The 69,743-nt window shown below is 54.4% G+C and overlaps 1 protein-coding gene across 12 annotated transcripts; it reads left to right on the plus strand.

The window, feature by feature from the left end:
* The first annotated feature begins 839 nt into the window (after nt 1-839).
* TFEB (transcription factor EB) lies at nt 840-56,484 on the plus strand. 12 transcript variants are annotated; one of them, XM_088023994.1, is made up of 10 exons: nt 944-1,006; nt 38,087-38,140; nt 49,659-49,933; nt 50,023-50,277; nt 50,800-50,877; nt 52,568-52,688; nt 52,783-52,839; nt 53,457-53,532; nt 54,192-54,339; nt 55,338-56,484. In XM_088023994.1, the coding sequence occupies exons 3-10, from the start codon at nt 49,742-49,744 to the stop codon at nt 55,824-55,826; spliced, it is 1,416 nt and encodes a 471-aa protein (XP_087880120.1). In that variant the 5' UTR covers nt 944-1,006; nt 38,087-38,140; nt 49,659-49,741; the 3' UTR covers nt 55,827-56,484. The 12 variants fall into 12 exon arrangements, with proteins under 12 accessions (XP_027953697.1, XP_027953694.1, XP_087880120.1 ...); XM_088023996.1 differs by having other exon boundaries at nt 49,720-49,933; XM_028097891.2 differs by lacking the exon at nt 944-1,006 and adding an exon at nt 13,037-13,167.
* Nucleotides 56,485-69,743: the final 13,259 nt, after the last annotated feature.

The raw sequence follows: 69,743 nt of genomic DNA on the forward strand, positions 1-69,743 counted from the left end.
TTGTGACAGTCATGGGTCCTTCTGGGAGGGGGGTGATGCTCTCAGAACCAGTTTCCAGGAGGGCTTCAGAAGGTCTGGGCTGAGTGAAACATATTTTTACCTAGAGCCCTTTGCCCCAGGCAGGAGCAAGCAAGGACTGATGAGGCTTGAGGAGGAGTATTATTGGAAAACCATAATGGGAGGGTTGTAGGCTCCTTGTACATTTCTTTCACCCTGTCCTTCACTAGGCTGACCCCAACCTTGCTCCTTACATTCAGGGGTAGGGGTGAAATACAAGATTCAAGTCTGGCACTCCATTCCAAAACACGAGGGAAGCTGAGGTTTGCCACGTAGTAGTTTCTATAGCAACACCACACCATCTGGGACCTTACATCTTTCCTAGACTCTGGGAAAGACAGCGTGCTGCAGGCTTCTCCTTGGGATCAGAGAGACCACAGGGTGTATCATAGTGAGCTGTAGTTCGTGACATCTCTGAGTAAGAAGAGAAAAAAAACTTGCATAAGGGGCAGAAACGAAGTGGAACATAAGTTCCAAGTCAACAGCCATGCCCGCGTACAAAGGCCACGGCCCACAGAGTGGGACTACAAATCCCGGCGTTCCTGGCGGAGCCGCCGGGAGGGACTACATTTCCCCGCGGGCGCCGCGGTAGGCCCGCGAGGGGCAGGGAGGGGCGGGGCGGGGCGGGGCGGACCGCGGGGGCGTGTGCTGCCCTCTGCCGGGCGCGGCGGGAAGTGGGTGCGGATTGACAGCGGGAGCCCGGGCGCCGGGCGCGGGGCTCGGTGACAGCGGAGGCGGCGGCCGCGGGCTGGACCTAGGGAGCGGCGGCGGCGGCGGCGGCGCCGACGGCAGCTGGAAGGGCGGACGGGGCGGGCCTCCCCGTTGGCGCGGAGCCGGAGGAGTCCGGGAGGGGGCGGCAGGCGCAGCTCGCGGGCCGGACACCTGAACTTGGGACAAGTTGCCAGAGCCGCGGGGGACAGGCAGCGGACGGATTGACCTTCAGGGCTAGGTGAGCGGGACAGGGGGGCAAGGGGTGTGCGGAGGGCCCGGAACCCCGGACCCAGACTCCCCCGCCCCCATTGTGGGTGCGGGAGACAGGTGGGTGGATGGGGGTGCCGGCTGAAGAGGGGACACGGAGTGTGTGTGCCGCGCCGCCACCCGCTCGGCTGTCCGTCTAGTTCGGGACGCTCGGCACATGGCCGGAGCGGCGCTGCCGGAGGAGCCCAGGAGCCCCTCCGGCCCCTCACTGTAGGCCGGGGCCGGGGGCGGCTTCTCCGCGACCTTATGTAACCAGGCGGGAGGGGCCGGGGCGGGCATGGGCCTTCCCGGCTCGCGAGCTGGGAGTCGAAGGGGCGGGAGGCGTAGGAGTGAACTTGCAACAAGTTTGAGGGACGTGTGGGCCTTGCGCCTACTCCTTCTCCACCCGAGGCGGCTGGGGCGGGTGGTACGGGGGAGGGCGCCGGAGGCCCGGGAAGTGAGCGGGGGCCGAGTCCGGCCCGGCCAGGCCCAACCTGGATGGTCCCGGGGAGTGGGAGGGCCGGGGCGGCGCCACGCCCCCGGGGCTGGGCTGCTGGAGGGGGCGGGTCGAAGTACCATCCCTCCCTCCCTTCCCGTCTCTTACCCCCACACCCCGGTGTCTTAAGAAGCGGCCGCTGCCCGCGTCCCCTGGTATCCCCGAGCTCAGGCTTTTTCTCCCCTTTGCATTATTCCACGACCTCTAGGAACCCCAACCCCAGAACTCACCCTTCGCGCGCCCCTCTTTCTGCTCCCTGGAGTTCCCAGCCATTTACCCGCCCCTGAGTACCCCCCACCTTCTTGGTCCCGAATCCCGGAAAACACGCCTCCTTCCCCTTATTCCAGCAGTTCGTACCGCCCAACCCCTCGCCGTCCCGCCCCCCAAGTCCGCGCTCGGTCTTCTCCCCACCTCCCCGCACCCGGGTCAGCCACGGGGGCGCCGCGCGTGCACTTCGCTCCTCGAAGGGAGCGAGTTGATGCCAGCTCCGTCCCCGCCCCTCCGCTCCTCCGCTCCTCCGCCCCTCCGCCCCTCCGCCCCTCCGCCCCTCCGCTCCTCCGCCCCTCCGCCCCTCCGCCCCTCCGCCCCTTCCCAGCCCGGGTTCTGGCTTCACGCACCGCTGCCCAGAGCTGCTCCGGTTTGCAAGAGCAGGTTCGCGCCGCAGCAGCCTGGCGCGCCCCAGCCCCGCGCCCAGGGGTTAGGAGAGAGGGAGGGCGGGCGCCCGGGGCGGGGCTCCTCTTCACGCGCGACCTCGCGGCCCCGAGCTCCCCCTCCCCGTTGCCTGGCGGCTGCTCACCGCAGAGTCTTTCCCAACCCGGTCCACGCCAGCCGGGGTTCTCTCGCCTGTCTGTTCTGGGGACGGTTCGGCGCAGTTTCTGGTCTAGACTTGAGCGCAGTGCTTTCTTTGGCTTTACGCCCTCTGGGAAGTGTCAATTAATTACCGCCCAGCCCCACCCTGAGTGAGGGGGTCTTAATGGAGCAGGGCAGGGGCAAGGCCGGTGCAGGCCCTTATTGATACTTCTCAGATGTGGGCTCAGCCCCTGCACCCGCCCAGTCCAAGATTCCACTGGCCCAAGACCTGGCAATTCTTGGGGGCGGGGGGGGGGGGCTCTGGTTTCCTCTTGGGCGGCCAGATGCAGTTGGCTCAGATCAGGACGCAGTTTCTGGCTCCTCAGCTTGTTTGCTCTGAGGCCCTCTCAGTGCCCAGCCAGGTGGATAGTCTCCAGGCCCTGCCCTCAGGCAGATAACAGTCGAGGGGGAGAGATGCCAGCAATAAAGGCCGGTCTTAGACACAGCGGAAGGGCAGAGCCCTGCGTGGTAGTTTGCTGGTATGCTAGTACCATGCCTCAGTTTCCCCAGCCGTAGGAAATAGAGCACTTCACTTGGCCCCCTTCTTTCTGCCTGCCCTCTGGCCGCCGGGGTGGGAGAGTCAGGAACCAGAAAGCATAAATGAAAGGCTGTTTGCTCGGCTTCTCTGGAAGGGAGCTGATACTGCTTACAGTTTACAAGGTCTGTTACAGCTGCAGTGCTATTTTGCCCTCAACTCAGCTCTGGGAGGTGCAGACTAATCAGAATCCTGTTCCGGGTCCCATGGAAGTGGTGCAGGGCATGGGGCAGGGGACACCCCCTCAGGTGAGCACCAAATCCATGGAGAACCAGCTGGGCTTCTGAGGGCTGAGGGCTGGGTGACTCAGTCAGAGGTGGGGCAGGGGGTGGGCCAGAGCAGGCAGCAGCCCATCCAGGGGCCTGGGATGGCAGGGATACCCAGGGCCCACCCCCATGGCCAGTCAGGCCCCCTTTGAGCCTCAGGGCTGGAAAGTAGGAAGGAGGGGCCTCCCATCCTGCAGGCCTGGCTGTCCTGTCCTTTGAGGGTCTGGCTTCTGGTCCTGATCCCTCTGGGGGCTTTGTTTATGGCTGTTATTGGATCACTAGCTGGAGTTTATAGAGTTACTTAGCACCTGCCCCCACAGGGAGTGGCCCAACCACCCCCTGGCTTCTGTCTCTTCCTTTTCAAAGTCAACTTGGTTTCTGCCCGAAGCAGGGGTTTCCCCAACCACAGCTGGTATGAAAGCCAGGTTGGGCCTTTGTCCTAGGAATGGAGGGCAGTCAGCACTTGGGGCCCAGCTTGGGGCTGCCCTGGAGATGACCATGGAAGTTGGGTTGACCTCCTCTGACACAGAGGGAGGGAGGTCAGATTTCCAGAGCTGCCAGAAGTGTCCACGCCCCAGGATGCAGCAAGTGCATATGTATGTAATGTAACATGTCTGTCTTCCTCTGAAAAAAGAGAAAGAGGTACACTCCTTCCAGGCTGTTGTGGGGATTCAGGGTGGAGCAGTGTCTGGCACATGGTGAGTCCATAGTATTGCTCTGTGTTTCACTCTGGGGCGTGTGTAATTGAGAGGAGTTTGTGTGTGTGTGTGGTTATGAGATGATAGGTATCTAGGTACATGTGTATAGATGAATCGTCTATGTGTGCGGCTATGAGAGTATAATCACACGATATTACATTAATGGAATATTCGTCTAGTCTATGCTATAACAGAACAACATTATAAGAAAATACTAGTTGCCAACATTTATTGTATATTTACTCTTTAGAGTGAGGTAGGAATGATTCTTTTCATTATCCAGATTCAGAGAAGTTAAGCAAGTTGCCGGAAGTCACACAGCCTGGAAGAGGTAGGGACTCAAACCTAGGTCCAACTGCCTCCAAAATCCATGTGCTCAATCTCTCAAGCAGGCCTCTTCGGGTTTCTCAGGAGTTCTGTCTTAAGAGGTGGGCAGCTGGGGGTCTGGGAAACTTCTTTTCCCCATGCAGGGTCTCCTGCTCTGAGCAGGGGTGGGAACTCGCTGAGGCCTCTGCCCCAGGGCCACACCTGTCTCCTGGCTGTTCTTCTGAACTCTGCTGACACAGGTGACCAAAGGACCTCTGGTGAGGACTCTTCCTGACCGGCGCCCGAGAGGAGAGGAGTTCAGACAAGGCTCCCTGGGTCTCCCTGGAAACCTCACACATTAACTTACCTTGCAGTCCTCACTCGGCACTTGTTTACTCAGATGTGGGGAAAAGGCTGTGGCAGCTACTGAGTGAGAATGAACAGCCACCAAAGTCACGACACAGGAGTCCCCTCATGGCCAACCTGTATGGCTGCAGCAGGTCCCCGCTGTTCTCAGCCTTTGTTTCCATGGTTGGGAACCGAGATCATCTGTGGGGTCCCCTGCAATGTGAACCTTCTACCCATCTCTGGCAAAGGCACCCTGGACAGGAGAGGCTCCCCAAAAGGAGGCGCGTGTGGTATGGCACTGGGGATGTGGGGGGGCACTGCTGAAGTCCACTCCATAGAGCTTGAGTTCAAGGCTGGCCCCGGGCAGTGCAACCAGCCAGTTTCTCTTGGGACAGAGTCAGAGCTGGCATGTACTGAGCACTGAGCTAAGTGCCACGTTGCCAGGAGATTGTTGAGAACAAGAGCTCCAGGGCCAGGCTGCTTGGCTTGGAATCCCACCTCTGCCATTTCCTAGCTGTGTGACCCTGGGCAAGCTGCTTAACCCTACTGTGCCTCCGTTTGCACGCCTGCAAAGCAAGGATCATGCTACCACCTGCTTGCTAGTGCTACAGAGAGGGTTAAGTATTGTTTTTTTAAGATTTTATTCATTTATTTTAGAGAGTGAAAGAGAGAGAGAGAGAGCTCGAGCAGTGGGAGGGGCAGAGGGAGAGGGAGAGAGAGAATTCCAAGCAGACCCTGCGCTGAGCGCAGAGCCCGACTTGGGGCTTGATCCCAGGACCCTGAGATCAGGACCTGAGCTGAAATCAAGAGTCAGATGCTTAACGGACTGAGTCACCCAGGCGCCCCATCTTGGCTGAGTATTTTGTTGCATGCTGCATGTATGAGATCTAGAGTAGCATTGTGCTTAAAAATATTAGTTATTAATCTTAATGGACTCTTACAACTCACTTATTTCTTTTTATTTATTTATTTTTAATTTTTTTAAAGATTTTGTTTATTTGACAGAGACACAGCGAGAGAGGGAACACAAGCAGGGGGAGTGGGAGGAGGAGAAGCAGGCTTCCCGCGGACTGGGGAGCCCGATGCAGGGCTCGATCTCAGGACCCTGGGATCCTGACCCAAGCCGAAGGCAGATGCTTAACGACTGAGCCACCCAGGCGCCCCATAACTCACTTATTTCTTTATTTCTCATTTCCAAGTGAGGAACTAGAGGCATAGAGAGCTCTAGCGAAGGAAAAAAAGACCTGTGGGTTGCAAACAGGACTCCCCTGCGCATCTAACACTCTCGAAAGAAATGCCTTACATGGGGCTTTGCAGCTTTTGTGGCCGCAGCCCCCATCATTCCCTGGTGACCACACCCAGCCCGGTCCCTACATTTAACAAGATCGCACAGGGAAACTGGGGTTGCTTACGGCATCCCTGCCGCCCCTGCCCTGCCCTGCCCTGCCCCTGGGGATTCCTTGGGTAGCGTCTGGCCTGGCCACTCACTACCCACTCCTGACCCATGGCTTTTCCCCTGCGCTTCTGCAGCCTGCCCCGCCTCCACTCTGCCCCAGAGGTTCAGGTCCCCTTGGCTGCCGTGTGAGCCAAGGCGGTGGTAATATCCCAGCGATAGGGCAGCGGGTGACAGCAGAGGTCACCTGAGAGGGGCAGAGTCCTCACCGGTTTTCTTCCCCAGCTCCTAGGTGTGGGCATAAGGATGAGGAGAAAGGAGGTCTCACGACCCCCACCCCCCGTCCAGCTTCTGGGGGCAGGCCTCCTTGTTGGCTTTTATCCCAATAATGGAGACCCCAAAGTAAAATGTGATGCCCTGGGGATTAACCCAAAATTCCAGCAGGTTTTCCAGAAATCCATGGTCCATATTTCCTCCTCCCAGTACTTGCTCATGCTGGCCCCTTCTCCTGGCACTCCCTCCTCTGCACCCCTCCCTCTAACCAAATCCTCTGTCCATCAAGGCACACCTTCCTGGGAGACCAGGGGATTGTTCCATCTGACTGTAGCCTTGGTTGGATATTATGATCACCTGGGGAGCAACATCCGGGGCGCCTGGCTGGCTCACTCGGTAGAGCATGCCATGCTTGATCTCAGGGTCATGAGTTCAAGCCCCACACTGGGAGGAGAGCTTACTTTAAAAGAAAAAAAAACTAGTGCATCTGAATCTTGAAGGAGGAGATTAGGCATCAATATGTTAAAAATTCCCCAAATGATTCTGATGCCCTTTCTTCAGGGCAGCAACTCTCAAATTCGAGTGGGCATCAGAATCACCTGGAACAGTTGTTGAAACACAGATGACTAAGGCCTTACCCCCAGGGTTCCTGACTGAGTAGGTCTGGAATCAGTAGGGCCACAAATTCCAGTAGGTCTGGAATTTGTATTTTGGGTGAGTTCTCAGGAGATGCTAATGCCGCTGGTCCCCAGACCACTGCATTGTAGCTTCCCAGGCACCAGCTTTCTGTCTCCTGGGTCTCTGGTTGCTTTTGGGCCTCTTAGGCCTGTCTTCTTTCTGAAGCCAGGTCCCAAGGGGCGGGGACCACTGTGACACCATTTGGTGACCGCTAATCCCTGGTATGATCAGCCTCCCTTCCCCACCTTGGCTCTCTGCCCCCACCTCCTGTTAAAGTGAGCACGGCCTTGTGGTCTTGGCACCACCCTCTGGGACAGGTGCTCAGGAGATAGTTGCTGCTTGAACAAGGCGAGATGAGGTGGACACCAACGGACAGCACTGTCCCCAAGAGGCATCAGAACATGGGACAGGATCTAAAACTCCTGCAAAAGTGCTTGGGGCCAGAGTGGCATTGCTGGATTAGCGGGGAGGCATCCAAAGTGGCCCTTGGCTCTGTTGAAGTGAGGCTTAGAAAGACCCACCATATGACTTGACTTTCCTACCCCGGGGTGGGCAAGTAGGGCATCACTGCTTGAATTATGTTTCTTTCTTTTCTTTCTTTCTTTTTTTTTTTTTTTAAGATTATATTTATTTATTTGACAGAGAGAGAGAGAGACATAGCGAGAGAGGGAACACAAGCAGGGGGAGCGGGAGAGGGAGAAGCAGGCTTCCCACAGAGCAGGGGGCTTGATGTGGGGCTCGATCCCAGGACTCCGGGATCATGACCCGAGCCAAAGGCAGATGCTTAACGACTGAGCCACCCAGGTGCCCCTGAATTATGTTTCTTACTACTAATAAATATGATAAAACATGCACAGAAAGCAGCCATGCCCTTCTCCTTCCTTATCCAGACTGGAGATGTTGGGGGGAGTGTCACTGTCGGATGGAGGGGTGTCTCTGTCATCATCTAGGAGGTCCTGGGCCTTGAGGGCAGCAGAGAGTGGGGCCACCTTGGGGGCTCACCCCTGGGCTCTTGGGGTGGATCCTTCCTTGGAAGCTGGAGGAGTCGTGATGGGAGCTGAGAAGAGGTAGTGGCAGGGTCTTCGGCCCTGCAGGGAGGTGGCAGGTTGGACTTGGTGACTGAGCCGATCAGTCGACAGATGAATGGAACCCTCCAGCGTCAGCACCCTGAGCCCAGAGGTTGGATCTGTTTTGTGTGATGCTGTATCCCCAGGCCCAGAAGAGAGCCTGGTATACAGTGAGTGCCCAGTAAATTTTTGTGGAGTGAGTGTGGACTGAGCCCCCATCAAGTGCCCCGAAATGAGGACACAACAGGTCTCTGCCCTGCAGGCAGGGTATCAGCTTCACCATCTAATACTCAGGGATGGGTACACAGCTGGACAAGGAGGAGCTCCCTGCCTCCCCCCCCCCCCCCCCCCGCCTGGCCACCTGCTCTCCCCAGGATCCAGGTCCAGCTTCACTCTGGTTTAGGGCTGACAGTCTGTCCCTTCCTGTAGAGAGTTTGCCAGCATCCCCCCGCCCCCCCCCGCCCCAGTTCTACCAGTGGGTCTGTGGGGTGGGGCTCTGGTTTATTTTCTCCTGTTTGCCAAGGGAAGTTACAGCCTGTCCTCTGCCTTGTTTATAATTGGTTTGGGGACAGCACCTGCCCCAGCCCCCCCTTGAGTCCCTGAGAGGTACAGAGTGGCCAGGAGGTGACACACTATCCTGTCCAGCCCCTGTTGCCTCTCGTCCCCTCCTGGCTCTGGCCAGGTGTGCTCTCAGCTGCCCCTGCGGCGGGGTGTGGCTGGCTTTGCTGTCGGCTGACTGGGGCTGTGGGGCTGGGAGCCTTAGAAGCTAGCTGGTGCTACCCCCATATTTTGGAGAGTGGAGGACGGAGGCCTGGGGAGCGTGAGGGAGCCTCTCCAGCACCCCGTGGCCTGGGCCACCATGAGGGTCAGCAGGCATGAACTGAGCACCTCCTGGGTACCTAGTGCTGTGCGGGCGGAGCAGGGTGGGTGGGAATGAGAACACAGCGCCTCCTTCAAAGCTGACAGCCCAGCGGGGAATTGCAGGACCCCCAGACAGAGAAAGGCAGGTTGGTGGAAGATAGTATAGAAGTACATATAAATGAATGGAAATGTGTCCAAGCCTGGTCCTTCACTATGAAAAGCGTTCTTCCTTGGTCGGGAGAGAGTTTTTACCAAAGGGCTCGTGCAAGCATGGAGAACTTGGCTCAGCCCTGCCCACCCTCTGGGCCCCCAAAAGGACAGCTCTATTGCTTCCTGGATCCTCTTACCTGCGGGTCACCTCTGCAGACCCAGGAAGCTTCCCTTCTGGACAGAGTCCTTCCTTCCAGGAGGCCTAGAGGCTGCTGAGTGCAAGGGGAGGCCACAGGAAGGCAGCTGGCCACCCACCTGCCGTTCTGAAGCCCCGGGCCACAGGGGAGATGCTAAATTGGGCCTAACAACTCAGACCTCTTTGGGCCTGCCTGTTGCTGCGCCCCTAAGACTTGACCTGGGATCTGGGGCAGTGATTTTGCCCCCCCCAGCACCTTCTCTCCTCCCCTCTTTCCTTTGCCCCCCACATTCCCATCCCCCTGAACCTCCGTCTACTTCCACTGCATCTGGAACATGGGCCCTCAAAGTGTGTATGTCTCTCTCTCCTCCTCGCCCTCTTTCTTCTTCTGCCTCCCACCTTTTGGTGTTCAGGGGGTTGCTTAAGGGCCTTTCCCATGTCAGCCTATGAGCCCTGCTGGTGGGGGCCCAGAAGAATGGCCCAGGGCAGGGTGAGACAGGTGTGGAGGTGCCCAGCCTGACGCATCCCCCTGCCCTTGAGCAACCAGGGGCTTGCGGTGGCTGGGTCACCCTGAGGTGGTGGTGGGGAGATGGGCTGAGGGCCAGCCAGCCCTGGCCAGCTGGGGGAGCCCCTCCACAGACAGCCCTGGGCATCACCAGGCACTTCAGACCTGTGACTAACTCTAGGTTCCTCTCCAGTTTGTTGGGCGTAATTATAACGGTTTTCAAAGCCAGGAGTGAGAAGATAATATTAAAACTTCTGTTTCTATTTATTTATATCCCATCCTTTTCCTCCTCTTTTTATTGTGAAATACCCCATCATTCCTGGTAAGAGCATGAACATATACGTATATGCTGCAATAAGTTAACTGTAAGCACCCAGGTAGCCACTGCCCAGATGAAGAAACAGAACATAGCCTGCACCCCAGAATCAGCTTGTGTGCTCCGCCTCTGTCATAACCCCTTCCCCCCAGAGGTAACCACGATCCTGATCTTTCTGATCATCAGTTCTTGCTTTTTCTTGTCACGGAACCACTGATGTCTGCAATCTTTATTGGAAAAGGTTAGTTTTGCCAGATTTTGAATTTGATACAGCTAGAATGACACTGAGCATGCGCTTTTATGTCATGTTTTTTTCCGCTCCACATTTTGTTTGTGGGATCCATCCAGGTTATGATGTGTAGCTATCGTGTGTTCATTTTCACTGCTGTACAGTGTTCCCCTGTATGAACTTGCCACCATGTTTGTATCCATCCTGCTACTCGGGGACATTGGGGTTGCTCTCCTTTTTTGGCTACTGCAAACAGTCCTGTAAGAATGTCCTCGCGAGTGTTTCTTGGTGAATGGTGCATCCATTTCTCCAGAGTGCCTATAAGCCTGAGTGGAATTGTTGGAGCACAGGGTGTAAGAGGGAGAGGGCCAAGCAGGCTCCCCGCTGAGTGCGGAGCCTGATCTGGGGCTCGATCCCACGACCCTGAGATCATGACCTGAGCTGAAATCAAGAGTCGGATGCTCAACCCACTGAGCCACCCAGGCGTCCCACCTTTAGTAAATATCTTGTTAAGTGGTTGTACCAACTTATTCCTCACCAGTGGCGCCCGAGAGTTCCTGTTGCTCCATATTCTAGCCAACACTTCCTATTGCTAGACTGTTTAACTTCTCCCGTGCTGGTGCGTGTCACAGTATCTCATCGTGGGTATAAATTGCATTCCCCTTCTCATCTTTCTTACAGATATGTTTTTTGTGGATGTTTGCTGACCTGCATGATCTATTCATACGTTGGTTTTTATAAGCAATTCATGAGAAAAGAAGCATATACTGGGGATGCTCAAAATTTTGTACTTATAGCAGTGTGCGGTCAACATGGCTGAAGGACTGTGACAATACTGAATGCCGGGGGGGCTACAGCTTGGGGGTAGGAAGATGGTCTTCAGGGGAGACCCCCGACGGAGCGGCCTCTGCCCAGAGGGTCCCAAGGCCCTCTTGCCTGGCACATCTGGCAGAGGAGGGGGAAGGCTCTAGGGCTAGAGCCCTCAGCAAATACTGTGCATCTTAGAGTTGGCAGGTGCCTGTCTTTCAAGGTCTCCTTGGGCAGTCTTTCTCAACTGGTGGTGATTTTGCCTCCCAGGGGACATTTGGCAATGTCTGATGACATTTTTGGTTGTCACAACTCAGGAAATGCTACCGGCATTTAGTGGGTAGAAGCCTGGGATGTAGATAAACATCCTAAAATGCTCAGGACAGCCCCCCAACAAGGAATCATTTGGCTCCGAGCGTCTGCGTTGAGGTTGAGAAACTCTGATCTGGGAACAGAGCCAGGAGACTGAGATTTGCCATGAACTTGCTACATAGCCTTGGGGAAGTCACTTCAGTGCTTGAAGCCTTGGTCCCCTCCTAGGGACACTGAGGGTATCGAGGGGGGCTGCCCTCTCCCCTTCCTGGGGCTGTTGTCAGGACTGGGGAGAGGGTGCCTGTGTAGGCACTTTGGGAGGCATCCCTGCCAAGGGGCCTCTCCTCCTCGTTTCCTTTGTGGTACCAGCCCCTTCCCCTTGACTACGCTCCCTGTCCACCGAACTGGAGGTGTCAGGTGACCAGCTGTGAGCTCGGCCCTGGCTCCTGCTATTCCAGGCCTCAGGGCGGTGGGGGAACCGCCCTGAGGGCCCCAGCCTTTTGATGAGGGCAGCAGAAATGAGGGGCTCTCTGGGCAACCCCAGGGCCCGGGTAAAACCATTTCTGACTTTGTCCTTAGCTGGGTGGGAGTCCAAGGTTGTGTGGAGTGATAAGAGGTATCTGTCATACTCTTTTATCTGAGGCCCCGTTGCTAGTCTGGGCTCTGAGGGGTGGAAGCCAGGGGCTCTGTATACCCAGGCCAGCCTCCTACTCACCCTCTGTGTTCTCCCAGAGTTGCTGTCCCAGGGAGGGCCCAGGGTTGGGTCAGAGTCTAGGTCGGAGCCCCCTGGGCCTCTCTGACCTCCCAGTTCTGGAGCACACTTCACCTCAGTGGCATCTCCAGCCTTCTCCATGAACCACGGCCAGCCGGCCTGATCTTTCTACTACACTGTCCCTTCCTGAGCCATACTCTCATGAAAGGGCCCAGTAAATGCACCCACCCTGAGGGATAGGTGACTGACAGTGGCTTCATAATCGCCAGCCTTTCTTGACAAGGAATATTACTTATCAAAGGTGGGAATCCCTTAGGCACCAGAAAGAAACATTAGTAAAATGTACGTTTCTTTGACAGGCTGTTAGAGAAGTACTTCGGGGACTGAGGAACCTCTGAAATCACATGTGTAGCGAGAGTGTGTTGTCACAAGTGAAAATTGGGTGGTGGCTCATATCTTCTCAGAACTTCATAGAATAATCTTGGTCTCGGGGTCCATTCCAAGGTGGGCTATATAGTAAGACTGTGAACCGGGTGTCTGGAGGCCCTGGGAAGGCCCAAGGCCAAGCTGGCAGATACGTGGTCAGTCGGGAAGGTGGTGGACTGTGGGGCTTCAGACTAAGAGGGTCCGTGTCTCCAGGAGGGGCTGGGAGGGTGTGTAGGTTAGGGCTGGGCCTGCATTGGACCTGGTAAGGTTCCTGAAAATTCTTGCCCCTCTGTGCCTCTCCATCTTGGTGCAGGGGCATCATGGCCTATGCCCTGTGAAGCCTGGCTGTGTGGTTAGTGGGGGGGCTGTCGGAGGCTCAGTCTGGGAGGAGGGAGGGCACTGTAGGGGTCCTGGAGCCCAGGGTGGGTGAGATGGGGTGAGACGAGTTGGGAGCCCGTCTGCGTTGGGTAGTCTTGTGGGTGTGCGAAGGCTTCCGGGCGGGCGTGCGGTTCTCTCTGCACTGTGAGTAATCCTCGGCCACACTTGCAGCTCCCAGGGGATTGTGCAACTTCCTCTCAGGCTGAGGTGCAGGGGGCTGGGTGAGAAACAGTACTGGGGAGAATGAGGAAACTGGGTCCAGCACCCGGGGCAGGGGCCTGGCCCTGGGCTCTGGCCCCCCAAGGAGCTGAGCTTTCCCAGGGGCTCCTTGCTGGGGACCGGCCTCTCCCAGGTATGAGGGAGTGTGTGTGTGTGCGTGTGTGTGTGTCTCCTGTCTTCAGGGAGGTGGGTGAGTGGGGGTGAGGCCCCAAGGGCTGCACTGGCATCGGGGTATCTTTTGAAGAGGGATGGGGAGATACTGAGTAGGGTCAGGGTTGGGGAACCAGGTGGCACAAAGGAGGGGTCCCTGGCCAGGCTCGGGGAGTGGGGGGGAAGGGGATGGTGGAAAGTGAGGGAAATCAGGAGTCAGAGGAGCTGGGCCACCCTGGGCAGTTGACCTCAGCCCTGCCTGCCTGGTCTCCACATCTCCAAGCTTGTTTAGAGGCTCTGGTGAGGAGGCCGTGATGTGTGTAGGCAGGCCACAGTACCCACTTCCTTACCTCAGGGATCGGGAGCAGGTACTCTGCTGGTCCCTCTGGCTTCGAATCCTGGCCCTGCCACTCTGTAGCTCTGTGATCCTCGTAAGTCACTTAGCCTCTTGGTGCCTCAGTGTCCTCACCTGTAAAATGGAGCTAAGAATTATAGTGCCTACCATGTGGGTTCATTCTGGGGATTAAAAGACTTAATTCATGTAGAGTGCTCAGGGCAGTGCTTGGCACTCAGTAAATAGGTGCTCTGCACGGGTGAACCTTTTCCTGGTGCGTAAGCATGTTTGCGAACGGCAAAAAACCGCCCGCTGTTCATGTGATTATTTTTGATGGCAGGGTGATTATTTTTGAGTTGGCACCGGGGATGATGATAATAAGCACTCACATTTCCCAGGCCTTACTTCATTTCAGGTGCCGTGCCAAGTGCCTGACCTGCATCAGCCCCTTGAGCCCTCAGAGTCCCCCTTTGGTGTGGGTGCTGGGTCATCACCCCATTTCATAACTGGGGACATGGAGGCACAGAGGGGGTGAGTGACTTGCTGCAGGGCAGTGATATCAGTGAGGGGGGACCGCAGAATGGTCCCCTGGAGCCCTGAGATGGACCCGCCGCCGCCCCGTCCCAGCCCCTCTTCTGGGTTCAGCTGGAGGTGGGTTGGTAGGAGGGAGCAGGGTCTGCCGTGAAGGCGAAGGCGAGAGAGCCTCAGGCCAGTCTCCAATCAAGTAGCCGACTAACACAGAGTTCATTGAACACACGAAATGGTGTTTTTCGTGGTTGGAGTTGGAGTGAGCTTCCTGCCAGTGTGTGGACTCAAGAGGAGCTGAAGACCCTCAGCTGGGAAGGTGGTGTGGTGCAGGAGTTATGAACGTGGCCCCAGGTTCAAACCTGCATCTGGCTTTGAATTCTGCCCGAGCCATGTACTATGTGACGTTGGGCCTCAGTTTCCTCATGTACAAAATGGTGGTAGTAAGAGTCCCTGCCTCTTTGATGGGGAGGATAAAATGAGATACCATAGTAAGGTGTTAGCACAGGCCTGGCCCAGAGTGTCTGCCGAATGGATGCCTTTATTAGGCACCTGTTGTACAGAAGGTACAGAAGGGCTGGGCGGGGAGTTTGGGCCACACAGAGCTCCCTAGAGGGCTATAATTTGAACTGTGGATCATGGCCACTAATCGGACCCTAATTTCTGGCCATGAAATCAGCTTAGTGGCTCTCAATGAACATTTTTTTTTCAGTGAGAAAGAAGATATAGAGAGAACATCCAGGTGTATTGCATGGTATTGGCCAAGTGTTGTTTTGTGCAACTTTTTTGTTTCAGGTTCATATGTGTATATTTGTGTGCTTGTGTGTGTGTGTGTGTGTGTGTGTGTGTGTATGTGTGTGTGTGTGTGTGTCTGGGCCAAATAAAGTATATTTTTCTGCAGATCATGGTCAAGATATTTGGGGTCACTTCCTTAGAGGTTATCTCCCTCTTGTGCAATGTTACGGAGCACCTACTGAGTGCAAGACCCAGCCCTACATGCCAGGGGCCAGACTGGGAATTCCGGGCCCAATTCTTAGTATGGTGTATGTGGGTGAGTGGGCCCTGTGGGGGTCAGTGGAGGCAGAGGGTGAGGTGGCCAGGGAAGGCTTTCTAGGTGATGACATACATTGGATAGGGACAGTGTAGAGGTGAAAATTCCCCGGGGTGAATGGTCGACTTGGGGTCTGGAACTAGAGAGCCATCTTGGGAGGTGGGGGCTCCCTGTCAGTGGAGGGTTGCAGGGCCAGGCCTGGCCGGAAGTGTCGTGCTAGCTAGAGCTGCAGACTGGGTGGGGGTCATCCCAGGGCACTGGGCAAGGGCTGTGCCCATCTTCTCTGGCTGGGGTGGGGTGGGGTGGGAAGACTCAAGATTACTGATGCTCCTCCCATCCCCAAGATTTGCAGGATCTACAGTGACTCAGTAAGACCCAGGACCCATGCCTTAGCCATTTTCTCTCCTCGCCTGAGCCTTGGGAGCTTCCTGAGCATTCTACTGCCCCAGCTGGCTTTAGTGAGTCTGGCCTGGAACCTGCATCAGCCCTGAGCTTCCCTGGTCCAGGGGCCAGAAGCCTTTCTACTACTTAGATCTCTGCCCAGGGCCAGTTGGGGCCTCAGTTTCTTCATCTGTGAAGTGGGCATACTAACCCCTGAGCAGTCAGCCTTCTGGTTAGTGATGCTAATCTTGTGATCTAATGTGGATGAACCAGCTGTAGGAAGTGTGGAGGGTTCTGGGTGGGTAGTCATCGTCATCTCTAAGGCTGAGAGAGCTGGGAAAGGTCATGAGTACATCAGCTGCCTGGCTGGAGAGCCCCCGCCTCCCCACCCTGTGACCTGGGGCTTGTGGGGCAATGGTGGGAAGAGGCCTGTGACCCACGGTGAGCTGGGACTATCCCTGGCTCTGAGGGGGAGGGGGCCTTTCAGGGTCCTCAGAGGATGAGACCCAGGTTAAATCTGGGTCTGGGAACCCCAGTTTCCAGAGTCCTCCCCTACACGGGGCACCCTAGGAGCCCCAGCTTGGAAGTGTTGCCAGGTGGAGGGGCAGTGCTCCAGGACTGGTTATCGGAGGCCAATTTCCAGGAAGCCATGGGTGGCTTCTAGCCTGCTGCACCCAGAGCCCAGAGGCGCGGGTATGAACTCCCACAGTAGAATGTGGTATCTAGTGATAGGTCCCATATACTGAGCACCAGCTCCCAGGTACTGTGTTAAGCGCTTTTGTACATTTGCAAATTTAATCTTCACACGGGTCTCTTATTATCCGGTTTTATAGGTTAGCAAACTGAGGCCCAGAATGGGGAAGTCTGTCACCCAAGGTGACTTAGCCTGATGAGTGGCAGAGCTGGGCCAAGGCTGTGAGTTCTGGATTCAGGTTGCTAGGGTTGAAATCTGGGCAGTACCACCGACTGGCTGTGTGACCTTGGACACAAGTGACTGAATCTCTGACCATTAGCTTCTTGCTCTGAGAGATGGGGATAACATCAGTGCTTTACTCAAGCGTTGTTGTAAGAATTATAGGAGATAATGCAGGTGACCTGCTGCCCATTATAAGGGCCCAGTAAGTATGATCTGCTTCATCATTCTCCTGCCCACAGCAGTAACCTGCTGGGTGACCTGGGCCAGCTGTTTGCCACTGACCCCTTCCTCGTGTAGGGGAGGAAAACTTTTCCCTTCCCTTCTAGGTTCTTTGGCGGGCCTAATAATTAAATCGACATAAGACAGATTGACCAAAGGAAAACAAATTTAATTTTGTATGTACAAGATCCCCAAAGATAAGAAGCTCCAAGAAGTGACCAAAGCAGGCAGCTTTTATGCCATTCAGACAAAGAAACAATACATTTGTGAAGAATTGACAACAGAAAGGGGTTTGGGCTTGGGGCAGGTAATTAGTAAAGAAGTAACAAGGGTTGTTTATACAGCCTTCTGGGCCCTGAATTCCCTTTTTCCGGTGATAAGGATGTCTCTCTGCTCCTGGTACAGGGAGGGTACCTTGCAGGTGGGAGATTTATTTCCTGCTCTCAGGGGGACAGAGGAGGGGCAGTGTGTCCGTCTTGTACCTTCTGTCTCTTAAATAACTTTAATTCAAAGTAAGCAATATGCTAAAGCAGCATGTTTTGGGGTGGGATGTTTTGTTCCCCTTTATTTTTACCTGAAGTCTAGAAGCTGAGCTGGTAAAGTGCTCCATTATTTCATTGAATTAATCTTGAAAATAGGTCAGTTCAGTTAAACAGTTGTTTTCATTGTAGGAGGTAGAGATGCACCTGGGCTCCTAAAGTAAAACCTATATCGTGTGAGAAATCAGGTATTTGATAAGGCATTTTTATGGAAAGAAAAGAAAAGAAAACCAAAGGTGAGTGACCAGAGCAACTACAATCCCAGTTTCTGAGTTCTGAAGGCAGCCGGCTGAGAAGGTTTCGAGATGTCAGACTCAAAGCATCTTCAGACGGAGTGAGGGCAGACAGGGGCAATCTGCCAGATCTTCGTGGTTTGCAGTTTGGATATCTCTGGTGATCTTTTCCGAGTGGCCCACATAGCAACAGGCATGAAGATTGCCTGTGCATGAGCAGTTGTGGTGATTTCTCTAAAGTTTCCCTCAAGTTGTTCACACTCTGTAGGGCTTCAGGGAAAAGGGCAGCTTTTTTTTTTTTTTTTAAGATTTTATTTATTTATTTGTCAGAGAGAGAGACAGAGAGAGCACAAGCAGGGGGAGTGGCAGACAGAGGGAGAAGCAGGCTCCCTGCTGAGCAAGGAGCCCAATGCGGGATTCAATCCCAGGACCCTGGGATCATGACCTGAGCCGAAGGCAGATGCTTAACCCAAGGGAGACGCTTAACCAACTGAGCTACCCAGGCATCCCAAAAAGGACAACTTTTGTTCTTGGTGACTCTACGTTGAGAGTGGAAGAACATTGGGAGCGTTAGGTTGGAGAGTTGTAGCCAAGTATTGGAGGAAACAGGTAGAAAAGAAAACTTCATTGACAGTCAACAGTGCTAGAATCTGATATCCAAAAGAATGTACTATCATTTTTAATTGAAACAAATTTTTTCTCTACAGTTACCCCCATGACTACCAAAGGTCATCAAAGTAAGACTAATTTGTTTGCAAAATGGTTTAGTTTGAATAAACTTAATTTACTATTTATAGAAATGCAGCAAGAACTTGCAACCGATTATATAGAATCTTTTCATCTGCTCTGTTGGAACTTTTCATAAGGAATCTCAGATTGGACTTTTAAAAGCCTCTTGAGGTTTGGAAGCAGAGCCAAGGACTTGTCATCAGGTTTTACCTGCAATAACTTTAGATTTAAGTTAATTCCTCTTTTCCCCAAATCCCCAAAATATCCTGAGGTTTCTGCGCCTGCCAGGAAGTGACCTTCCTTACTCACCTGGTGAGGCTGCTGGGGAAGCCTGTAAGCAAGGTACCAGGCTGATTTTTCCAAGGGGCTTTATTGGCTCCATAAAGTCAACCTTACTTCCTTGAAGCTGTCTGGTCATATCGGAGTCGATGCATGTCTCCCAGTCAAAGCCTTGGTAATATAGCCAACATTTCCAGTTGTGTCCTGTATTTAGGAGAATAGATGTTTGTTGAACTTGTGTAAATAACTATATTGTCATGAAAATAGGAATACTCAGTAAGAGTTTTCAAATTCTGGAGGCATCAGGTAGGGAGAAAAAGGTAAATGTTTCAGTTCTACTTACAAAGGTATAATTTACCAAATTGCTGTAAGTCATGGTTTTCTTATTTATTTATTTATTAAAGATTTCACTTATTTATTTGAGAGAGAGAGAGAAAGAGAGCACAAGTAGGGGGAGTGGCAGAAGGAGAGGGAGAAGCAGGCTCCCCACTGAGCAGGGAGCGCGATGCAGGACTCCATCCCAGGACCCTGGGATCATGACCCAAGCCCAAGGCAGACGCTTAATCGACTGAGCCACCAAGGTGCCCCGAGTCATGGTTTTCTTAAGAGAAAAAATTTTTTTAATCTGGAAAAAATTAAATATTAAAGATCCAACGTTTTAATTGAAAAGTCATAAAAATTATAATCATCTCTATCAGTTAACTCAGTTTCATGTAATTAAGTTTTGTTGACATTGACCTTTTGTTAATGGTTTTATGAATCCAGTTTTTCCTTAGAGTTTCGCCAGGTTTTTGCCCAGTTCAGTGGTATGTCCTGAAAGTTACCAGAAACCCGTATTCTGGAGTGCTTGTCGGAGTCCTTTCCTTGACTCTTTCTGAAGATGAAACACTTTTGTAAAAGTGTCGGAGTAAAACAAGATTTTATATAACTGACAAAAGACTTAATACGGTTAAAGATCTGACGAAAGGTCATTACAGTGTTACTGACAAGGATAATTGATTATTTCTGTGACAAACATTTTTATCATAAAATAACTAGAATTACAAGTGATAAGATTATATTAGGACATACCAGACTTCTAGGACTTTTATACAATTTCCGGAACACTTACAACATGTATCTATACAAATACAGGATAAAGGAGACTTAATACCAGCTTTCTTTGACAGTGCTTCCCATGTGATTTAACACAGCAATAGGTCTAATTAGTGTAAAATTCCCTCCCATCACCGTTTTTAAGTTTTGTTATTGTTTTTGTTTGTTTTGAAAAAAGGAGAAAGGACATACCTTTTTAGATGTTCCAGAGACCCTCTGGAAAAAATCCCAAAGTTAGTTTGAGGTCAAAAGGTCTTTATTTAGAATTTGATTTGGGGGAAGTTTGCCAAACAATATTTTTCATATTGAATTGAAGACTTGAATGCTTACTAAAAAGATATAGATCATAATGAAACAATACTTAATTATCTGTTTAACCAAAGTGACAATAAGAGATTGTACAGGCAAATAGAGGAGGTTCTATAGTTGTGAGCAAAACTTAGCTCTTTTAATATTGAGAAGACTTAGTTTTCTTAAGTAATCAAAGGCCTGATAATAAAGACAAACTTAAAAGGTTAAAAAAAAGGAGGGGCAGGGAGGGGGAAAAAAAAAAGACTTAAAGAAAAAAAGGGAAAAGTCCTTTTATAATCTCTTATCAGGAGCAGACCAATAGTCCAAGAAAACTTTGTCCTTTTAGCAGTTTTAGTTTTATAATAGCCAAACTATTGATATTAAAACTTAGTTTTTAAAACCCTTCTAGTAATAATTTGATTTTAGCCGAATTGGTCACACAATCCGGTAATTGGATTGGTAAAATTCTTTCACTCTCTCTCCCTTTAATTTTTAAAAAAATATATCTTCATACCTCATACCTTTTTCTAACCAAAAAACCCATACCCTACTATTTTTTGCATAGAGTTGTTTCCCTTACTATTTCTAGTAGTAGTGATTACATATATTAATTAAAATGTTTAACCCTTAAAAATTTTAACTTACAGGGCGCCTGAGTGGCTCAGTCATTAAGCGTCTGCCTTCGGCTCTGGGGATCGAACCCCGCTTCAGGGTCCCTGCTCCGTGGGAAGCCTGCTTCTCCCTCTCCCACTCCCTCTGCTTGTGTTCCCTCTTTTGCTGTGTCTCTCTCTGTCAAATAAATAAATAAAATCTTTAAAAAAAATTTTTTTAACTTATAGTGAAAACTAACAAGTAAACAATGGTGAACTGTATGTTACACCAGCAGTCTATAAATTGGCAAATTTATAGATACATCTTAAAATTTCTAGAAGCATGTGCCTTTTTAAATTGTGCAATCCTTTTTTTTTTTTTTTTAAGATTTTATTTATTTATTTGACAGAGAGAGACACAGCGAGAACAGGAACACAAGCAGGGGGAGTGGGGGAGGGAGAAGCAGGCTTCCCACTGAGCAGCGTGCCTGATGTGGGGCTCGATCCCAGGACCCTGGGATTATGACTTGAGCCGAAGGCAGATGCCCAACGACTGAGCCACCCAAGCGCCCCTTAATCGTACAATCTTTTAATGTGGCCAAGACATGTTTAACAGACTGAAATATCTTTAGACAAAATTGGGTAAACTTATGTTCAGTAATTAATGTTTAATATTTTATCTTACTTGGAAAGGATATTGATACTCAATGAATTTCTGTTATTTAACTTAGCAGAACTAATGGTGGAAGTTATCAAAAGATTTGGGAAACTATCTTTTTTTAAAGATTTTATTTATTTGAGAGAGAGAGAAAGAGAGAGCACGATGGGGGGGAGGGTCAGAGGGAGAAGCAGACTCCCTGCTGAGCAGGGAGCCTGATGCAGGACTGGATCCAGGAACTCCAGGATCATTACCTGAGCCGAAGGCAGTGGCTGAACCAACTGAGCCACCCAGGCGCCCCTGGGAAGCTATTTTTAAAGTAGACATACTAGGATGCCTGGGTAGCTCAGTCCATTAAACGTCTGCCTTCGGCTCGGGTCATGACCCCAGGGTCCTGGGATCAAGTCCCACATGGGGCTCCCTGCTCAGTGGGGAGTCTGCTTCTCCCTCTCCCTCTGCCAGCCGCTCCCCCTGCTTGTGCTCTCGTTCTCTGACAAATAAAAAAATAATTTTTAAAAAAGTAGACATACTATAAAACACAATTATTGTTGAAAAGTGTACATAAAAAAAGTTATTAAAAAAAGTTTGTGTAAACATTCTTATCCCATTCATCTACCTAAATTACCTGTTTTAAACATTACATTTAGATTACCCACAAAAACTTCATGAGACGTTAGACAAAATCAGACATTATCCAAAGCTATTTTTCTCGCTGACAAATTCTGTAATGGAAAACATAAACTTACTTGACCAGTAAACCATGGTAGAGTAAAAGTTATATGTTTGCATCATAATTGATGCTCATAACTCTGAAGGCACATCTATTTTAATTAAACCAACAAGCTTTAACAAGCTTTTAGTTCCCAAGATTATCCCAGATCAGTGTGAACCTAAAAAAAATTTTGGTTTAGTTTTCATATTTCTGAGTTTTAGTATTCACTGTCCTTGGAAGTGCTTGCTCCCCCAACTCAATAGAGCTCTTTTACAGATTAATTTTGGCAATACCATCTGGGAGGTAGAAATATATCATATATCTATAGCATACACATAGACACATGTAAATATACAGAGAGACACAAACACAGAGACTTTATAGCCATCATTCTAAAATTTTAGCTGGGAGTGAGGTGCAGTAATACAAAACTCACAAGTTTATAGAACAGTTGGATCCAAATTGTATTTCCGGCAGTTGGAACAAGTTAAGCTTCCCCACTCAGATGGCTAAAGCTTTTTTACTTTTTATTTATTTAATTTATTTATTCATTTAATAAGAGTGTATTTATTTGTCAGAGAGAGAGAGCACAAGCAGGGGGAGCAGCAGGCAGAGGGAGAAGCAGGCTCCCCACTAAGACCGATGAGGGGCTTGATGCCAGGACCCTGGGATTATGACCTGAGCAGAAGGCAGTTGCTTAACCAACTCAGCCACCCAGGTGCCCAGCTAAAGCTTTTTTAAAAGGACATTTGTGGGCAAAACACAAGATTTTGCACTAGCCCCATTTTCAAATTGTTCCCTTTTTCTCCGCCCGATGAAAAACTTCTCCCTAAAAGTTTTCATTTCAAAGAACAGCTCTTAAATCCTAGAGAAGATGGGAGCAGAAAATCCGTATTACAAAGGCACAGAGAAAGGATCTAAGTCTTTTCCAAGGAGTTTTGGGGGTATATTTGCCTCTTATCAGAGGTCTAGAGTAATCCCTATTTACATTTTTCCTACTTTTTCTTAAGTGCAGGATAACTCTGTTTCCAATGTCCTCATCTTTTACAATATCTGTAAGCATTCTGAGATGAGAAAATGAGGTTTGGGGATTGGTAAAGACAGGTGGGATTCGAAGTGTGTCTAGGCCCTCATTTCTGGCTTTGTAGAGCTTTGCAAGACAAAGACAGTCATTTCCAGTTCCCCAAGGACTGGATTGTGGTCTGAATATCAAGGGGGCTGACCTGCCCATCCAACTAAATTTGCTTCTTTGTATCAGGGAGATTTCCAGCTGAGATGGGAAAATGTCTACATCCTAGAGAGTCTGAAAGTCTAAAGCGTTTAACAAAGGCCTTCTTGGACCACTTCACCTTAGGGGGGAAAGACTCTATTATTGTTTCTATTATTGAACATTGGCCTCCAGCTGATTCATTTCCTGATCATTTCAGGAGGGCCTGGGAGAATTTCTAGTCATCTGTTTTCTCTGTGAAGAGGGGGAGGGGTGCCTTTCCCCAGGGAGGCCATCTGGCTTGTCTGATAACTATAGTGTAATCACAGGTGGGGAGAATGCTCCTTAGCAGCCAGTCGAGGTCCCTGGGAGTGGGGTTGTGAATGACCACTCATCTTTCTAACTCTTCTTTAAATTTGGTAGGATCTTCTCAAAGTGGAGACAAAAGGGGCTTTGTAATTTCGTCTTGTTGAAAAAGTCCTTCAGGCTAGCCACCCTGTGCCTTTGTGTCTTCTTTTTAATTTGATCTTTCTGTAGGTACCAATTAGGCAATTATTTAGAATGAGAGCTCTCAGTTTTTGTGTGTATGTGAATATAGAAGTTTGTCCAATTCAAAGAATCCATAGTCATTGACAAGGAGGATCTTATATTAATCTTAATAGTGACTTGAACCAATAAGCCTTTTAATGGCTTAACCCTGGGCATTAGTGGTGTTCCTAAAGAAGGTGCAAAAGATGCAGCCTTTACAAGAGCCAAGAAGTTCACCCAGTGTTAGTCTAAGAAAGCAAAGACCTTTGTCATCATAGGTGGTAATAACGGTGTAGTAAAAATGGCGTCTCTGTGGTCTTTCATGGGAACATTAGATGTCTCCAGTTACAGACCTGCTAATTTGTCAGCCCGGGTGGAATGAGACTTCTCCAGCACTACCAAGACAGTGCAGGTTGAGACGACAAAGGCCTTTGTTGGATTGGGACCCTCTTATGACAGATTCCTCTGAGAGTTGGGATCGTCGGACAAAGAGAATGCCACTTGTGGCTTGGTGTCTTGGAACCCCAGTCTATTCAACTGGCCATCAAACGTATGATGGGACATGTGCCTTCCTGCTGGTGAAGACCAGAGGGAATATTCTCACCGATCACAAAGCCAAGCTCTCAGGACGTAGAATAAGACGAAAGGAAAGGAGACCTCTGGTTCTTCTCCGTATGACAAACGACACAAGACAGAGACAGGAGAAAACAGTGACAATCTCTGGTTGTCAGAGGATCAGTAGAAAACAAAAGTATTTATAACACATTTTTACTAGAGTCCCTATACCCAAGGAACTAGTTGACACAAATATTTGCCCAATCTAAATTTAGAAGAGAAAAGGACTTAACCATTCTTGCTTTCACCAGACCCAGCAGGCAGAGATCTGGGGGACTGATGTGGCTAAGAAGTTTTTACCTTCTGCTGGCTCCTGCGAGAGGTCCCAGAATCTCTCTGCTGTTCCCGGAGTGAGCATTGTCCAGCCGGCAAAGAGCCCCATGTTGGACACCAAAACTGTAGGGGAGGAAAACTTTTCCCTTCTTCCCTTCTAGGTTCTTTGGCTGGTCTAATAATTAAATTGACATAAGATAGATTAACAGGAGAAAAACAAATTTAATTTTGTATGTGCAGGAACCCCCAAAATATGAGACTCAAAGAAGTGAATGAAGCAGGCAGCTTTTGTACCATTTAGACAAAGAAACAATACATTTGTGAAGAATTAAGAAAACAAAGGGGTTTGGGCTTGGGGTAAATAATTAATAAAGAAGTAACAAGGGCACCTGGGTGGCTTAGTCTGTTAAGCGTCTGCCTTCAGCTCAGGTCATGATCCCGGAGTTCCAGGATCGAGTCCGGAACTGGGCTCTGTGTTCAGCAGGGAGTCTGCCTCTCCCTCTACCCCTCTCCCCACTCTTGCTCTCTCTCTCTCAAATAAATTTTTAAAAAGTTAAAAAAAAAAAAAAGAAGTAACAAGGGTTGTTTATACAGCCTTCTGGGCCCTGAATTCCCTATTTCTGGTGATAAGGGTGTGTCTCTACCTCTTGGTACAGGGAGGGTACTCTTCAGGTGGGAGATTTATTTCCTGCTCTCAGGGGCACAAAGGAGGGGCAGGGTGTCCTTCTTGTACCTGCTGTCTCTTAAGTAACTTTAATTCAAAATAATCAGTATGCCAAAGTGACATGTTTTGCTCTCCTTCACTTGCCCCTCTCAACAGGACTGTTGAGGATCAGTCAGGATGAAACCCTGGGTGGGTTCTGAGGGAGACCTTCATAAAACAGAAGTGCCAAACTCCCTGAAACCCCAGAGCCACTAGGAATTTTGAGGGGCTTGCTGCTAACTGCAAAGTCCTGATGCATTTTGTTTGGGCCTGCTTCAAGCTTTCATGTTGCCTGCTGGTTTTTATAGGCATTTGAATTGGTGACCCCAAATCTACTCCAGGGGACCCCAGTTCTACTCCCAGATGTGTTCCGTGGAAGGGTTTGGTGGTCAAGCAGGTATGGGAGAGGAGGAGTCAAAAAAAGCAAAATGGAAGAGAAATAAGTCAATTAGAAAAAGATAATTATCATATGATTTCACTTATATGTGGAATTTAAGAAACAAAACAGAGGGTCATAGGGGAAGGGAGGGAAAAATAAAATAAGATGAGATCAGAGAGGGAGACAACCCATAAGAGACTCTTAACTATCCGGAACAAACTGAGGATTGCTGGAGTGGAGGTGGGTAGTGGGATGGAGTGACTGGGTGATGGGCATTAAGGGAGACGTGTGATATAATGAGCACTGGGTGTTATATGCAACTGGTGAATCACTGAAATCCACCTCTGAAACTAATAATACACTCTATGCTAAATAATTGAATTTTAATAAAATAAATTTTTTTTAAAAAGAAGAAACCAACTCAAATGGTTTTCTTTGCTTTAGGACTTGTCAGAGCGTTTGATATGCTGATACTCATTGTGTACCTCCAGTATGTGGTTGTGATATACTGTAGGGTATCTCAAAGGCCTGGTGTTCAAAAGCTCCATTTTCCAGATGGAGAAACAGACCTGGAGTGAAACCTAGGAAATGATTTCCCCAGATCATGCAGTTATCTCTCATAAAGCTGGGACTAGATCTCAGGGCAACTGCCTTCATGGCCAGTGCTCTGCCCAGGACATCCCTGCCTTCCCCTCCTTCCTCCATTCTTCTCAGAGAAATGTTGTACTTAGTGCCACTCCCTTCCTGAAGGCCCCTCACCTTTTTCTGGCCCCTTCCCTCGGGCTGCCAGCAGGATTAGAGGGTGTCCTATTCCCTCTGGGCATTCATTGATGGGAGATGGGGCTGTGCCCAGCACACAGGCTCAGGGGAGCTGCTTGCCCGGCTAATGGATGGCAGTATTAGGCTGCATCCCAGCTGAAGGGGCCCTGGCAAGTTAATTGGGTTTTCTGAGTCCCAGTCTCCTCAACTGTGTCAGGAAACTCATCACTTGGTTTATCATCTGGAGTTATTGAGAGGCTTCGCTCTGACACCGTATGTGAATGTGCTCTATTCATTTTCAATTCATGTACAGATGCCATTGAGTCTAGCTCTTCTTATCGTTTCTGGGAGGCAATGAGGGAAGAACAGGGAAAAAATGGGGGAGACCTCCGGCTGTGGGATCTAGCACGTTCGCCCTCCTAAGTTCCGTCTCCACCCCCATGCTTGCTGTCTGCCCTTTACGGTGCTGCCATCCCTCCGAGGTCCCCCACCCCCCCATCACTTACGAGGTGGGCCGGTCTGGCTGCCTCTGGGACCCATTCTGCAGGTGAGACAGGAGGGGTGGGAGCTGGGACACCGTTTCCTACTTTCCTGTGGGGGAGTTGGTGTTCAAGTTGGGGAGAGAAGGTCAAGCATCTCAGGGCCTCAGCGCAGCTCTGCCTTGAGCCGGGCGGCCTTCTCCAGCCCTGCCCGCTCCTTGGTACCCCCCACCATTCATCTAGGGCGGCTCGCCACCTGTCCTGTGGGGTGGGAGGGCGTGTGGGCGCACCCGTGTCTCCATCAACCCAGCAGTTGGGGTATAGATCCCCTAGGTCCTGTGTGAACGGTGGTGGGCTCTGAGGGAAAGGCCAGGAGATGGGCCAGATAGGGCCTGGGAGGTGGGAGGAGACGGTGCCTCCCTGGCTGAGTGTCCTCTCCCAGAGGGCTGTTTGCCCGGAGTTATTCTTAGCACTGACTCATTTACAGAGTCTATTTTTAGCCCTGTTTCTTAAGTGTTGCCAACATCTGGCACAGCTAGTACTGAAGGGGATAGGGGTGCAGAGGCGACCCATTTGGGCATTGCTGGGGACTGGGGAGAGAGGAGAGAGTCTTCTGCTTCCCTCACCTGTCACGACGTGAAGCCGGGCATGCAGTTGGTGTCCTATTTGTGCTTGTGCCTTGACTGCTCTCGCACTATCTCATCCCTTCAGCTCCAGCTCCTGTGGCTGGGGTGGGGGATGAGTGCTCATCAGGTAGGCTTTCCCAGGCCCTCCGCTGGGACGTTCCAGTTGGCTTCTGACCCCTGCAGAGAGGGGCCTCAGAGGAGGGGGCAAGCCCCCAGCTCAGGCCCCTGTTGTAGCCCCCACCAAAGGAGGAGCCAGCAGTCGTTATAGGGGAGGAGTATAGCTCAGTGGTTAGGTGTGCAGGCTTTGCAGCCGGACTGCCTGGGGCCCAGTCCTGGCTTTGCTCCTTCCTAGCTGGGTGACCTTGGGCAAGTCATCCACCTCTTTGTAGCTCAGTTTCCTTATCTGTGGGATAAGGATGGGAGTCTAGTGTTTTGAGGATTAAGATAAGAACATATGAAATGCTGAATAGTAAGTGCTATATGTAAGGAGGTAGTGGCATTCTTATTACTTTTGTTGTTATTATTAGTATGAGAATTATTATTAGTATGAGCTTCTCATTAGTATGAGAAGCTCTGTGTGTGCCCTCTTTGGATGTCAGAATGAGTTGGGCAAGAGGCTTCCCAGCTTTTCTCCGAGTGACGTGAGGCTAGGGATGGGGCTCAGAGGGAGGGCTTATACCGAGGTATTGTGACAGCGATTTCTGTAGGGTTGTGGTAAGGGGTGGAGAGCAGAGAGGTGGGTTGGAACGTGGGCTTTATGCTTCACGGGTTCCATGAGTCGCTTGACCTTTGTGAACGTCCATTTCTTTTCCTACAAGACAGAGATGATAATAGGCCATAGAATTCTTGCTGGGCCCCTGGTGGGAGCCGGACCCGTGAGAGTGTGTGCCAGGTGGGGTGCGTTGCTGTGGCCCTTTCCCATGAGAGGGATGTGGTACCATTGCCTGGGGAGTAAGGGAAGAGAGTGTGGCCTCGAGGCTTGGAGAAGGGGGCCTGCGGTCCTGGCTCTCCCTCAGTTATGTGATCTGCACACATCACTGGCTTCCCCTGGGCTTCTGTAACGCAGCAAAGAGACCAGAGAAAGTTGGTTTTGAGACTCTTCCTCCAAACCCCAGGGAGTGATTCGGGGACTATTTGAACGCATGGGGTGGGGAGGCCCCCAGCTAGAGGCCAGGTGGTCTGGCCTTCCCCCATCCCCACAGAGCTACTTCATTCTCGAGGTTGACATATCAGAGATCTAGGTACATTTTATCTGAAAACAGGGTTCTGCTGCTAGAAACAGCCCCAGGATCTCTGGTGGGTGACTTCCCAGGCTTCTTGTCATCTGATGGGCATTGAATCTTGGAGGTGACCTGTGCAGGGGGGTTCCAGTGTGCCATGGGCACTGGTGCCCAGAGAGTGCTGGGGCTCCCCATGGGGCGTGGGGGCACGGAGGGGGCTGTCTGGTTGCTTCCCTGGGGCAAGCTTTGAGCATTGCCCTGGCCTGGCTGCCTGCAGGACAGGGGTGCCTTGAAGACAACCCTCAACCCCGGAAGCAAAATCTCATGGGAGGGAGCGAGGGCTGAGATGGGGCAGAAGAGCCCCTGCCCCTGCACTGGCACATAGTAGGTGCTGAAGAAATACTTCAGAATGAATGAAGTGGTATCAGTGCAGTATCCCAGAAAAGCAGGACCCCTCCTGTGGTGGCAGATCCTCCACTACCCCTTCCTCTTCCTTCTGGCCCTGGCTCCGTCCTCCCTGTCCCCTGCTTCTTTGACCAGCCCGAAGCTGCCCCAGCCCTGGGGTCCAGGCTCAGCCGTACTCAGAGGCTTGAACAAAGACACTTCCTCAGTCGGAGCCCCAGTTTGACCATTGATAAAAGGAGGGTGATGGGCTCAGCTTCAGAAGGTCCCTTCTGGTGCCCAGTCTCTGTTCTCAGGACAGCTTGGACCCGCTTGCGCGCGTGCACACACACACTCAGCTCCATGAAGTGGGCCTGGCTACTGAAGGTCTTCTTCCTCTCCCCAGGCAGGAGCCCCCGCACGTTCTCCTGAGCTGAAAGCTGGGGTGCCGCAGCGCTCTGAATGGGGCCCCCAGGCTATGATATGCTGGAGCTGGGGCTTGGCTGGTGACGTGGGGGCCTGTGGGTGTGAGAGGAAGGGGGGCATCAGACTGTGTCCTCTGGGCTGCAGCTGCCACCGCGACTTCTGTGTGTGACCTTCTGGGAGTGTGGGTGGCCACCCATAGGGCACATATTTGTGTCCTTAGTGCCTGGGTGTGTGTGTGGGGGCGGTGAATGGAGGCAGGAGGGAGCAAGGGCGATTATCTCCTATTGCCTGGAGCTGCCAGGGCTCTGAGGAGAATGGACAGTGATTTCATGCAAAGGAGCCCTTCGGTCTCTGCATTTTGGCCAGGACCTGAGGGATAGGGTGGCCTGGCTTCCCTCCTTCCCCCCTGCCCCCCCTACCTACCGGCCAGAGGCCCGTGCTGCCCCTGCTCCCACCTGAGGGGGAGGGGACCGCCTTGATCTGCAGTCTGACACCCCTCTCGGGGGTTTCACGAGTTCATCTGTACCTGCAGCTACAGGTGTCAGTGTGGGGACGAGGAGGGCATCTAGGCCTCAATTCCAGGCACTAGGTAATCCCCTAAAGCCAGAGGAAGTAGCCTGCAGGGGCCCCGGCTGGGATGCTGTGGTCATTACCCCATACCAGCCCGGTGGTTTTCCAGCTTGAGAAGACCTGCCAGGGAGGGGAGAGGAGAGGCTCCCCCTGCCCACCGTCCCTGCCGTCTCAGCTTCAGCCTGCTGGTGACTCATTCCCCTGGGGAGTGAGCCGGCTTCTCTCCCCTGGGTCACCCGGGGCCTTGGTGCTGAGCCCAGGGCCCCAGCAAGATGGGGCGGTGGGGCGGGGGTTGGGACTGAGGCTCTCTTTCTGGGGAGAGGGTCTCAGCAGACTTTTCTTGTACCTCCTCCTGGCCCCGCAGACTACCTTCCTTTGCCCACAGCAGAGGTCACAGCCCCACATTACATAACAGGTCCGAAATGCCTCACAAGTGAGCAGCCCAGTGGGGCAGCTGGATCCAGGACTCCCTAATTCCCCAGTGCCCGGCACTGAGCATGTCCCCATTCTGCTGCCTGGGCTCATTGAGGGAGTGGGTGGTGCCTGCCTCCCTACCCACCCCCCCAGCAGGGCTGTGCAGCCTGGGAGGGGTGGGGAGGCCCTCTCCAGGGAAATGAATTCCTGGCCTGACCCCAGATGCCGGCCTGCCCAGCTCTGCTCCCGGGCAACGCTGGGTATATACACAGCCCCATTGTATGCCCGGGCTCAGTGCCCACCGTGGGCTGGCACCAGCTCTGTCAACAGCAGTGGCTCCTCAGTTCCTCAGCAGCCTCTGCCAGGGCCCGAGCCATTGGGCCCCTGGTGGGGAGGCAGGAGGACCGGTGATCAGGGTGGAGAGCGTGTCCTGAGTGGAGGGGCGGGGACCATCCAGCTACTTGAGGAAACAGATGAATACATTTGTTCCTGTCCTCAAGTGTGAGGTACCAGAGCAGGGAGCATTAGCTCCCCATTCATGTCGGGAAACCGTGGCATTGAGAGGCATCAGTGACTTGCCCAAGGTCACACAGCTACCAGGCGGTGGAGCTCAGGGTTGAGCCCAGGCAGCCTTGGGGCCAGAGTCTGGGCTCTCTGCACCACTTACTCCCATGTTAGGGTTCAGGAAAAGGCAGGCCTTCTTCTTTTCACAGACCAGCTTTGGGGGCTGCGGCAGGCCACTTCCAGAAAGTGTATGTTCCCAGGGTGAAGGGGGCCCAGGATCGTTAGGGTCTAGAATCTCCATGTGCTTGTGAAAAGTATGGTAGTTAATTTTCAAGGACGATGTAGGGGGCCGAGTGGGCAGAGCAGGTCTCCAGAGCTGGAAGGCAGCTCTGTGCCTCAGTTTCCCTGCTTCACCTGCATTGTATATCTCCTGTGCGTCTTGCTAGGGCACAGGAGTGTAGAGATGAGGTGTGGTGAGGGCTGGGGCCTGGACCCTTGCACTTATCCTCTGCTCCACAGACTGGTGAGGAAGCCCCCCTTTCCCAATCTAGATGCCCCTGGAGGCAGGGTGCCAAGGCTTCCAGTTGCTTCTATTCTGAGAGTCCGTCCTGAGCTGCCCCATCTCCTCAGGTTTCCCAGCCCGAAGGGACCTCTGAGGCCAGGCGGCCTGCAGAGGGGCAGCCTGGCTCTAGGCTATGAGGGGGGGTCCCGCTTCTGCCTCATGCCCGTGCCCCTCAGGGCAAGATGGCAGGTGCCCAGACACCACTCTTATGGGGTCTGTCCCATTTCTCCCTTTCTGGGCTCACCTCTACCCCATGAGCCCCACCCCGGGGCTGGGCAGAGCTGAAACTTCCCCCTTTTCTCAGCCCACCCTCCTTGTGCCCTGTCGTCCTGGGCATGGGGCCTGGTCCCCTCCTTTGGTGCCACCTCAGCCCTCTTAAAAATGGACCGGGCATTCTGCAGTGACCACAAGATTGTGCAAGGCCAAGGCTGGGCCATGGGGACAGGTGGAGGAGAGAGAAACTGGAAGGGGACACTGAAGCCGGCTTCCTTCCCACCCTGCCCCGGAGCCTTGTCTCCCTCCCCACTCCGCTGGGGCTCATCCTTCTCCGTTTGTGCCGTTCCTGCCAACAGCCAACACATCTCCATCCGAGTGGACACATCTACAGGCTTCTGGACACCAGTGGGGGTTGGACATTCTATGGAAGTGGGATGGGGCAGGGGGAGCAGCTGGAGGCCCAGACTGTGTTGGGGAGAAGGAGCGAGGAGGCCTCCCCAGCTCAGCTCGGGGGCATTCTGGATGCCTTGAGGCTTGGTAGGGAGTTTGGCGAACTTTGTCTGGAGGACAGTGGGGCGCCATTGGGGGTGATGGAGCAGGGAACGACTTTTCTTTGTTGCTCAGTCCATTTTGTTTCCACTCCCTTGTTCTCTCAGGGCTGTTTTCTTTCTCTGTTTCTCCAGAGACAATAAACCCTTCTCTCTGCTCTTCAGCCCCCTTTGTCCAATTCCTGCTCACCCCCTCCCACACGTCCATACTCTGTTCTTGGCTTTCTCTGCCTGCCATCCTGGCCTGCTCCCCCTGCCCTGCTTTGTCTGGCTTCCCCTCCCTGTCCCTAGCCCCTGACCCAGCTTCCCTGGAATTGGGCCTTTGAGGAGGGGGCGATGGGCCTGGTGGGACCTCACAGGGGCCTGGCGTGATGAAGACTGAGCCAGAAGGATGCCCCCTGTTCTGACATAGCTCCCTGTACCCTTCAGAGAATGACCCGCCCCCAATAGTGTGGCTAAGTCTCCTGAGGAGGATCTTACTTTTCTTTTTTTTTATATATATATTTTTAAAGATTTTATTTATTTATTTGAGAGAGAGAGAGAATGAGAGTTAGAGAGCACGAGAGGGAAGAGGGTCAGAGGGAGAAGCAGACTCCCTGCTGAGCAGGGAGCCCGATGCGGGACTCGATCCCGGGACTCCAGGACCATGACCTGAGCCGAAGGCAGTTGCTTAACCAACTGAGCCACCCAGGCGCCCAGGATCTTACTTTTCATTTGTCAGCCTGATAAATGGAGATACGGATTTCTCTAACAGATAAATTAGAGAGTGATGGGCCTTCATGTTTTTGTTATTAAATTTAGCAGAAAGGATATGGACCCAGATGGGAATCAGACTGCAGACAACTCTTGTGTCTTTTCTGTCTCCTTTCAAACACCCATCTACTATCCATGTATGCATCCATCCGTCATATCCATCCATGCGCACATGCATCCATCCGTCAGATATTCATTGAACACTTATATTAGGTGCTTTGCATTGAATCCTTACAGAAATTCTCCAAGATGGCCATTTTCTGCATCTTACACATGAGGATAGTAAGAGCCTGGGAAGTTGAGTGAGTTGCTGAAGGACACACAGACAATAAGCGACACATCTGGAATATTCAGCTCCACCTGCTTTAAAACGTATGTTCTTGGTGTGGAATCAAGTGGCCGCCCTTGGTGTCCCCAGTGCCTAGTCCTTCACATGGAGCGTAACAGCCATGCTATGGAATGAATGGGCGTGCTAAGGTTCTAGAATGCTGGGGTTCTTGAGTTCTCTCCTCGATGCAGCCTGGGGTCGGGAGGCACTGCTGGTCTCTAGTCCTCTTGGCATTTGCCACCAGTAACCTCATGGTTGCCATCACCCCCTGGAATGGGGGCTTCTTCTCCACATGAAGTGCAACCCTGTCTCATCCTTGTTGCTTCTGTCCATATTGTCAGCTCTGCTTCTGAGGGCGGTCTTACCTCTAATGGGTGGGAAAGTTCTAGGTACGCACTTGGCCGTTGCCCCGTCTCCCCCAGCGATTGGGTTCGTACACACCTACCCCGCAGCTTCTCCACGGGATGGCCAGCCGCCTTCTAACTCTGGCCCTTTTAGCAGCCTGTCTTTCTAAGCTCTAGAGTTAGCTGCTCAGTTTCAGGCCCTGACTGCCTCATCAGGGCCCATTGGCTGAGACAGGGCTGTGAGTGCAGGGAGTTTACCTGGGAGGTGACCGGCAGTGGGACAGGCTAAGTGAGACGGGGAAGGAAAGGAAGCCAGAACAATGTGTGCTCAGGAGCGGGCGACCACTGTGGCACCTGAGGCTCAGGCTCACTGGGGACCCCCGTGGAACCTGCTTTAGAGTGACCCAGGGGTAGGGGGTGGGGTGGGGGGGAGCTGGGTGCTTACTGCCTAGCTCCCGTCGGCCCATGGCTAAGGGCCGCTGGGGGAAGGCGGGATGCTGCCTCGGCTGGCTCGGCTGGCTCAGCTGGCTCAAACACGGCATGGGGGAAGGTGCTGGCAGCTGGAAGGGGTGAGGCTGGGGCCCTGACAGCCTCAGCTGTGCTCTCTGAACCCAGGCCCGGTAGTCCAGCCTGTCCCTCGGAGCATGCGTCTTGCCAAGCCCTGTCTCCCCAGCTCCCTTCTTTCCATGCCCATGAAGCCGTGCCTCCCAGCTGCCCCGGGCAGACCCTGTCCCCCCGCCCCGCAAGCCAGTCACCAGCGCCACATTCATTGTGTTCAACAGAGACTTAAGGAGCTCCTACTATGTGCCCGTGGCTGCGGATAAAAAGAGGAAGCTGTTAGGACCCCTCCAGGCGCTCGCAGCAGAGGAGAGGGCCTCAGTGCACATGAGGTCCTTCCCATGTGCCGGACACCGGCAGCCATTTCCAGTCCCCGGCCGAAGGGAGTGGACTTCTCTGTGCCGCATCCTCTCCGAGAGGGTGGGACGGATGTGCCGGGGAGCACAGAGCCCGGAGCCACCTTCGAGTCCCCTCCCAGCCCCAGCATCCTGAGACTGTGATTGTAGCGGTTTTGCTGACTTCCTTTTCCTTTCTCTCAATGCCCCTGCCTCTTCCCCTCCTGGGGCCACTAGCCCCATGGCTGCCACGTGGTTGTCTTCCAGTGCCCTCCCTCCACGTCTCTATGAGGAACAGGATGCAATGCGCGGGGCAATGGGGTGGGGGGTTGCTTTATGCAAGGGCATCCTTCTGTGTCCCTGGTGAAGGCTCTGGCCGGTGCCTGCTTCCTGGAGAGGGGCCTCCTCCCTGCTGACTTCTGCTCCCGTACCACAGGCTCACACTGCATTCTCAAGCCTTATGGGGCTGAGGGCATGGGAAGAGTTAAGAGTGGGAAGTGGTGTGTAGGTAAGGCCTTAGGTGTGGGAGTGCGGGGGCGGGCAGGTGGGGGGCAGGGCGGGGCAGGTGCTGGGCCTGGCAGTGGGTGCATTAGGCCACAGGCAGGCAGGCCAGATTCTCGTCCCTTTGATTTCTCTCTCCAGCTGCCGCCCAGAGCCTTTCCCCTCCAGGTTGGGTCAGGGTGCGTGTGCCAGGGTGGGCGGCAGGAGTTTGTCTGCCCATGCGGGCCAACCTCGTGACCTCTGACATATTCTCCCTCCATCTACTGTGCACCTGCCCCACTTGGACAGAAGAGTGGCTGTGCTCTTGGGGCTGGCATGCTGGTGTGAGGGCTGGGAGGAGGCCGGACACGGTTTATGTGGGACCAAGAGGTGGACTATATGATGAGGCTTTCTGTTGGTGGCTCAGGTTGGAGCTGAAGCGACTTTGGTCCAGGGAGGAGGTATAAGGCAGGTACAGATGGCTGCCCACACCTCTCCTCTGGGGGGCCGGGGGCGGGGGACGTGGGGAGGCAGCAGGACACAGGTGGGTGGGAGATCACGAAAGCCGGAGAGCCGAGTGACGGGCTCCTCCCCCAGCCCGACATGCACAAAATCTAGGGCGCTTGGTTCCTCTCTCTGCCCGGTTAAGGGAACAGTGCTGCTTATGTTTAAGGACAGAAACCAAAGGTGGGCCGGCTGCTGTGCAAGTTTGGAGAGTAAGACTGGTGGTGTTCCTGTCCTAGCTGTGCGTGCAGCGGGGATAGGGCAGGTGCAGGCCGCTTCCTCACTCTGTACGTGGGCCGTGCCGTGGAGGCCATTGCTCCTGCGGGGGGAGAGGTTGGCTGTCGGGCCAGTTCTCTGGCTTCCCAGATGGAGAAGGGGTCCAGGTACCCACCGGAGCGTACCTGGGCAGGACAGAAACGAAGCTGAGTTTGGGGTCTGGGGTAGCAGGCAGCACTGGGGAGGCCCTGGGGTGGGTGAGGGCTGGGACAGGACCCAGGCAAGGGAACCCCTGATTTTGTGCCGCTGCTGTTGTCCCCAGAAAGCCAGGTTTGGGGGGGGCAGGGGAGGAGGGCCGATGTGTAGTGAGCAGAGGACAGCCTGTCGCCATCCTGCGGCCTCTGTCCGTGCCGCCGGCCGCCCTGTCCTGCCCCCACCAGGCGTGAGTCAGACCGAAAGCAGAAGCTGCCAGACATTGCACAGGGTGAAGCGAGGCAGAACCAACTGTGCTATTTTGGAACCTGGTTAATTCCCCTCCTGTCCCCCACCTCTCTTGTCTCAGGGCTCCCACCCCCTCCTGGCCACCAGCACTTTGCCTTCTGCAAGGGGACAGTCAGGTTGGGACTTGGTTTCCTCTGGCATGGGTGGGGCAGGGGCGCTTCATGTCCTTCCCCTTGCTGGACCCCCTCCCTGGCCGAGAGGTGCTGGCTTTTAGGGAGCCAGCCTCCTGGCATTGGGGGACAGAGTGCCCCCTCCCGGCGGGAGTTCCGAGCCTGCAGGCAGGGCACCCAAGGGAGATGATGGTGGGCTTTTGGCGCCGCCACCTCCCTGCGCCTTCCCCCGCCCATCTTTCCCCACCCTTGAGCCAACTGTCAGCCTCCCCAGAGCTGAGAGCTACCGGGGCTTCACGGGGTAGCGTCTCCCAGCAGCAAACTCTTAGAGGGGTGGGAGGGATTTCCGGACCCAGAGGGGAGATATTTTGGGGCCAAGGGCCTTTCCAGAACCCATGACATCACATAACCTGCAGCAGTCCCCACTGACCCCCTAATCTATGGCTCTTTCTTGGGCCTCCTAGGCCTGCTTGAGGTTCTGGCCCCACACTTTAGGGTTTCTTAGGAGCCTGCATGAGCCTGGGGCCCTTGGCAGTCCAGATTGTGGTGGTGAACAAGGTCAGTAGGGTGTGTGTTTCTGAACCGGACATGGAGGTATAGAGGTGAGAGCTGCCCCCATCTGTGGGTAGGGTGCACAACGGTCCCTGCCCATTGGGAAGTGACATGGTCGGAGAGGGGGTCAGCTTGGCTCCTGGTCTGTGTGAATGCGTGCGTCCGAGATGGGTGTGTTGGATGCACAGCCTCCACGGTGTGTTGCTGCCTTGGGGGGGACCCTGAGATCAGAAGCTTCACCCTGTTATTTACTCCCCCAGCCATCTGGGGTGGGAAGTTTCATGCTTGGGGGGGCGGTCAGCAGGCATGTTGCAGGTGACCAATCAAAATGTGGGTCCTTGTTGACCTCAGATGCGCAGGACTTAGGTTTCTCATGGCTCAGATGGATTTGGGGCTTGGGCAGGTGCAAGCAAGGGTAAAGCAGTAAGGAGGAAGGAGTGGTCTCCTAGGCCTGCTGCAGGGGGCTTCAGCACACCCCCTGCCTCCTGTGGACCACACAACACACCCATGCGGGTGCACACTGTCCTTCTGGGGCCGTGTGAATGGCATGGTAAGCGTGCTTGTGTGTGCAAGGTTGTGTGTGTAGGAGATGCTGTGGGTGTGTGAGTGGGCGCGTCTCACGCAGCCTATCTGGACTGCTTTTCCACTGGCAACCAGATGAGTTTCCTGGCTGTTTCCCCACAGACCCGGACCATTCCCCCTCCTGCACAGGCTGGAGCCCCAGCACCGGGCGAGCACTGAGTGCAGAGCCAGCCTAGAGCCCCGTGTTCCTGCCTCCACCTTGGTCTCTGGGCCTGAGAATCAGGACTGTTTGTTCAGGGACGAGCCATGCTGTCCCTTCAGGTGTTTCTTCCCACCAGGAGCCTGCACCTCCCCACTGTCTTTTTCCACCCCTCACCCATTTTCATGCTTGGAAGCAGGTGACCAAGCCCCCAGAAGGCTGCAAGTGACTTTAATGCACCCACAAATCTCCTAGAATGCTATGTTAAGATGCAGGTTCTGACTCAGTAGGTCCGGGCTATCCTGAGAGCTTGCATTTCTAACCAGCTCCCAGGGGATGTGAGGCCTGGGGACCCTGCTGTGAGTGGTGAGGACTTAAAAGGCCCTGAGCCATCTAAACTCCGGCCAGACTGACGCTGCTCACCCAGCCAGGGAGCTGACACTCACGGGCCACCCCCTAGGTGCCAGGAGCATCTCACGCTCCTTGATCCCTTCACCTACTCTGAGGGAGGTGGCATTATCAACATCCTGTTTTACAGATGGGGAAACTGAGGCTCTGAAAGACTAAGTTCCTGTCCCGGGTCACACAGCTGGTAAGTGGCAAAGCCAGACTTGAACTCTGGTCTGTCCGTCCATGTCCCGAGCCTATGAGCATATGAGCATTCCACTAAAGCCCAGGTGTCTCGCAGAGAGCCCAGAGAGCTGCAGCCCAGGGGGCTGGGTGAGGGGATGGCACACAGTGGTCAGGAAGCTGTAGGGGGGCAGCCGTGGGAGGCTGAGGGGAAGCAGGGGCTGACGGGGGAATAGTGCTGAAGGACAAAAGCTGCGTGAGGCTGGCATCCTGCCCCGCCTGCCTACCCCGGGGCCCCTCCACGAATGGGCTTGCTATCACTTGCCTCTTCAGGCCCCTTTCCAGACAGACTGCCCCCTCAGGCACCTACCCCATTGCCCTGCTCCCTGTGCTCGCGAGCCTGGGCTGGGGGAGGTCGGGTGTGCGGACTCCTGACCGGACGCCCCATGCCTACCAGCTGTGGGACTTCAGGCAAAGCGTCAACCTCTTCTGCGCCTCAATTGTTCCTTCTCTGAAATGGGAGGGTGCACTACTGCTTCCTCACAAGTGGGTGGGCTTGCTTTGAGGGTGAAATCAGTAATATCTACCAACTCAGAACTGTGCCTGGTGCGGAATACGCGCTCAGTACAGGTAATAACAAACGCCCGTTGGTTTGTACCCAGGAGACTGGAGGCCGCCCTCCGTACGTGCAATGTGGTCGTCACGCTCACGCTCATACGTGTTCTCCTTCCTTCCTTTCCCCTCCCCTCTGCAATGTCTTCTTTTCTTTAGCAAAACCTGGATACTTCAGTTATACAGAGATTGCTTTCCAAGTGCTCAGAGGCGGATTAAACTCTTGAAAAGGAAGCCAAACAGTAGTTCATCGGCAGTGTATGAGCCAAGCCACGGCAGGGACGAGAAAGACTGGTGTGGGGCTGGGGCAGCAAGGTTGGAGAGGAAGCCCCCCAGGAGCCGGGGCCGGTGCCAGGGCTGGTGGGTCGGGTGCGCCATGGCCCTCGGGCCTAGGGCAGGGAGGGCCGGGGCAGGGGGGCTTAAGTGCCGGGGCTGGTTTGGGGGTGAGACGTCAGGTGGAAGCAGAAGGCACTCCACGTGCTGGCTGCCTACTCCTCTGTGGCTGCACCCTCTCCCGCCCAGAGTCACCGAGCCTTCCTGGCCCAAGTACCGGGCCGAAGAACTAGGGTGTGTGTGTGCATTGTGGGATTGCGGTCTCCTGAGGAGAAAGGAAAGCCAAGGCTGGGTCCCCAAGGCTGCCCTGGTGTTCCCACGTGCTGGGCAGCAGCAGGAGTGATGGTAAGGATCATTCCCTGGCCTGCAGGCTGGCTCCACGGGCACGTGGCCTTGGCCGCATCCATGCCATCCAGAGGCTCAGCGTGCCCGGACAGAGCAGGAGGGGGCCTGCCAGGGACCCCGTCCTGCCCTCTCACGTTATCAACCAGGTTCCAAGGCCCAGAGAGGGACAGGACCTGCCTGAGGTCACAGCTGGGCAGGGGGATAGCCAAATGCAGGTCTTCTAATACCACTGTGTTCTTGGGAAGCATCCGAGGCTTTTGTGCCAGGCCTAGGGGGCCCTGTGTCTCGTTCTGGGAATTCTGATGGGTGGGATGGGGTAGAGGTTCAGAAGAAAGCTGATTTCTCTGGAAGCTTCCTTGTACCTGGGGAGGCTGGTAGGTGGCCAGGAAACAACTGGAGAACCGAGCAGTGTAGCCACAGGCAGGACGCTCAAGGGGACCAGGTGTCCAGGAGGTGGGGGCAAGGGAGCAAGGAGGGGAGGGGGAAGGAGCTGCCCGCTGAGCAGCAGGGTGAGGATATGGCAATGTGTGTGTGAGAGACAGGCAGGCAGGCAGAGGGTCTGCATGTGTGGCTAGACTGTATCTGTGCATATCACAAGGGTAGACTAGGAAGAAAGAAGAAACCTTTCTAGTTCCTTCTCTCCATGCTTCCCTCAGCTACATGTCCCCTGTCCCCCAAAGCCCAGTGGCAGTCTTCCTGGGGCAGGCCTCATGCCAGGCTCCCGCTGGTCCCTATGGGACAAGACAGGCGCCTCTTTGGTCTGGGATTGCCTTTGAAGCCTCTCCATGTGCCGCACAATCACTGTGCCTTGCCCCGGGTCAGCAGGCGGGCCAGCCAGCAGGCGTCAGCTCCCACCCCTTCCTGTGGGATGTGAGCTGGGACGTGGGGCTGATGGGCCTGAGCTGTAGGCACGGAGGCCACTGAGCAGGCCAGGAGCTGCTGTAGCTGCCCTTCGCCTCCCCTCCCCTTCCTTTCCCTCCTCCCCACCTCCTGCCTGAGTTCAGAGATTTAAAAGCAAGCCCCTGGCCCCCCTCACTCCTCCCCCCACCAAGCCCTGCAGCACCCCCCCCACCAAGGCCTCCTGTGGTAGGTCCCCTCGAGACAGGTGCCCTGAGTGCCGAGTAGGGTGCGCCCTGGGTTTGAGTTTCACTGGGCTTCCACTGATGTGCTCCGTGCAGACCACCCTTCTGGAGCTTTCGTTTCCTCTTAGAATTCACTGTTTGTTCCCCAGTCTTTATTCATCACAAACAGGGGATTGTTCAGCCTGTGCCAAGAGTGGTCCCACTTGGCCAAGTGATTATATTGCATGAGAGAGACAGAGGCCCACGTCCCACTTGATAGCCTTTATGTCTGTCCAAGGTCAGGTGACACTCAGCCAGGGGATGGAGGTGAGGAGAGACATTCCCTCTAGGGGAGGGTCCTGGAGGGAACTTTCCCCGTGTGATGAAAACGCCCTCCGATTTGATCGGGGTGGTGGTTACACAGGGGTACACACCTGTAAGAATGCACCGAGCTGTACACTTTAAATCTGTGCATTTTGCTGGGATAAATTGTATCTTGGTTAAAGGGGAGAAGGCCAAAACATTAAAATAAAAATATTAATTACTGACCTCTACTTCTGAAACCAGTAATACATTATATGTTAATTAATTGAATTAAAAAAATAAAAGTGTTCAAAAGAACATACCACTGACCCCATTCTTGCTCCTGGTACCAAATACCTTCCAGTCAAATAGTGCACACTTAGCAAGGGTGAGTGTGATTTCCGTTTGCTCTTTTTCTTTTCTTTCCTTTTTTTTTAAAAGATTTTATTTACTTATTTTGACAGAGAGAGAGACACAGCGAGAGAGGGAACACAAGCAAGGGGAGTGGGAGAGGGAGAAGCAGGCTTCCCGCTGAGCAGGGAGCCCGATGTGGGACTGGAGCCCGATGCGGGACTCGATCCCAGGACCCTGGGGTCATGACCTGAGCCGAAGGCAGATGCTTAACGACTGAGCCACCCAGGCGCCCCCGTTTGCTCTTTTTCAATCTTGGAGGCAGCCAGAGGGCCCCAATGTTGCCTTTCATGACCTCCAGGGAACCACTGGACCAGATAACAAACCACCTGAATTATGAAGCATCTCCAGAGTGCCAGGCACTGTGCTAAGTACCCTGCCTGCCCTTGGTCTCTTTAGAACCCGGGGGTAGGATCACTATTACCCACATGCCTCTCCCATTGCACTGCAGTGAATCATGTGATATACAAGCTCTGGAAATGGAAGTCTTATACAAACGCAAAGCTTTTGGAAAGGAAACAGAGAGGGTGCCCAGTAATGGGAAAAGCTGGCCAGAGGCCTTCCTGCCCTGTCCCATAAGGAGAGACGAGCTGGGGTTGCTGTTACGCTGCTCTGCCCCAGCCTGGGGTCTTGATATGGTGTGTGTGTGTGTGACCGTTTCTCAAAAGAAACTTGAGAGGAACAATAAGAGGAGACTGGTCCAGGGATGCCCTAGGTGGGCATGGACAAAGGGGACAATGAACAGTGACAAAGTGGTGACATCTCTCCCCTGCCCACATTTACATCCTTGCAGAGGATCCCATACCTAGCATCCCAACTTAGGTCACAACCATTTTGGGAGAGGTAGCCCCAGCTGCTAAGCCCCACTTGACTGATGGAAAGACTGAGGCTAGGCTGAGACATTGAGTCAGGCTCCTGGGAATCTTATCCTCCCCCCACCCCCTCCCCAGCTCTCTTTGGGACTGGGCCAATGGATGCCCCCCCTCCCCCAGGACCTGCGGGGACCGTGACCACCTTGGCAATTTCAAATGGCTGCGACCTATGGCATGGGGATTGTGTGCACATTTTTGTTCTGTTTCTTAGTTCATCAGGCCTTCCTTTGCCTCTGCCAGAGGGAGTTCAGAGAAGACAAAACAAACCAGGTCCTGGAATCTTCCCCTCTCTTCCCTTCACAAGGCTGGAAGGTTACACAGGGGGTCACAGGGTTCTTTCCCCGGCCTCTGGGAGCCTCAGGACCTGTTCAGGAGGCCTTCCTTTAGTGGTTGGTTTGATTTCCCCTCCAACACCACTGGGCAGGCTCCCGCACAACTGGTAGTTTGTAAGAGCCAGGATCAGAAGGAAACTTCTTCCGACCACAGAGGCACAGAACGTAGTAAATGGCTTAAACAGGCATCCCGGCGGCTGGGCTGGTACCCTTTGTTGTTTCAGCCACGAGACATGTATTTTTCTGGGAATTCAGGAAATTATCTCTGCCCTTTGAGGAAGGGCAGAGTTTTTTTCTGCTTGCATTTGGGGATTCTAGACCATTCCATCGTCCCAGGCACCCGCTGGGCCCCTGGGCTGGCTGAAAGAGATCAGGTGACTGAAACCCTTTGATGGTAGGGGGTTTCTTCAGTGGGAATCCCTAAAATACAATGTAGCCACTCCTGCCCCAAATGCAGGATGGAGGGGCCTAACTCTCAACCCCAGGGGCCGGCCTCACCACTCATTAGCTCTGTGACCTTTGGCAAGTGACCACCTCTCTGTGCCTTTTTCCTCATCTGTAAAGGAGTGAACAGTATTGGAAGTAACTGTGATATTCCAGTGAGGTGCTTCAAGCACACCTCGCACATAGTAAGTACACCATCGGTGTTGTTAGTATAAAATATTGTTTTCTGATTAGAAACATGTACATGTGCATGATAAAAAAAGGAGTAACATTCCAGAAAGTAAAAATTAAAAAAAAATTCATGATTGATTGCATCATCAAAAGAAGTTTGATATGTTCGTATATTTCTTCCCTAAAGGGTTTTCTACATACAGTTGCACATGGTGATGATCAGATCTTATGTACAATTTTGCCTTCTACTTTTTGTCACTTGACATATCTATCCCCGGCTTACCAACTGGAAACATAACATTCCGTCGGGAGGAATACAACATAATTTATTTAACCATCCTACTGTGGGACATTGAGATTATTTCTCATTTTTCTCTATATAATATGATGGGCATCTTGATGCGGAAAAGCCTTTGTGTGTGGGATCACCTCGTGGGGCTGGTGGCTACTTCCTCGACGTTTTGAACCATATGGCCAGATCGCTTTTCCAGAGAGGCTGCCCCTACCCTCGGCCCCGTTGTGTTGAGGTTGCGTGGTGCCGAGGGCATTTTTAGTCCCTGGAGCCACACTTGGGCAGAGCTGAGGGCCATTTGTTCCATTCTTCTCTTAAATTATAAGGTCCGCCCTCATTCTTATGTAAATTTTAATGATAGTATAAACACACATGCAGAAAAGTGTGCACATTGTGAGCCACCACCCGCATTTTCATAAACTTGACCTTCCGTGTCGTCAAACCTGCATCAAATCACAGAACATTACTAGTCCCCCCAAGGGATCCTGATTTCTCACAGAAGATTCGTTTTGCCTGGTTGAACGGTAGAGACATTGATGGTGCTGGGTGTGTTTTTGTGGCTTCTTTTGTTTAGCATTGTCTGCGAGAGGCGTCTGTGTTGTGTGTAGCAATAGTGGGTTCTCTCTCATTGTGGAGTAGCATTCCAGTGTGTGTGTGCGTACCACAACGTCCTTATCCATTTCCCTGTTGACGGACGTCTGGTGTTTTCTGGCTTGGGCGCTATCCGTAGGGCTGCTGTGAACAGGTGTGTCCTCTGGGGAGCCATGGATGCTTCTTTGTTGGGCGTCCACTTAGGAATGGAGTTGCTGAGTCATGGGAAGTCTGCTTCCTGCTCCAAGTCTAATTTTTATTTATTTTTAAGATTTTATTTATTTATTTCGAGGGAGAGAGAGAGTGTGTGCGTGTACCCTCAACGCGAGTTGGAGAGGGGCAGAAGGTGAGGGAGAGAGAATCGCAAGCGGACTCTGCGCTGAGTGTGGAGCCCCCATGGGGCTCAATCCCATGACCTCAAGATCACGACCTGAGTGGAAATCAAGAGTTAGATGCTTAACTGACTGAGCCACCCGGGCGCCTCTTCCTGTTCCAAGTTTTAAAGGATCACCTGGAAGGCAGAAGAATCTCCAGAGAAGTTCAGGCCCCACAGTTAATTGAGGGTTCCTGGCTCCACTTAGAGCAATTTGAGGAGCACTGCATGATTGTGCTCCCTCTGAAGGCTCATGTCTGGGGCTATAGTGGAAACGGAGTTGGACCTGGGTCCTGGCCCTCCAGGTCCGGTTGGCATGTGACTTCTGACCCTCTGGTGGCCACTCAGTGTCCCCACCCAGGGTCCTCGGCTGGCTTAACAACCGTCACACTGAGGAGGGCAGGGCTTGGGCCAGACTCTGGGTGGAACTGAAGACTCTGGGTGGAACTTTGGATATGACTGGAAGCAGGTGGGGCCCTCACAACCCCCTGGAAACTGCCCTGCTTTCTTTTCCCCTTGTGTGAAAAGAATCACAGAGGGCACCTGGGTGGCACAGTCAGTTAAATGTCTGACTCTTGGTTTTGGCCCAGGTCATGATCTCAGGGTCGTGAGATCGAGCCCTGCCTCTGGCTCAGTGTGCTTGGCACAGAGTCTGCTTGGGATTCTCTCTCCCTCTCCCTCTGCCTCTTTCTGCCATGTGCGCTCGTGTGCTCTCTCTCTCTCAAATAAATAAATCTTTTGAAAAAAAGTAAGAATGAGAAACTCTAAGAACCCTGTTTACCACTCCCCAGGCCACAGGTAACCACTCTGAACAGCTGGGGGTATTGGGGGAGTCCAGAATAGAAGCTTGGGAGTGGGGGCTGTGAACCAGGCAGCCTGGTTTAAGTGTCCATTCTGCTACTCATCCACTGTGCAACCTTGGGCAAGTTATTTCACCTCTCTGTGCCTCAGTTTCCCCCCTGAAAACTGGAGGCAATAATAGTGGTCACCTCATCGGGTTGTTGTGAAGAATGGATGAGTTAATATGTGAAAGCGCATAGACCAGCCCTGCCCCAGGGCAAGCATTCAAGAAACCTTCTGATCCTCCTAGTCTGTTCTACATGTTTACCCATGTTCTGTCTAAATGGGCTCAGGCTCTACATTTTATTCTGTAATTTTCTTTTTCCACTCAATGCTCAATCTTTGAGGTCTTTCTAGCTGAGGCTTTTCTGTTCTGGGATCCTCTCTCTCCTTGCCTGTCCCTCATGGAGGCCAGTGATTTCTCCCAGTCTTCCCCCTCCCCCTGTAGATATCTTCCCTTAGGAAAGCTTCAGAGCCAGTTCATACTGATGTGTGAATGTCTGATGAGGGAGGCCCCCACACAGGCTGAAACCAGCCTGGCCTTGACCAGAGATGTGCATGGCTTTGGAGGCAAGCCCAGCCATCTGTCTGTTAGTGGATGCCTAAGGGCATGCTAGGGAGTCCCACACACCCACGGTGTTTCCTTGAATCCTCACAACAACCCAAGAGGCAGGTGCCCTTATTGGCTCCATTTGACCAAAGAGAAAACCAAGGCACAGAGAGGTTAAGTGGCTTTCCCAAAGTCACCCAGCCAGTACGGGCGCGTGGGGGATGGAAGTGGGGAAGGGCTTCAGCTGCATCTGCTGGATTGGGAAGCTCATTTTGGCCACAACAAGCTGGAACCCAGATGCAGCTTAGGGCAGGGGTAGTCAGGTGGGAGGTTCTGAGTGAACAGCAGGGCAAGGGAGGCGGGGATGGCTGGTGGATTCTGGGGGTGCAGAGAGGGGCGGCTCTCGTGGTCTTGGCTGAAACTTCAGTCCCCGCTACCTCTAGAACTTTTCTAGCGGACTGGGGAGAGGCAGGACTTCTCTGGGGTGTTAGACCCCCTAGTCCCCTCAGGAGGGTGTTAACCTGGGGGTGAGGCCAGGGGAGAAGGTTCTCTAGGGAAACACCTAGCCCTGGTGTCTGCACATAGTGGGCACTCAAGGCTTCGAAAATACCAAATGCATGAATGGTGGGCCCTTCCCAGGCCGGGTAGGTCTGGAGGTCAGATGTGGGGGAGGGTTCGGGGGTCATTTTGGTTCTCCTGCGTCCCTCCTCCTAGTTCTTCCTGCCCAGACTAGGCGCCGGGGGAGGCTGGGAATGGTCCCACAGGCGTTGAGAGTGAGCAGGTGTGCTTGAGGGCTGGGCAGGGAATGGTCTCTCTTGGGCCACCCCATCTGCCCTCAGATGCCCTCAAGTCCCTTCCTTAAGCCTGTACGTATTCCTGGCAGGGCCAGGGGAGGAGGCTGGGCTGTGGAGGGAGGAAGCAACTCTGTGACTGGGGTGACAGCTTGCACAATGGCGGGGGGGAGCGGGGGAAGCCTCACTCTGCTGTGCCCTTGGGCCACCCTCTGTCAGAAGACTGCGGACAGGCTAAGGCTCCCAGCACCTTTCAGTGCGCAGATAGCTCACCCGTCACAGTTCTCTGATACCCTCTCTTCCCGGAGGCTCACAGAGACCTGGATGGCATTGGTCGGGCAGGGACTGCCACTGGCATTTTACCAATGAGCAGAGCGAGAGGCTGAGCAGGACGCAACCCAGGTTCTCCCGGGGCAGAGCCAGCTCTAGCTCAGCTGGGGATGGGCACCCAGCCCTTTGTCAGAGCAACAAGGGGCTCCTTCTCCCCCAGTCCTCCCCGTGCCGGCTGGCACTGCCAGGCCCCGTGCCACCACCCACCCAGCAGGGACCAACTGAAGTCAGATTGTTCCCCGAGGGGTGCGAGCATGCAGGGCTGCAGGGCGTGCAGCTGCAGGGCAGTGGGCTGGGCTGGGGTCAGAGCCCGTGAGGTCTGCAGGGCTGCAGGGGGCAGCGGGGGGGTGGGCAGCTGGTGAAGACAGGCTACCCCTCTGTAGGAGCATAGGAAAGGGGTAGAGGCTGCAGCTGTGTCCCAGCTGCAGGACAGAGAAAGGGGTAGAAGGAGGGGGTGCCTGCTCCTTTCTCCTTGGGGGACTGTCCTGATGGGAGCTGGCAGAGAGACCCTTGGGGCTGATTCACTAATTCCTGGCCCTGGGGCGGGCGGGGGGGGGGGAGGTGGGCAGAGAAGGGAGGAAGGAAGGTGAGTAAGGGTCACTGAGTACTCAAAGGTCTGAGGCGGATGGTGTGGACCTCTTTTGCAAGGAAGCAGCTGTGGTGGTAGAGGGAGCTCTGGGTCGGGATCCAGTGGCTTGGGCTCCGTTCGTGGTCCTGAGCCAACCAGACATGCAGCCTGGGACAAGCTCCCTCCCAGCTCTGCGTGGAGACCACCCCGCCATGCCCCGCCCCGATGGGCTGGGGAGCCATGCTGGACTGGGTCCCAGCTCTCTCTGTCCCCAGATACTTAAGGAGAAACAGAGGCATAATAACCAGAACTACCTCGTGGGGCTGTTTTGAGGTTAAAGTGCCTGGAACAGTGCCCAGCACAGAGTAAATGCTCAAATAGATGCAAATTATTACTATCTCCATGATTTTCACTGAATATTTGCCAGTACCTTCCACGAGGTACTTAGTGACTTAGTCTGGCATTAGGCGACCCTGCTTTCCTTTGTACCCACTCCGCAGAGGTCTGGGTCTCCTTCTTCGGACCCCTGGGGCACAGCTCTGGCCTCTGGTCTGTACTGCAGCTGACCCGCTCAGCCCTGTGTTTATCCTTTACTTCCTCACTCAGCCTACCGAGTGCCATGTGCTGTGCAAGACACCATCTTTCCACTTAACATGTTCACCAAGCTTCTGACGGAGAACTTGGTTACAGATGGGAAGCTGAAGCTCAGAGAGATGAAGTGACTTGCCCAAGGTCACACAGCCAAGACGTGGCAGAGCTGGGATTTAAGCCCATGTCTGCCCTGTTTGATAATGCTTGCTCAACCATGAAGTCATATGGCCTCTTGCAATGTCCCCAAGATGGGACCCTCTGCGAGAACCTTTATGGAGTTGGGGAACCCCTGGGGGCTCTGTACCTCTCAGGGAGTCTTTTAGCTGGGAGGGACCTTAGAAATCACCGAGTCCAACTGTTTCATTTTGTGCCTAGGGAGACAGAGCCTCCAAGGGAAGCGATGTGCCAGGGTCCCTCAGGGAGCTAGGGCCTGCAGCTGGCCTCAGTCTGTCTTTTCCTCCCTCTTTCCAGACTAGACCTGGGGCCCTCAGTCAACCATCCCACTGAGACCCCTCCACGATCAGAGCTGACATCCTGGGTGGTGGGAGCCCTCCCTGGGCCCTTGGAGGCCCAGGTGCCCTAAAGTGTCCCTTTGCACAGGCTTATAATGGCCTGTGGACTTGCTTTTCTCATTCACTGGACCTTAGACTCCATGAGCTCAGGGACTATAGTTAGCTTGCTGCTGTATTGCCAGTGCCTGATTCATAAATAGTAATCATTCCCTGCACACATTTGCAGAACATCTACCGTGTCCCAGGCCCTGGGCTAAAGGCTGAAGGCACAGCAGCGAACAAGGCAGACACAAAATGCTTCCCCTCAGGGGAGTTTGCATTCCTAGTGAGAAAGAGATAGACAGTGAATGAAATAACTAAGCAAAAATGCATAATGGTTAGGATGGTGATAAGTGTTATGGAGAAACACAAAGAAGGAAGGGGCATAGGGAGTGTTGGGGGGGGCAGGTAGGAATTTTGCAAGTTTGAATAGGTTAGTCATGGAAGGTCTCTGTAAGAACGGGACTTTTGAGCCTTTGAAGAGGTGAAGGAATGAATGGTATTTGGGGGAGGGGCATCCCAGACTGAGGGGAGAGCAAGTGCAAAGGCCCTGAGGTGGGAGCGTGCCTGCTGTGTGTTTGAGGGATTATAAAGAGGCTGGTGGGTGTGGCTGGAGCAGGTGGAACAAGGGAGAAAGCAGGGGGAGATGCGGTCAGAGGGGACCGTGAGGTGGGGAGAGATCACAAGAGGGCCTTTGGGGGTAAGGACTTCGGCTTTTACTCCAAGGGACATGTGAACCATTGATAGTTCTGGGCAGAGGGAGGGACAGGATCTGACTTAAAAGGTTTAACAGGATCCCTGTGATTACTGAATTACGAGTAGAATGTTGAAGAGCAAGAAAGGAGGGAGTCTGAACATTAGGAGGCTCCCTCAGGAAGCCAGATAAGGCCCGCTGTGGGCGGGCCCACATTGCTGGCGGGGAGGTGGTGGCAGAGGGGACATTCCTGGGGTCAGAGCTGCCAGGATCACCATGTGGCCTGACGGAAAGAGGGGAGTCAAGAGTGACTCCAACCTTCTGGGGCCGATCAGCTGCAATGAACAAAGAAGGGAGGGTCTCCGTTTCTGGCCCAGGAAGCAGGAGACTTGGGGTCAGGTCTCAGCTCCATCACCCTCTTGCTCGGTGACCAAACCCCTTCTCCCCTCTGGGCCTCAGTGTCTTCTCCTGTATGATGGCTGCAGGTGCCCAAGACCCGGTGCTCTGAAGCGGGCCGCGCCTCACAGACCTGCCCCCCGCCCGCAGGGAGCCGGTGCCAGTGGCCGCCATGGCGTCGCGCATCGGGCTGCGCATGCAGCTCATGCGGGAGCAGGCGCAGCAGGAGGAGCAGCGGGAACGCATGCAGCAGCGGGCCGTCGTGCATTACGTGCAGCAGCAGCTGGGCGGGCCGCCCACGCCGGCCATCAACACCCCAGTCCACTTCCAGTCTCCACCACCTGTGCCCGGGGAGGTCCTGAAGGTAGGGCCTGTCCCGAAGGCAGGGCCTTGTCCCCTCCCACCCTGGCTCCGGGACCCCTAGAACCCTCGCCTTCTCCCCACCGCCCCCAGGTGCAGTCCTACCTGGAGAACCCCACCTCCTACCACCTGCAGCAGTCCCGGGACCAGAAGGTTCGGGAGTACCTGTCCGAGACCTACGGGAACAAGTTTGCCGCCCACATCAGCCCTGCCCAGGGCTCCCCGAAGCCCCTGCCGGCTGCCTCCCCGGGGGTGCGGGCCGGACATGTGATGTCCTCCTCAGCCGGCAACAGTGCTCCCAACAGCCCCATGGCCATGCTGCACATCGGCTCCAACCCCGAGAGGGAGGTAAGTGGCTGCCATGAGCAGAGCTGGTGCCAGGTGCTCTGCTCCTGGGATGCCTAGTCTAATGGCAGAGGCAGGGTGCCGCTGTTAGAGTCCCTCCCAGTCCGAGGGGAGACACAGGTCTGCCCTCAGGGAGGCCCAGTCTCCCAGGAGAAGCATCATCCCTACTTTTCAAAGCTTTCCTAGGGAGAAACAGGAGGCTCATAGAGGAAAGCCCAGCACACCTGCAAATCCATGTCCAGACAGAAGGTATATAAAGCAATCTCCTTGGGCAACTTGGCTCCTTGGGAAGAGCGTTGGCCTTGGGCCTGTGGTACCTGGACACCTCATCCCCTCTCTGGACCTTTTTCCTTTTCCCTCCGAGATGAGCAGGTTAGGTGAGGTGGGCTCCAAGGTTAGGTGAGGTGCGCTCCAAGGTTAGGTGAGGTGGGCTCCAAGGTCCCTTCAGGTCAGTGGCTACCCCCGTGCCCCTTCCCTGTGCCTTTCTCCTAGTGGGCCCTCCTCAGATGGACTTTTCTCTTTCAGTTTGATGTCATTGACAACATTATGTGTCTGGATGACGTCCTGGGCTTCATCAATCCTGAAACTCAGATGCCCAACACGGTACTGCTGGCCGGGGTGGGGTGGGAATGTCAGTGGGAGGAGGTGGAGGTTCTCCAGTGGCCCTGAGCCTGGAAAGAACTCGAGACAAGGTCCTCACCTGGGCAGAGCTGTCTTGCTGCAGAGATGAGAGTCGCCTCTGTCAGATCATGTGAGCAGAGCCCAAGGCTGAGCAGAATTATGACTCCAGAGAGGCGTGCCTAGCCTGCGTGCACGATGGGGCTTCAGTGGGGAGTAGTGGCTGGCAGTTGGGGAAGTCTTCAGGGGGCTGGGTAGGGGATGGGGCAGGAGGTAGTGGTGCTGGGCCTCAGCAGAGGGGAGGCAGGGAGAGCATTCCTGGAGGGGAGCAGTGTGACCTCGAGCTGATGGATTCCTTTGGGATCTGGGGCTTCCCTCTTCTACAAAGCCTAGGACCCAGCAGAGGACAGGCCTGTGTCCCTCACCCCATGGGACAAGTGCTAGGGGGCTGGCTTTGTCCCCTCCCTCCAGCAGCCTCCTGGCAGTGTGAATGCTCTCTGGGCCTCCCAGGCAGAAGTTCGGTAGCAGAGGGGAAGGGGCCAGTCTTAGACTCAAGAGGCCGAGCTTCTGGCTTTGGCTGTGACCCTGGCAAGTCCCTTAATTGTTCTGAAGCCCACTTTTCTCAGCAGCAGAATGGGGATGATGCCATCTACCCACAGGATTGTGGGAAGGTTAGATAAGGCAAGGAATGGGGGCTAGCTCTGCACAGGGTGACAGATATTTGCCCCGAGCAGGTGGAAATGTGGGTGTCCCTGCCCCTTTTTGGAAGGTCCTAAACCTCAGCTGCTCACTCCTGCCCCTCGGGCCTGTGCCTATTACCTTGACTCTGGCCCTAGCTCATGCCACTGAGGGGAAGCCGCCAGATCTTGCAGTACGAAGTCCAAGAGTCAGTCCAGGATCCCTGCCGCCCTGGCAACATTGCCCAGTGGCTCAGCCGGACTGGTTGGGGCCAGTTGGGTCTGAAACCTGCTGCCACCTGAGCACTGAAGGCTGGGAGGAGGGAGAGGGCCAGAGGGCACAAGTGTCTGGTCCCCTCAGTGGTTTCCATGTATCTAGTAGGGTGCTTGTGTCCTACCGAGGCTTCTGGGCGATTACCCCAGAGCTCCAGTCTGTCCCTGCTGGGCCCCTGCTTCACCCCCCACTGGCTGCCCATTACGGAATGCCAGCATCTTTGCACGGCCGATCTGCCCCCGGCACCCTGTCCGCTCCCGCAGCTTGAGCTCCCGCGGGGACCGCCAGCTCTGTCCGGCCCGAGTCTTTGCTCAGCCCTCAGGCTCTTCCTCACTGCTCTGCTCAGGACCCAATTCAGGTTCCACACCCTCCAGAAACCATTCAGAAACTCCAAAATAGATTAGGTGCTTCTCCTCTGGGCTTCCCAGTGCCTGGGACTTAATCCCCTCATCTGTCACCCCTCAGGGCTGATCACTCCACGGGGGTTCCAGCCACTAGGCCACTAGGCGGCGCCTCACTCAGCTCCTGACCCTAGACTTGCCCGTGGGATTGCCGGGTGACGAGGCCTGGGGTGGATTCTGACACCCTCGAGCTCCTCTGGAGGAGCCCTTAGAGCTGGAAGTGGGGCGTGGGGGCCTGGCTGTCCCTGGGATGATGGGCCCCAGGGAGGGCCCCCTGCAGAGGGGGCTGCTCACCACGTCCCTCTCCCCGCCTCACCCCACAGTTGCCCCTGTCCAGCAGCCACCTGAACGTGTACAGTGGTGACCCCCAGGTCACAGCCTCCCTGGTGGGCGTCACCAGCAGCTCGTGCCCCGCTGACCTGACCCAGAAGCGAGAGCTCACAGGTACCACCTCCCCGTCTCCCCGGGGCCCTGGCTCCCCATTCCTCCCTCTTCTCCCTCCCTCCCAGCTCCTCTGTCCTTCTCGCCTGACCTCCAGATGCGGAGAGCCGGGCCCTGGCCAAGGAGCGGCAGAAGAAAGACAATCACAACCTAAGTGAGTCCCACCGATGCCTTGTGTCCTTGCGCTCTCCTGAGCTGCCTAAAAAGCCTCTGACCGGAGCCTCAGGTTGGGGGTAGGGTTTACTTGAAAACAAAACAAAACAAGCCATTCTGACCTGCATGGGTTAGAAAGGCTTCCGCACCCAAGACCTTAAATCCTCCATTGGTGGGACTGGATGGGTTCAGCAAGGCCTTCTTCCCACTGGCCCTGTTAGGAGGGGATGGGAGAAGGGGCCGGGCGGTGGGGGGGGGGGGGGGCAGCGATATTCATGAAATCCCCAGGACTTCAGAAGGAACGGGTTTATCAGGTCAGATTGGTTCCTTTAGGGCGTGGAGCCTGGGAACTCTCTCGGGAGGGAGGGAGTTCCAGCCCTGGGGCCCCGCGGAACGCTGCCCCGGGCCCCAGGCCGCTCTGCTATGCTAACCGCTGACGGGGTGCTTCGGCCTGGCCGAGCCCCTTGGTGGTTCTGGCCTCATTCCCACAGCGATCCCTTCTGTGGGTCACTCATTACTTCCCAGAAGGGCCAAGGCCCCCCCCTCCTGGGCTGGGCCCCTCTCCCCGCTGGGGTCCTCATCCTCCTAATTGCTCCCTCCGGGATTTGTTACCTTTAGTTGAAAGGAGGCGGAGGTTCAACATCAATGACCGCATCAAGGAGCTGGGAATGCTGATCCCCAAGGCCAATGACCTGTGAGCGGTTTCTGGGGGAGAGGGGGAAAAGGGAAAGGGTCGGGGGCTGGGGGTGGGGCTGCGGCTGCTGATGCGTATTTTCTGCACTGTGCTGGTTGCCAGGGGCAAGGGCCGGGAAGAGAATCCCTTGGTTGGGCGCTGCCTCCTAAGAGCTTATCATCTGTTAGGGGAAAGAAGATTCCCCCCTCCGCCCAAATCAGACCAGCTTGAGACAGATGAGCAAAATCCTGGAAGTGAGGCTGCGGGGGTCAGCCCGGGGGTGCTTCCTGGAGGAGGAGGGGTCATGCTGGGAACCTCTGGACTCAGACTGGCACAGAGGGGCCCAGGGCTGGGAGGAGCGAGAGTTGAGGACGGGTGTGGGTTTTGGTGGCAGGAATGGAAGGCTTAGGGAAGGAGGCTGCCCTGAATGGTTGGCTTCCATGGGATTCGTGAGGTGGGTAGTGGCAGTGAGGTCACCCGGGAGGGTGTGCTGTGTGCAGACGGAGAAGGGCCTCCTCCACAGATCAGGGTTGGTCGTGTCTGGGGTTTGTAAGCCGCTTTGGGACAGGCGGCGGGAGGCTTCTGGAACCAAAGCAGGGTTTTCTTTTGACCTGCCGAGCGCATGGCGAATACTTGGCCACTCGGCCGAGCCTGCACCTCTGCTTTGGCCTGGCCTGCAGGGACGTGCGCTGGAACAAGGGCACCATCCTCAAGGCCTCTGTCGATTACATCCGGAGGATGCAGAAGGACCTGCAGAAGTCCCGGGAGCTGGAGAACCACTCACGGCGTCTGGAGGTGACCAACAAGCAACTCTTGCTCCGTATCCAGGTCGGGCCCATGCACTTGGCACTTGCTGGGTATCTCTGACCCCTGGCCCCGGCCTGGCTCTCGACCTCAGGGGCAGTGCTCATGCTTCCGAAGTTAGGGGAATGGGAATGATGCCCAGGAAGAGGGAGGACAGACGTAATGGTTTGCTAACAAGCCATGCCTAGCAACTTTAAGCAACAAGGACCGGCTAGAGGTTCTGTTCTGTGAGACCCTTGTTCTGGGACCCAGGCCAGTGGACAGGCGCATCTAGAGCTGGCTCTTAAAGCCATGTACAGCAAGGTGACACTTATCGCCTCTGCTCACATTTCCTCGATCAGTGCAAGTATGTGCCTACAGCTAACTTCAAGAGGGTGGCAGAGTGCAGACCTACCGTGTGGGGGGGGGCAGAGAGCTAGAACTGGGGGAGTGCCAAGTCTCCCCAATGGGGACAAACTAAAGAACAAGGCTTGGGAGACTCCTGCCTACCACCTGGAACGAGGGTTCTTTCTAATCCTGGCTGTGGCTCAGGGTCTCTGCCTTCTTTGGATCTGAGGCTGGTCATCTATACAAAGGGCACATGGATGGCGGTTTTTAAACTTCTCGGTTTCTCATAGGAGGTAATACAGTTGGCATTGCAATCCAGCCACACTCAAAGGAAAAATCAAAGTTTCATGAAAGAACTGTCATTCTTAATAGATGCAGTGCATTCTGATCATTTCTATTCTGGTCTAGTCTAGGCAAGCCTATTTTCAATTGAAACAAAAAGAGAGAGAGCGAGCTGGTCAAGACTCACTACAGTGGTTTCACAACCCACTAATGAGTTGTGACTTGTAGTTTGAAAAAAACACTGGTCTAGACTCTAGAGCCACCCTGTACTTGCTTCCAGCTGAGCCATGTTGGGTGCCACAAGGGGAGGGGCAAGGGCTGCAGCGGGGGAGCTGGGGGTGGAGTCAGGTAGCTGGCGCCCATGGGTGTGTGCCCCCAGCCCCTTCTCTCTGCGACCCCCGCCCCCCTTGCAGGAGCTGGAGATGCAGGCTCGAGTGCATGGCCTCCCCACCACCTCGCCATCGGGCGTGAATATGGCTGAGCTGGCCCAGCAGGTGGTGAAGCAGGAGATGCCCAGCGAGGAGGGCCCCGGGGAGGCCCTGCTGTTGGAGGCCGAGGTCCCGGATCCTGAGCCACTGCCGGTTCTGCCCCCCCAGGCCCCGCTGCCCCTGCCAGCCCAGCCACCTCAGCCACCGTCCCCATTCCACCACCTGGACTTCAGCCACAGCCTGAGCTTTGGGGGCGGGGGCGATGAAGGGCCCCCAGGCTACCCTGAACCTCTGGGGCCAGAGCATGGCTCCCCATTCCCCAACTTGTCCAAGAAGGATCTGGACCTCATGCTCCTGGATGACTCACTGCTACCACTGGCCTCTGACCCTCTCTTCTCCACCATGTCCCCTGAGGCCTCCAAGGCCAGTAGCCGCCGGAGCAGCTTCAGCATGGAGGAGGGCGATGTGCTGTGACCTGGGCTGCTGCCATGCTGGGGAACAGGGGTGGACCTGGGGGCTGGGAGGGCCGGGGCCACCTCCCTCCCACCCCTCGGGCTGCACTTGTGTGTGACATAGCCAACTGCCCTGCCTCATCACTCCTTCCTGTTGGCCCCCTGTTTGGACTTAGTGCCTGCTTGGCAGCGTGTGGGGGCAGGAGAAGCCCCCTGCCCGGCTCAGTACTCCCCAGGGATCGCCCTCTTGATAGGGCTGGGTAAGAATAGGCCTTCAGCTCAGCTCCTGGAGGTGAAATCATGAGGGGAAGGGAGGGGACAGGTGTGCTAGAGGTAAGAAGAGGTGTCCTGGGAGGGTTCTGTCTTCTGAGTCTGATCCCCACCCCTGCTGGTGAAGGAGGACATGCGAGAGCAGGGGGTTCAGGAGATTCCTTCTCTGAGGCAATGACTGGTCCAGGGGATGCCCAGGCCTGCCTTTTTGGGACTCAGATGGCCACAAGTCTGTCCTCCAGCCTGGCACCCCCACCCCCCTTTGGTGCTAACAGCTCTCTACCAGATGGTGTGAGGGCGGGGGCGGAAGAGGGGGTGCTGGGTTCCTGCTAGAGCACGGGGTCACTGCTGGAAGAGCAGCTCCCTCCAGGCTCCCCACTTTGTGCCTTTAGTAAACACTGTGCTTTGTATCTGCTTGTCCTGTCTCTTTGGAGTGATCTGGGGTAGACACAAAGGGAGGATTCAACCCAGTGCCCACCACTGCGGGGGGGGGGGGTCAGGGTAGGGGGAGACAGAGAGGAGGAAACAAGCCCATCACCTGGTTTCCCCCACCTCCCAGACTTACCTCAAGGGAAGCCGGAGATGTAGCCCAACTTAGGGGGCTTGGGGACTGAAGGGGTCATTGTCCCTCCTCGTGGCCACAAGATGGCGCTGCAGCCACGCTGGTTCCACACCTCCAGCGGTGGCCTGAGACAGCTGAGCTGGGTGATGTGGGGGACCTGGTTGCTCACAAACCAAGTCTGTTCTTAGCTGCTGCTTTGGGGCACCCTTAGCCCAGACTACCACTGGCCCGGGGTGGGGGGCATGTTTCTCCTGTTGCCGAATGCCTGTTCTAGTGGTCACCTCTCCAGAGTTTTCTCCCTCCCTGGGTGGGTGGATGGACACCTGTTTGAGAAGGTACGGTTGCCTGCCCCATGGAGGCAAGGCTGGCCCCTCTGCTCTTTGACAGTGTCTCTAGCAGGACCGGCTCCCTAGTAACCGAGGAGCTGAGTCCTCCTCTGGGTTTGGGGAAAGGGAGACCCAACTGAGCTAATTTGGGAGGTGTCAGGAGTATTGGACTCTGGGTAGAGTCAAGGATGAGGGCCCTGTTCCCTGCTCTGGCCCTGTCTGCCAGTGAGGCCTTGGCAAACCCTTTCCTCTCTCCGGGCTTCTGTTCCCCAACCCCAGCATAATTCCCATATGCCTCTGCTCTGAGATCTGGGATTTTATGACCTCACCAGGATGGGGAGGTGGGCTTGGGGCAGTGAGGGGCAGAGTGGCAGCTTCTTGAGTCCCAGCTGTCTTGGGGGGAGGGAGGAGAGGGTCTTTGGGGGCTTTGCCGAGTTCTCTCTCGACTTCCACAGTCTTCAGGCAGAGACCAAAATGGTTTTCCCCTCATGGGGGCCCTGAGAGGCCGAAGGGGCCTAATTAAAAAAAAACTCCCTGGATAAAAATGGCTAAGAGGGCAATTTCCTCCACGCAGAACTGGAGATCAAATCAACATTGGAGCAATTAACATGTGAGGGGAGAGAAGGAAAGGGAGCTGGGCATGTGGGTGCTGATGGTGGCTGGATTGGTCGAGGCTGCAGGATTAATCTCAAGGTCAGATGGAGCCGTGGATGACCTTGCAGAGTTTGAGCAAGCCCAGGGGCCCCGCCCTGCTGTGGGAACCCTCCTTGCCTTAGGAGCACGCCCCCACACACACTCAGCCCCCTCCTGGACTCTCACTGGGAGCTAGGTGATGGGCCCAGGCTTGGGCCATGTTGACACTGGAGGGGGTTGGGGTCTGGGAACTCCCAAGTCAAAATGAGAACTCTGTCTGACCCTCTTCTTCATCCTGGGGATTCAGTCAATGGACTGGAGATCTGCCCTTCTGCTCCCTCATGCAGCTCCTCAAGACCGCTGTATTACCCCCCTCTCCACCTGTCTGATGGCTTCCTGTCCCCTAGGTCCTTCAGCCCGGCCACCACTTGCAGCCTGGGAAGCAGGGTCTGGACCGGCCTTTGGGCCCGACTGAAAGTGTGAGGGGTTCTGCCCACAAGAGGGCGCCACAGAGCCAGGACCTGGCCACCGCGGGCGCCCACTAGTGGGGGATGGTGGAGTCTCAGCTTTATCGTACGTTGCAAGCGGTCGGCCTGGGGGCCCGGCCAGTCCTGCGAGTTTGGTTAAGGCAGGCACAGGTGCTACCTCTAGCATTTCAACAAGCCACCAGCAAGGGTTCGTGTATCTGAGACTGGTCTGCGTGACCCTTAGCTTGTGGCTGAAACAGAGGCCGGCGGCTCCGGACCGGTGGTTATGAACATCTCTGAATAAATAAGAGGGGAATGCTTTCTTCAGTCAGACTCTTTATTGGTAGACAAGCCCCTCCCAGACTTCCAGTCCACGAGGGGGAAATTATTTTTTAAAAGGTAGAGTGGGTAAGCGGCCTGGTGTGGATGGACTGGTCCAACCCCCTCATTTCACTGAGGAAGCCCTGGCCTTGGGAACAAGCAAAAGTGTCAAAAGAGATTGGGGTCTGGGAAAGGGGTCCAAGCTAGGTAGGGGAAGGATGAGAAGCTGTTGCACCCTTAGGTCCCATGTGGGGCCCCACAGTGGGAGGCAAGGTGCTGGGCGCGAGGATCGCACCATCCTCAGCTCCACTTCCTGTGTGTGTCCCCACCAGCTGCCACCTTCTCACCTCCTTGTACCGTGAGGGAGTTGGGATCTGAGTCCCCCAGGCTAAGACAGGCATATTCGCCGGCGTGTATGCCTGGGAGGGTGGCTTCCCACCCCTGCCTTACATGGAGATGTCCCCTTCTGGTCGTTTGGACAGGCGGCCAGGAGTGGCCATGGGCCCTGCTCAAGCCCGGCCGGCTGGCACTGGCTGTCTCTTCCTTAGTGCCTAAGTCCTCGGGGTCAGGAAGTCCTGGACATCCGACCGCGCCTCCCCGAGGCCCGCTCCGCCATCTCTAGGACAGGGCTGTCTGGGAAGCCGGAAGGGGAGCGAAGCCTGGAAGGGGAGCGAAGCCTGGAAGGGGAGCGAAGCCTGGAAGGGGAGCAGCGGGGCCTCAGAATGTCCTCTGGGATTTCCATCAGCCACTGCTCCTTTGAATCGAGATTTTTCCCTCACTGTTTGGAGAACTGACTTGGACGAGAGTCCAATACACACTCTGGATCTTCCCCCCACCACACACACACACACAGCCCCCTAAAAACGAACCCCAAGTGTAACACTGCTGCTCCAAACCCACGCCCCCTCCCCATCTCAGAGCCCGCAGCCCTCCACAGCCCCTCCTGGCCACCTGGCTTATCAGCTAGAACAGCTAGAAAGAGCCCCCAGGAGTCAGCTCCTGTCCCTGCTGGGGACCTGCTGGGACCCCCACTTCTCAGGGTCCGGCCCCCACCCCCCTCGCCTGCTCCTTTAGCCTCATCTTTTTTCTTGGCTCTCTCTTTTCCGAGGGGGGCAGTGGAATTTATACAATATTTAAGCAGCCAGAGCCGAGTCCAGGAAGATATTATTAATGTAACAGGGACGGGCTGCAAATGCTTTTGGACCTGGTTACAATTAGAGGGTGATTTTTCTAAAGGTCAATGAATTCAGATAATATCCACAGGGGGGAGAGAAATTTAATACCTTTTTAGTGAATTAATTAATTATAATATTATATCGGCTTGGGGTTCTTTTCCAGAGTGATTACGGGAGCGATCCGTCTTCCGTGAGGCCGGGGAGCGGCGCCCACCGCCAGCAAGGACCCTGTCTCAGGGCTCAGGATGGGGCCCCGCCTGCTCCTCGCACCCACCCCTGCAGCGTCCAGGGGGCTGGAGGAGTGGGCAGGCCCCGGGCTGGAGGAGAGCAGGCACAGTGATTGGCAGTGCCCTTTCTCCCCAGCCCGTGTCCACAGGCCCAGCCCTCCCCTGCCGCTTTTGCCGCTGAAGAGCTGCAGCCTGGGTTATGGCCTCCTCCTTTCCCCTTGGAGAAACTGAGGCCCACAGGACTCAGAATCTTGCCCGGAGCCCTACTATGAGTTAAGACAGACCAGGGTGGCAGAGCTGGCTGGAAATAACGAGAAGACTGCCCTCCCCCCCACCACCGCACCTCCCAAACCATGTCTCTGGAAAATCTCCACTGGCCAGAGGCCTAAGGAGCCGCCTGTGAATTTACCCTTTCAGAAAGAGGTTCTTCAAAGGTGTGGCACGGGCCCAGGCTCTGCCAACACAATGAAAATGCCCCACGAGTGTTGATAAGTCAAGTTGCCGCCAGGCTTGGTGAAGGAATAGCTCAATTTCTGTCCCCGGAGGGACCTGAAAGTGCCCAGGGCAAGGCGCTTTCCACCCGCTGGTTCATTCATTCATGTGATCCACCATTCACGCAACTCACCTTTGTGGCACCCCTGCCATTGTGCCATCGCAGATAGACCGAAACAGCCCTTCTCGAGGCCACTCCCCACACCTTGTCTTAAGCCCCAGTTGTTCCGTGGTTTTCCATTCACTCAGCACCCACTTTGAGCAGCCCCCTGCTGGATGCTGGGGATGCTTGGGTGGCTAAGGGACAGCCCTTGCTCCCTAGGAGCCAGTCTCTCGGGCAGGTGGGGGCAGGGAGACGGCTACAGAAACCACAGGGAAGATTGAGCGAGAGGTTTAAAGAAAGGGAGGGATGACACTAAGCTGAGTCGTGAGGACCAGGCTGACAAGGAGAGGGAGGGGGCATTCAGGACACGGGGCACAGTGTGAGAAGACCACCCCTGCCCTCCTGACTGGAAGACTCTCCCAAAGACCACCAGGTTCTGGGTCCCGGAAGGCAGGGGGCAGCAAAGCCAAACAGGCCTGGTTTAAATGTGGGTTCTGCCAGGCCTTGCTAGGTGATGGAGAGGGGAGGTCTCTGTGCCTCAGTTTCCTCTCCTTTAATGAGGGATTGCAAGATATACCTCCCAAGGCTGTTGTGGAGATAAAGGAATAACTGAAAGGAAGTGCTAGGCCTAGCATCTTGCCCACGGTGGGGCTCCCCACATCACAGTCTCAGATGACCCCTGACGGGGTGACAGGGTGGTGGGGTCAGGGCCCGGCTCTGGTTGTGCCTTTGATTCCTTTTCCCTCCCGACGCGGTGCCAGCAGAGGTCCCAGCCTGGAGACCTTTCCCGGGCAGGCAGAGACCAGCGTTTTTCTCCCCTGCTCAGCAGCCCTGCGTTCCCTTCCCGCTCTGGGCGCCCTCCTCAGCCCTGGCTGCCCCTCCACCCCCTCCCCCACCCTCTCCTCCCTTTCCCTGTGCTGCGGGCTGGGGAGGGCCTTCCCATTGTACTATCTTTGGGCCCTAAATTAAAATTGATGACATCTTGAAATGAGCAGTGAGGGTAATTTTGCTTCTGAGCCGGGATGCTAATGAGGCCCCTTAATGGTGCCAATGTGGAGCTGACGGGTCGTGTGTCACGCGCAGCGGTGAGGGGGGTAATGGCCGAGGTAAGTGCCAGTAATTACACCCTGTCTCGCTGTATTTTGGCAGGCCTGGTGGGAGAGCGGGGGCTCAATCTCCTCCAGGGGGGCCACCCCCCACCCACCGCAGGCCTGACAGCCAGAGATACCCCCCTCGGCCCCGCCAAGCCCCTCATCTCCAGCCCCACCTAGAATGAGGGGCCAGGGCGCAGCCCCTGAAAGCTCAGACTGCGTGTGACATGGCACACACAGCACAGTCATGCCACTGGGCACCCCCCCCCACCTACTCACCCCTGCAGCTTGGGTGCACACCCCCCCTCCGTGCACACAACACTCACACGCATTCTCACCCATTATGCTCCCCCACATACACTGCACACTTTGCGAACACACACGGACACATCCTCAGGACACACACACGTACGTGTGCACCCAACACGCCCTCCAACAGCCGTGCACGCATCTGGGGCCTCCTGCGCCGCTGGCCCATTATTTCGAAGGCTCCCAGCGCTCCTGTGAGGTCGGTGGTCTGTTCTCTCTTTATGATTCAGAGACTGAGCTTTGGGAGAGGGAATGACTTGTGCAAGATCGCGCAGCAGGGCTGGGCCAGAGGCAGCCTCACTCAGCCTGTCCTACTTTGTGACCTTGGCACCCGCCACCTTTCCTCTTATGTACACTTGCCCTTGTGCCTCTCAATGTACAAACACACACACGCCTGCACACGTACACATACCAGCACACATGGGTCCCTGTGTCTCCTCTGTGCACCTAGAGGCACCTCCCAGGGCATGCAAACATTCACCGGTGCACTTTTGACACACATATGCACGGGTGTGCTTAGCACGTGTAGGCAGATATACCCACGTGTGCACATGCTTAGATCACATAACGGTCACACTCCACACACACTCACATGGGGCACTAGCCGTGAAACCACTCCAGGCCCTAGCATCTCAGTGTCTAAAGAAGAGGAGGGAAGTGCTATTCCCTCTGCGGGATCTAACAGTTGTTACAGCAGAAGGACAGCCACACAAAGGAGTGAGATGTCCCCTCCCACAGCCGCCTGCAGAAACACACCCTGGGTGCACACACACACACACACACACACACATTGTACACGTGTGCACACACCGAACGCATGGTGTCTAAGCTCTCCATGCATGTGACGGGCAGCCTTCAGACACATCTCTGCATGCACACTATACACACGCATGAACATACACACACAGCCCTGCGCTGGGGCCCCCAGTGTACCTGCCGGTGAGACTGGAAACTCCACAAAGCCCATGGGTACTCGTCACGTGTATATCCTGCCCACCGCCCCCTCCCAAACATTTATCAATTTAAGATTACAGTGGAGGGTAAAAGCATGGACTTTGGAGTCCGACAGCTTGGGTCTTTGGACCGGGTCCATCACTTTGCTTGCTGTGTGGCCTTGGGCAGGTTACTTATCTGTGTCTCATTTTCCTCCTCTGTAAAATGGGGATAATGATGGTGTGCCCACCACACGGTGTACGTACCACAGGGATGTCATGAGGGTTAAAGAGTTAACAGATGTAGAGTAGAGCACTTAGTGCCTGGCATACAGGGAGCCCCGGGGAGTGTGGAGGCAATGTGTATAGTTAGGACAAAGGATGCTCCTCAGGGTACGACCAGCACTGAGGAGTGGCAGCGAAGGCGGAAGAGGGAGTGCCCACCTAAGGCTGGGGTGGTCAGGGAGGGCTTCTTGGAGGAAGAGAGATTCAGGCTGGGCCTTGAAGAACTGTAGCCCTCATTTACTGAGCACCTACTCACCCAATTCATACAGAGCCGTGAGCACTCTGTATGAACTAACCCTGTGAGTCGTCTGTGACCCCCAGGAGGTGGGTCCTGACATGTCCACATTATGCATAAGGAGAAAAGGCACAGGGAGACTTGATAACCTGTCCAAGGACAGGCGGGCTTAGGTAAGAGGAGCCGGGCCACGGGAATTCCAGGTGGGAGAGCGGCGTGCGTCAGAAATAGAACAACAGAAGGGGAAACAGCCCAGAGGGCTTTCCTTGACACACTGCAGCCGTTTCCAGATAATGAGAAGCCGCGGAGAGCGTCTGGAGGAACGTTGTGACCTACTTGCTGTGTCTCTTGCAGAGACCCCAGGGATGTGCTGGGGGTGTGGGTGGCTGGCACTGCCCACCGCATGCTAAGACAGGGGCATCACGGGGCATCTTCACCCTCTCCCTCTCCTCGGGCCCAGTGAGGGAAGGGGTATGTCCTCAGAGCAACTCGGCTCTGGATACTAGGCCTGGCTCTCTGGAAGGGGATGATAAGGACTCCGGGAGGGCAAGAAGCCGGGGAAGGAGGTGACGAGCGGCAGTGAGCGCATCTCTGCCCATCCTACTCCGAAGCCTGCATTGTCATGCCCTAGGCTGGTTCCCTAGGACTCCTCAACAAGGAATAAGCCCACTTATCAGGGGCCCCAAGTTCTCCTCAGACTGGCCGCCATATTCCTTCAGGCCTGGTGTCCATCAAACTGACAAGCTGATCTGCTCACCATCCTTGAAGCCATCGTTGATGTTTTTTCCCTCAGTGTTGGCACGAGGGTGCATCTTTGTGGTGCATCTTTCAATACCCAGCCGACATAAGTGGCCCAACCTCTATGAGGCTCTCGGTTGAAGCACTTTGGGACCCTGCCACCCTGTCTCAAATCTTTAGGCCGGTGGCAGAAAATGGATAATGGAATACGTTGCCTCTGGTTGGGTTGTTCTTTGGATATTTGGCTTATGCTCCTGTACCCTGGCTTCTGTAGGTTCCTCTCTCTTACCTGCTCCCAATCCACTTGTCACTGTCCAACCTCCTCCCCCCAGTAGGCAGCCTTGACTGCAGACACCGAGGTGCTGTTCCCTCAACACGGGTCCCTTGGTCATGCCTTGGCTTGTACTTTCCCTATATCCCAATATGCCCCAACCCTGCCCATCCGAGACCCAACTCGGAGGCCACACTCCCCGCCAAGTAACTTCTGCCTCTCCTCCTCCCATGAGGCCCTTCTTCCATGGCACCTTGCCAACCAGGAGTATCATGCGAGGAGCGTGGAGGGGCAGGAGGAGAAGAGGTGTGGGCTGTGAGCACCCCTCGTCCCTCATGTGGGTTAGCATCCCGACGCCTCCCCTTTCTGGTGGTAAAAGGTTCGGGACGTCCTCCCCCACAGCTCCGCACTTTTGTTTTCCCTCTTCTGTTGTGACAACCCAACCCCGTCCCCTCCCAGCTGAGGACTCCCCAGGATTGGTGTGTACTGCTTCTGGCCCATGGCAGGCAGGAGAGGGGGTGTCCATTGTGGGGTCATTATCATTAATTGTCCAAATCAGGACACTCTGAGAATGGAAGAAGTCACTGTTAATGACAGGGCATCAGGTGAAAATGGACTGTTCTAGAAGAAGCAAGATGTGTGTTCCTACATCCACATACAGTGTCACTCCCTCTCCTGTCCACGCCTCCGGTAGGACGAGTTGGGACCTCTGCATACCCCTGCAGGCCAGATAGGCTTGGCCACTGAAAGGGCCTGCTTGGGGTCCCAAATAGGCTGGGGCAGGGGAGGAATATAGAGAGGGTCACATCTGGGGGCAGGATTTTGGGAGAGGGAGGTGACATCCTAGAGACAGGGAAGCTGGAGCTTGTAGGAAAGGATTGCAAGACTAGACAGTGGCGAGGAAATCCAAAGGGTGGGAGAGAGGGGTGGGGGACCACAAATCCCAAGACGCTCTCCTGGAGGTACTGACAAACTCCATTACACAAAACAGTAAATGCCACCCTTGTGGCTGGCTTGGCAAGGCAGGCCCTCCTCCAAGAGCTTCTCATGCATTAGCTCCTCCAGTACTCACAGCCAACCTAGGGGGATGCGGTGGGGTGGGACTATTCTTATCCCCATTTTACAGATGAGGAAGCCGAGGCACGGAGAGGTTGAGAGTGACTCGCCCAAGGTCACACAGCTAAGAAGGGCAGAGCTGGGACTGGAACCCAGGCAGTCTGTCCCTGCTCCCTGAGGGCCCTGCTCCTGGCTCTACAGAGAAGTTAAGCTGTGTTGCTGGGCACAAATGGCTCCACGAGGACTGGCACCTTTCTACTCCAGGTCCCCATTTGGAACACTGGGGGATCTGGGACATTCTGCAGGAAGCCACAGGGCCGGTGGGAATAGCTTGGCTTTGGAGTCAGACCCAGGTTTGAAGCTGGTGCCAATACTCACCAGCTGTGAACCTCGTGGGTACATTTCTCACCTCATGGAGCCCGCCTCCTCATCTGGAGGAGTACTTGCTCCATTGGGTGTCGGAGGTTCTAGACACTAAGCTGTGGGAGGTGATGGGCACAAGGTGGGCATTTCATGAATGCTGGTTTCCTCTTCTTACTGGCCAAGCTGGGCCTGCCCTGGGGTCCCCTCACCCCAAGGTGGCTCCAGAACACACTTCCACCCCGATATGGGTCAGGTGTTTTGAAGAAGAAAGGCTGCAAGGTCCTGAATCTAAGGTGCTCCACATGGCAGAAGTTGGTATTATTTATACTGTTATCAGCGAGGGCGCCTGACTTCAGGCCAGGGCAATGGGAACTATTCAGGATGGGCTCAGGGGCTAGGCTGGGGGGTGGGTGCTGCTGCCTGCCAGAGGCCCCTGAGGTGCCTTAACTGGGAGGTCCTAGAAAAGGGGAGGGGAGAGGGGAGGCTGCTTCCTAATGCACAATTAGTGTCTGCTCTATGGCTCATCATGTGGTTCCGTGTAATTAAGAAGCTAATTAGTGCTGTGTCAATTAAGGCTTAATTAGTCTCCTCTTCGGAGAAGCCTGAAAGACCCTCATGCTGGAAGCTTCTGGAATGGAAGGTGGTGGGGGGAGGTGGATGCAAAGAGGGTGTGGAGAGAAGCCCCACTTCCTCTTGCGCCTCCTCCAGTTCTGGAATCAGTGACTTACTGCCGCCTGGCCCTACCCCTGCTGGCTCTGGTCACGGAGATTTGGGGGCCCTGTGAGGCTCTCCCTCACTACCAGTGTCTGATCACCCCTGCACAGCTTCCGTGGAAGTGGGCCCTCAAGGCACTGCACCCCATTCTCCACACCTGTTTTAGGGTAACTTCAGCTGCTCCCCCTTGAGGAAAATGAGGACACTGCGACCCAGAGAGGTTAAGTAACTTATTCAAGGTCGCACAGCCAAGTTAAGTGGCAGATCTGGGATTAAACGCAGGGACTGCCAGACTCTGAGACCTGCTCTGAAAATCTAAGCCAGGGGAAGCAAATACACAACACACAAGGAACCACACATGACCCCGGAGCCTTTGCCCTTGCTGATGCTTCTCCTTCCCCCAATATCTGGAAGACTCATGCCCTCATTGATTCAGGTCTCTGCTCAAATATCAGCGAGGCTTCTGTGATCACGCTCTATCCCCGGTGCCTGGCACAGAATAGGTGCTCCCGAGGTATCTGCTGACTGACTGAATGAACAGATCTGTCGTCATGCATGCAGTGACCCAAAGCACGCCGGACACAAGGAAGGTGATGCATAAGTGTTTCCATCCCTTTCCTTCCTCTGCTCCCCCCCACCCCCCAGCAGGGCTTCCTTTGGGACTCCCTGGATCTCTGGAGCCCTGGAGATGGAAGGACCAAAGACTGGAGAGGGGCGGACAGGGCTCTGTATCTCTGGTTAAACTCCTGCCCCCACCCTTTTTCCAGAGACTTCCATCACTGTTTCCTCCTAATTTCTCTCTCTTCTGACCCCCATCTGGGCATCCCATTTTCCTCTGTTAGTCAACCATGACCTGGCCTGGATACAGTGCAACACTGGTTAACCTCCTGCAGACAGGAGGTTGAGGATAGAGCTGCCTCGGTGTCATGCTGGACAGTGAGGGCCCTTTCTGTGTGTCCACAGGGACGGCACTTGGGACGACGGTCGTGTTTGGAGTGTCATACTCCGCAGGCTTCCCTCTCACCCTCCAGCTTCGAGCCAGATGTTTCCAGGGCTCTCCAGTCCCCCCAACCTGTTTCACACCCTTTACGGAGGGGTCCCTTCTCCTATGGCTGGGCAGCATCAGAGCTGGGGGCCAGAGCTGTCCGTGGCCTTCCCTCATAGTGCACAGAGGGAAGGCCTTTGCCTGAACCCTTCCCTCCTGCCCTGTTGCAAACTTTTCAACAGCTTTATTGAGATATAATTTACAAATCATAAAGTTCACTCATTTTAAACGTACAATGCAATGGTTTTTTCACATATTGACAGGGTCATGTGATCATTGTCATAATCTAATGTTAGCACATTTTCATCGCCCCCAAACGGAACCCTGGACCCATTAGCCGTCACCCCTTGACAACCACTGACCTGCTTTCTGTCTCTATAGGTACGCCTATTCTGGACATTTATTAACAAATGGGATCATTCAATACGTGGTCTTCTTTCGTTTAGCATAATGTTTCCCCCACTCTTTCTACTATTATAAATAATACTGTGATGGACATCAGACCTTCAGGACCATCAGACCTTGAACATAAGACCTCAAATACATCTTGAATAATTTCTTTAGGGTAAATTTTGAGACGTGAAATTGCTGAGGCAAAGGAAGGGGCATTTGGTTTGATCTCTTTCTCATCCCCTTCTGTCTTCCCTGTCTAATTGGAGCCATTTGGGGCCATCCCCCCTTTTCTAGTGCCTTTTCTTCCCCCACCCCCCGCCACCACCTCCCGCCTCTTTTCACCACCCTTGGTCTCTCTCCTGATTTTGTCATGAGTGCTGACTCTAGCTTCAATTTCCAGGAATGTCTTTCCTGGATTGTTCCCCAATGCTAATGGGAAGCCCACACTCCTTGGTGGTCTTTCAAGCTTTATTGCCTCCTCCTTCCCTCCCTCCCTCCTTCCTTCCTTTCCTTCCTCCCTCCCTCCATCCCTTCCCCCTTCCCTCCCTCCCTCCCTCCCTCCCTCCCTCCCTCCCTCCCTTCCTTCCTTCCTTTCTTCCTTCCTCGAGGACCTCAATACTTCCACCAGCCCAGCCCCCTCACCTGCCTGGGCTGCCCACCTCCGACCCTCTGCAATGGCTTCTGTTCGCTTTGCCTCGAAACTCCAAATTCCCAAACCAAATACCAGCTGCTTCATGCAGCTTTCCCTAATTCCTCAACCCAGAGGCGTTGTCTCCAACTTCGGAGCGAGGCAGAACGGAAGATGCTGGCTAAGATCACGCCTGCCACCAGGCTTCCCCTGCCGGATGCAGGCAGGATGGTGGTTCTGGGCTAAGACAGGCTAAGCGAGGGTCAGGCAGTAAGCCTCTAGCTGTGCTTGGTTGGAGACACTCAGCACCATCACGCTGGGGTCCATGGTCATCACTGCATTTCAACAATCCGTTCTAAGCATTTTCGGGAAGCCGGGCCCTGGGCTAGGTCTGGAGACAGGGAGATAAAGAAAGACAAACATTCGCCTGCAGAGAGCCTGCAGTTTAGTGGGAGAGGAGATGAGAAAACAGGCCCTTGGAACCGAGGGCGGCGGCTAGTGCTACCCCGAGTGCTGGCGCTGTAGGCCCCACACGGCCTTCCTGCCTTCCTGCCTCGTGGCCGTGGCCGGCCAGCAGCCGAGGGGCGGCGAGCAGTGGGGAGGCTGATGTGGAGAGGAAGCAGAGGAATTAGGCTGGAGGAGAGGAGAAAATGAAACACAGAACAGAGATAATTGTTCCTGTTTGACAACTTTTTCTAATTAGGGACCAATTATGTCCTCAGGTATCTAATTGGGGTCCTGGTAGATTCTCTAATTTGCTAGGTAATTACTGGCCAGTAATTCCACATGGATGAAATTTGGGGAAGAAATATGTTTTCACAACATTCTGGCTTTCTCTGTCCTGGGGTCTTTGCCCAGAAAACAAGCTGAGTGATCTGAGCTCTCTCTTCTGCCTCCCATTCCTCATGCCTTCCACTGGTCGGGTGTCCCCTTCCTGGTCCCTGAGCTCCAGAGCTGCCAGTGTCCTTGGAAACCACCAGCCAACACCACAAGGATATAGGGGCCATCTGTATTTCTAACATCCATCCAGCTTTTGGTAACAAAATTACTATGTGCCAGGAAACTATTCTAGGTCACACACACACACACACACACACACACACACACACACACAGATTTATTTAATTCTATATGGATATCACTGTTACCCCATTTTATAGATGGAAAAACCAAGGTACAGAGCAGTTAAGTAACATATAGGAATTTACCATAAAGAAATTATCCAAGATGTGCTTCAAGGTTTTATGTTCAAAGATGTCCATAATGATGTTATTTATAATGTCCAACACGAATAGTAAGTAGT

Source organism: Eumetopias jubatus, unplaced genomic scaffold (genome assembly GCF_037043125.1).
Source record: "Eumetopias jubatus isolate StellerSeaLion01/CBP00866 unplaced genomic scaffold, mEumJub1_p1.0 scaffold_6, whole genome shotgun sequence".
Taxonomy (NCBI): domain Eukaryota; kingdom Metazoa; phylum Chordata; class Mammalia; order Carnivora; family Otariidae; genus Eumetopias; species Eumetopias jubatus.

Bases quoted from the DNA above. Each gene is read 5' to 3' on its own strand.
- TFEB (XM_028097896.2), top strand. From the start codon at position 49,742: ATGGCGTCGCGCATCGGGCTGCGCATGCAGCTCATGCGGGAGCAGGCG. The intron at 50,278-50,799 runs GTAAGTGGCTGC...TTTCTCTTTCAG, and splicing joins GCTCCAACCCCGAGAGGGAG to TTTGATGTCATTGACAACAT. The intron at 53,533-54,191 runs GTGAGCGGTTTC...CCTGGCCTGCAG, and splicing joins ATCCCCAAGGCCAATGACCT to GGACGTGCGCTGGAACAAGG.